The sequence below is a fragment of the Scyliorhinus canicula genome, chromosome 2 (assembly GCF_902713615.1).
Source record: "Scyliorhinus canicula chromosome 2, sScyCan1.1, whole genome shotgun sequence".
Classification (NCBI taxonomy): Eukaryota; Metazoa; Chordata; class Chondrichthyes; order Carcharhiniformes; family Scyliorhinidae; genus Scyliorhinus; species Scyliorhinus canicula.
Genome location: NC_052147.1, coordinates 46,920,604 through 46,992,692, shown reverse-complemented (window position 1 = coordinate 46,992,692; position 72,089 = coordinate 46,920,604). Strand labels below are relative to the sequence as shown.

Sequence of the window (72,089 nt, the reverse complement as noted above, 5' to 3'; positions counted from 1 at the left end):
GTTCTAAAGTGAAAGATTTGTGTGCAACACTTGGAGCATATTTCTCTGCCAGCAGCAGTTACAGCAGCGTGCATGTACGTGCTTCAAACAGATCAACAGTTTCCTGAGTGCTTTGCATACTACCACAGTGAAGCAGTGAACCTTTGTTGACATTCATCATAAGGCTGTTTAACTGAAATTAGAAAAGCTGTGAGCATTGCTACTTTGAGAATCACCCTAAATCCAGTGAGTAGTATTTGTATCTCCTCCAACAACATCGATAAATAGGAGATCTAATTATCTTGCTTGGCCACCTTCACCAAAGCCATTCTGACAGCGTTCCTGGATATATATGCCCAATTTGTAGCACCTTTGAGAATGTAGTGTTGCTGCCTTTAAAAGGAGATGCCCTACCCTTGTCCCTTCTTCCTCCTACTTAGTGTTGCAATACGCAGCTGGACTTTAGGTGTAGCGAACAACCATTTAAGAGCTGTGAACTCAGCCAGCTGTCCCAATTCCTTCACCCAGCACACTCCCTGCATCTTTGTCAAATCATGAGGTTTGCTCTCTGTGATTCTTCTGCACTATGCGTCAGACACATTGGGATGCAAATTGATCATCATTATGTATTCTCATGTATTTTCTTGAATTTTGTTCAATTCCCTTTTCTTCCCATGTACTGAATGATCTGTTGAGCTGCTTGCAGAAAAATACTTTTCACTGTACCTCGGTACACGTGACAATAAACAAATCCAATCCAATTGCGCCCGTTTTCTGGACTTGGTGCAATTGGGTTTTCCTGGCTTGGATGTGGCACAAGAACCGGTCGTCGGAAGAGCAGGAATCTGCTCCTGGCTCCACAGCATAGCTGATAGCCACTGTTGGCTCCGATAAGCCACCCCCTCCCCTTTTATTGCCCCTCTGCACCCACACTCTCACATTCGCAGCACCCACTTGGGGGTTGTTGCCAGTTGGGGAAGCAAACCAAAATTTGTCTGCCGAAATGGGCAAGCTACCTGTGGAGGCTCAATCACCTATATTACTGAAATGAGACAGAAAACACTGGACAATCTCACCAGGTCTGACAGCACCTGTTTGAAACGTTGGCTCCCTTCTCTCTCCACACATGCTGTCAGACCTGCTGAGATTATCCAGCATTTTCTGTTTTTGTTTCAGATTCCAGCATCCACAGTAATTTGCTTTTATATTATTGAAATGAGACCTGAGTCTCCGGCCTCCCGGTTGAGCCACGTGCTGCCTCTCAAGCCCCGACTTTGGATCCAGAAATGAGATACAAATTTCTCACTCGTCGAGTTATGTACTGTTTTGTAGTTGAGAGGTTTCGACAAATGAGATGGCCAGGCCCAGAAAAGACAGCCTGTTTGGGTTCCCAAACTTTGGAAAATGCCGTAACTAGTCTAGCTGTCGTACTCCTAAATTTTGTTCTGCAAAATGTTTATCTAGTTCTGTCTTAGGTTTGCCCACACCGTTCACCTCTGCTGCCTCTTTGGGTAGTCTATCCCATTCATCAGCCTCTCCTCCTTTGTCCTCTTCTATACTCCCCACTGCACAAGAAAAAAAGCAAGTGCTTGCAGAGTGACCATTCAAGACAAATAGTTTGAATCGCATGAACAAATCATAGTCACAAAATCTGTCCTCATTCATGTAGCAGGATTATGAACAGATTAACTTTTCTCCATTTTAAAGGCAATGGGTTGATGGAATGGTTAATGGCACGCTTTATCATGGGGACAAATATTAGTTGAATTTAAATTTTGCAAAATATGTCTCTTAAATTATAATTTTTTCCCCCCTGTCTACTGATGAAAAGATTAATTTTCGAAGATAATAGCATTCAGTGTGCATTAGTACCGGGCATTTAGAACAACAAAGTGAAAAATAATTTATTTTAAAATTCAAATGTTGTCCTAATTGCGTTGAATTACACATAAAAGGCAACAGATGTTGTCAAGGTCTTTATTGCACAAATATCTCCGTCTCCAGTGAACTGTAGCTCGTGACAGTCTCCCTTTGCCTTGTTCCTGTTTGAAGCTTGAACGAGTATCAAGATAAAAGTGACTGTAGCTTTTATTGAAGTGTTTACTAATATCGGCTATGAGATGCACAATCATCCAAAAGTTCTATTGAAATTCTTGCCTATTCAGAATGTAAAGAATGACTGAGTATCTGTCAGTAACAGTGCATCTTCTACAGCTGCGGCGAGCTTGTGCAAAGACAAAATTGTTTCTGCTTCGGTCTCTTAACAAAAGGCAGTCTAAATTTAGGTTTGAGTTTTTTTTGGGAAAAAAAATCATCTATCTTTATGGTATTTCTATGTTGCCACATGCTGAATTTATGCTGTTCAGAAAACCTGATAGTTTTCTCCTGCACAGCTTTCTGACTCACTTGAGGCAAATGATCGTCATGGCGACAATGTACAGACGTCACCGAGAGATTAAGGCATGCAAATGCACAAAAGTGAACAAAGCAGCTTTCTCTGGAGGTCTCAGTTATGGAACAATAAAAAAATATAAATAGCAGACAGTAGTCGAACCTTGAACATCGTGCCAGGAAAACAGAAAGTAAAATGTTAGAGGTTATAATTTTTTACTTTAATTCTGGACAGTGCACTGAGAGCATTGTCGGCATTACATATTCAGTACATTTCCCAAGGACATTCAAATGAAGACGGTGGTGATTTGAATATTTCTAAGTGCACTTTTGTATATCATGCAAAGTACATCCTTGTGTATCTATTTATGTTACTCCATTCAAATGAGTTGCTTTTGGAAATGAATTTCACAAAAGTTTTCATGTTGGCTTGAATTTACATAATAATCATGGACAAATAGGAGGAAAAAATGAAATCACAAATATGGGAGGCTTGAAAGACCTTTTCAAGCAACATTGCATATAGGAAAGCTCAGGTTCGATCATGTGTCATCAGTTAAGTATGGCAATCATTCAAGATTTGGTATTAGCTTAAGCTTACGATATCTTTAAGTTCACCTTAAATGCAAAAACAAAAACATGACACAAATCCACTTCAACTAGATACACGTAGAACACTTTTGCCAATATAAGCCAATGTGCCCTCTCTCTCTCTAAAGCTGCTTTCAACAATACCAAACACGGAGTATTATAGTAAAATAATTTTAGATAGGTTCTGAATAGCTGAGGGAACATTGGTTTTTATCTTCCAGGATGTTAGATTTTAGAAGGAAGCAGGGAGAGAGAAAACAGGGAACTGCAGGTCAATTAGGCAGACATCAGTAGTAGTGAAAATGCTAGAATCTTTCTTTTTATTCTTTCATGGGATGTGGTTTTGCAAGTAACGCCAGCCTTTGTAGCCCAACCAGAATTTCCCCTTGGAACTGAGTGGCTTGCTCGGCCATTTTAGAGGACAGTTAATAGTCAACCGCATTGCTGTGGGTCTGGAGCCATATGTAGGCCAGACCAGGTAAGGATGGCAGATTTCCTTCCCTAAGGAACATTAGTGAACCAGATGGGTTTTTACAACAATCAATGATAGTTTCATGGTCACCATTACTGGGACTAACTGTCAATTCCAGACTTATTAATTGAATTTAAATTTCACCAGTTGTGACGATGGGATTTATGCCAGTCTCCCCAGAGCATTAGCTTGGGTTCTGGATTACTACTCCAGTGACATTGTCACTAAACTATCGTCACCTCATGAGGATGCTATGTGAGTGCACTTAGTAACTCATGATATGATAGGGCAAAGTCTGCTGTGTTCTTGCCCATTCACTTAAACTATCTATATCCATTTACAACTTCTTGACATCTTCGTCATCACTTACTTTCCCACATAACTTTGCACCTTCAGCAAACCGAAATACATTAAACTCAGTCCCCTCATCTAAGTAATTGATATAGATTTTGAATAACAGGGCCAAGTACTGATCCAGTAGTTGCAACCTGCCAACCTGAAAATGATCCATTTATTCCTACTCTGGTTCTGTCTGTTAATCCTGCCCGGTGATATGCAATTAGCATGTGCCCTTTAATTGAAATGCGGGTAGCAAATTCCCAGCCATAGTTGAGAAGAATGTGATGTGATCTCATTGAGGCATTTGAATTCTGAAAGGGTTGACAGGGTAGATGTTGGGAGGATGATTTCCCTGTCTCGAGTGTCTACAACTAAGGGTCAAAACCTCAAGACAAGGTGTCAACCATTTTGGACTGCGATGAAGAGAAATCTCCTCACTCAAAGCATTGTGAGTATGTTGAACAATTGACCACAGAGAGCTGGGTTGTTGAGTATGCTTAAGACAGATTTTTGAAACCTAAGGGAATCAATGGGCATGGAGATAGGTGGGAAAGTGGAGTTGCAATAGAAGATCAACCAAGATCTTATTGGATGACAGAGCAAGCTCAAAGTACTGAATGGTTTACTCCAACATTTGCTCCTTAAGTTCTTTTAAACAAAAGTCGTGGGAGGAGAATTTGGACATCATTGCATCCTTTGTGTTGGGTGAAAAATTATTTTGTGGCACAGTAGCATTGCCGCTGGACAAGTAATCCAGGCTAAGTCTCTGGGACCCAGGTCCGAATCTCACCATGGTTCATGGTGAAATATGAATTCAATAAAAATCTGGAATTAAAAGTCTAATGATGACCACAAAACTATTGACAATTGTATTAAAAACCCATCTGATTTAGAATGTACAGTGCGGAAGGAGGCCATTTGGCCCATTGAGTCCACACCGGAAAGACCAACCCACCTAAGCCCAAACCTCCAACCTATCCCACAACCCTGTAACCCCACCTAACCCTTTTGAACACTATGGGCAATTTAATATGGCCAATCCACCTAACCTGCCCATCTTTGGACTGTGGGAGGAAACCGGAGCACCCGGAGGAAACCCACGCAGACATGGGGACTATGTGGGTCCGCACAGACAGTGACCCAAGCCGGGAATTGACCCTGGGACCCTGGAGCTGTGAAGCCATAGTGCTAACCACTATGCTACCTTGCTGCCCCCACTAGTGTCCTTTACGGAAGGAAATCTGCCTATATGTGTCTCAAGATCCACAGCAATATAGAACATAGAACAGTACAGCACAGAACAGGCCCTTCGGCCCTCAATGTTGTGCCAAGCCATGATCACCCTACTCAAACCCACGTATCCACCCTATACACGTAACCCCACAACCCCCCCTTAACCTTATTTTCATTAGGACACTACGGGCAATTTATCATGGCCAATCCACCTAACCCGCACATCTTTGGATTGTGGGAGGAAACCGGAGCACCCGGAGGAAACCCACGCACACAGGGGGAGGACGTGCAGACTCCACACAGACAGTGACCCAGCCGGGAATCGAACCTGGGACCCTGAAGCTGTAAAGCATTTATGCTAACCACCATGCTACCCTGCTGCCCACTTTTCATAGAACATAGAACAGTACAGCACAGAACAGGCCCTTCGGCCCTCAATGTTGTGCCGAGCCATGATCACCCTACTCAAACCCACGTATCCACCCCATACCCGTAACCCAACAACCCCCCCCCTTAACCTTACTTTTTTATTAGGACACTACGGGCAATTTAGCATGGCCAATCCACCTAACCCGCACATCTTTGGACTGTGGGAGGAAACCGGAGCACCCGGAGGAAACCCACGCACACAGGGGGAGGACGTGCAGACTCGACACAGACAGTGACCCAGCTGGGAATCGAACCTGGGACCCTGGAGCTGTGAAGCATTTATGCTAACCACCATGCTACCCTGCTGCCCCAGGCACTTGACACTTAATCCACTCCGGGATGGGCAATAAATGCTGGCCCAACCAGCACCGCCCATATTCCATGAACGAATGAAAGAAAACACTTGGGTCATAATCTCCCTGTGTAACCTCTCGCAGAAGTTTGCTACTACAGTCACTTCTGAGAAATACTAACATTAAAATATTCAAAAATTGTTCCCTCAGATCCAGCATCAGTCTTCGGTAAATTACAAATACCAGTTTGCAGTCCTCAAAGTTTTTTTGATTAAATTAACTTTATAAGCAGTAAAATAATTATCCTGTGCAAAGGAGAGCACTTAACCACGATCATTTGTAGCTGACTATCTTTACTTCTGGTTCTGCAATACCTTCATATTGAGTTCCGAAATTCAATTCATTAATTGTATCAGTATTTTTCCAAGTGTTAGGAGTGTATTAGCATCTGTTAAATACTTATAACATCATCAGTGTGTTCTCTTTGATACTAAATCATTGCTTTATTGTAGATCGAGTTTAACTGGAAGTGCTGCTCTCTATTCCTACCATGTGAAATCTCACCCAGATTATTTTAGATGTCCTTCAAGACTAACAAATTTTCATGTTCAATATCAAATTTATATATATCAACACAAATACACAACTCATTAATCTTGGAAGGTCGCAGGAACAGACATAAAGGGCGCGATTTATCAGAAATGAAACAGAGTCTCGTGTCGAACGTGTTGAGCCGGGTGTTTCCCGCCGCTGGCAGTGTCAAGAACGACCCCGTTGTTGAACGGCATTCTGCTTCATTCCTGGCCCCCGGTGATGAATGTCCTGCTGAGGCTGCACTTAGTCCTATTTCCTGCACTAAGGAGCTCCACTCACCAGTGCAGGAAGAGATCGGGGCAACACCCCCCCATGCCCCAACTCACCAATAAGGGGATCATCGAGCTCCCCGCACCCCACCTCATAAGGGGAGGGCACCCCCAGACCCAATCTTTGGCAAGGGTATTATGCCACTTGAGGACCTTGGGACTGCCAATCTAGCACCTTGGCAGTGCCCCAGCCAGCCTGGCAGTGCCACCTGGGTTCCCTGGCACTGCCAGAGTGGCACCTGGGCGGCACTGCCAGGGTGCCTGTTTGACATGTCGCAGTGGATGTCTGGATTCTACCCTGCCCCGAGCCCAACCACCCAGGCTCCCTGATTGCCTGGGAGACCCTCCAAGTGCCAGTACACCTGGTCCACGTTTGTGCAAACCAGTGCTAAACGACACCTGGTTGGGGCCTCGGAGACGAGGCCGTTAAGTCCTGATCGCTGGGCAGATTCAGCGAAGATATATTCAAGTGAGGCTGACTGCTCACTTGAATATGCAAATGTGGATTCCCACCTCAATGAACGGGATCCAGATCGCGATCCTCGTGAGATCTCGTTAGATCTCGCGAGGCCTGATGAGGCTGGTAAATCTCGCCAGATTTACCGACCTCGCTGCGTCCCAAGTCGGGCACGGTGAGGCCGATAGATCGTGCCCAAAAAAGTTACGTGCACATTTCTAGCTGGTTTAGCACAGTGGGCTTGTAATGCAGAACAAGGCCAGCAGCGCGGGTTCAAATCCTGTACCGGCTGCCCCGGACTGGCGCCGGAGTGTGGCGACTAGGGGCTTGTCACAGTAACTTCATTGAAGCCTACTTGTGACAATAAGCGATTATTATTATTATTATTATTAAATGAAATTACCTTCACTTGGTATCAGGTAGTCAAATTTACTTTCCTTTTTCAGCAAAAGAGAACAGGGCTTCACATCTCTCTGATTGGCAGTTGGCAGATAGTCCATCTACGATCAAGGGGAGGAAATGTGGCATGGTCTCTGAATTTCCAGTCACATTCACAGACTAACACATTGTAATAACTAAATTGGCTGAGCCTTGAAAATGGCGGTAGGGCTCATGGTATACAGTTAACGCCTGCCCCTTCGTTGCACTGCAGGCAAAGCTCAAAATTTGAACTGCCTGCTGTTGTGAGAGATCGCTGCATACAAACAGTGGTACCCATGCTGTTCATTGGCTACAATGTCAGCAGGAGGCTAGAAATTGCAAGTGGCTAGCATTACTTAAAGGCAGCTTGTAACTCTGGAATAGGAGGTACATTGTGGCTGCAAGAAGTGGGAGTAGTCCTCGTAGAGTGCATCTTTGAGGAATGTCTGAATATGCGAGTGGCATGCTCCAAGGTGTCTGGTAATGCACCATGATCTTGGTGCAGGACATGGAGAAAAGGAGAGACCTGGGGCTGAATTTTCTTGCCCCCCCTCCCAACCCCCCGAAGGTGAGAACAGAGCCAAGATTACCCAAAAATATCAGTACCAGGTGGCACATAAATTTAAAATTGGCTCTGCCAATAATCCTCAGGGCAGGTTAGGGTGAGATGTATCCTGCTCTCCTCCCCATTGAGACCAATTAAACTTGTTAAAACGTTTGCTAAGAATTTATTGAAGGAGGAGAGAAATATTTAAAGGGGCGCAAAGGTATCAGAAAACTTGAGGAAGTAGCAAGAAATATGGATCTTTGAGGAAGTATCAAACAACATGTGTAAAGGGGAACCTCTGGATGTGGTGCACTTAGATTTCCAGAAGGCATTTGACATAGTGCCACATCAAAGGTTACATCACAAAATAAGAGCTCTTGGTGAAGGAGTTAATATATTATTAGCTAACAGGAGACAGAGTGGGCCCAAATGGGCTATTTTCAGGCTGGCACGATGTCCTGAGTGGAGTGCCAAACAGATCAGTGCTGGGGCCTCAACTATTTACAATCTATATTAATGACTTGGATGATGGGACCAAATGTATGGTAGCTAAATTTGCTGCTGACACAATGCTAGGCAGGAAAGTAAGCTATGAAGATGACATAAGAAGTCTGCAAAGGGGATAGATAGATAACGTCAGTGGGCAAAAAATAGACAGATGATGTATAACGTGGGAAAATGTGTACTGGTGCACTTCGGCAGGAGGATAGAAAAGCAGCATATTATTTAAATAGGGAGTGATTACAGAACTCAGTGGTGTAGAGCCAAAGTCCCGGTAAGTGAATCACGAAAGTTAGTATGCATGTACAGCAAGCAATTGGAAAGGCAAATGGAATTTGAAAATAACTGCAAGAGGAATGGAATATAAAAGCAGGGATAATTTGCTACAGTTGTATAAGGTATCGCTGAAGCCAGGCCTAGAGTACTGTGTAGAGTCTTGGTCTCCTTATTCAAGAAAGGACATGACACTGTGTTAGAAGCAGTTTGGACGAGGTTCAACTTAACTGATTGCTGAGATGGGGGAGTTATCTTATGTGGAAAGGTTGGACGTGTAGAGCCTGCCACCATTGGAGTTGAGAAGAATAAAAGGTGATCTTATTGAAACATGAGGGGACTTGACAGGGTGAATGCTGAGAGGATGGCTCCTCTAGTGGGAGAGATTAGAACTTGGGGATACAGTTAAAAAATAAGGGGCCTCCCATTTAAGAAGGGTATGAGGAGAATTGTTTCTTGCAGAGGATCATGAGTCTTTGAAACTCTTCCGCAGAGAGCAGTGGAGGCAGGGCCACTGCTTAATTTTAAGAGTTAGATATTCGTCCTTGGGCGTCGCTGTCTGGGCCAGCATTTGTTGCCAATCCTCAATTGCCCTTGAACTGAGTGGCTTGCTGGGCCATTTCAGAGGACGGCAGTTAAGAGTCATAGAATTTACAGTGCAGAAGGAGGCCATTCAGCCCATCGAGTCTGCACCGGCTCTTGGAAAGAACACCCTACCCAAGGTCAACAACTCCACCCTATCCCCATAACCCAGTAACCCCACCCAACACTAAGGGCAATTTATCATGGCCAATCCACCTAACCTGCACATCTTTGGACTGTGGGAGGAAACCGGAGCACCCGGAGGAAACCCACGCAGACACGGGGAGGGTGTGCAGACTCCGCACAGACAGTGACCCAAGCCAGAATCGAACCTGGGACCCTGGAGCTGTGAAGCGATTGTGCTACCACAATGCTACCGTGCTGCCCACATTCAACCACAGTCAACCACATTGCTGTTGGCCTGGAGTCACAAGTAGGCCAGACCGGGTACGGACAGCAGATTTCCTTCTCTGAAGGGCATTAGTGAACCAGATGAGTTTTTACAACAAATGTTTTCATGGTCAAAATTATACTTTTAATTCCAGATTTTTTACTGAATTGAAGTTTCACCATCTGCCATGGTGGGATTTGAACCCTGATCCCCAGATAATTTTCCTGGGTTTCTGGATTACTAGCCTAGCAACAATACCACTATGCCACCGCCTCCCCACATTCTTCACTGACAAGGGAGTCAAAGAGTATAGAAGTTAGGAAGGAAAGTGGAGTTGAGGCCATAATCAGATCAGCTATGATCTTAGTGAATCTCAGAGCAGACTTGAGGGGTCAATGGTCTACTCGTGTTCCTGATTTGGATGCTGATTTTATGTATGTATGTAAACTGTCAGCTTCTAAACAGCTGAGGGGAAATTGGTACACCGTCACCAGTTCAGGCTTCCCCAAGCACCACCCAATAGAGGATCAGTGGGACAAAAGAGCACTGGTCATTTTGGCATTATACTAACAGCTGGGAGAGTGAATGCAGCATCCAGGCATGCTGCACCCTAGCATCATCAGGGCAGAGGAGCAGGGACAAAAGTGGACAATTGGGTGGTCACCTGCAGTGAAGGAAGACTCCTGTTGGTAGTGCAGCCATTATTTTGTCCCCATTTTGTGTTGGGAGGGGTAGGGTCAGATTATGGGCCTGGTAGTGATGGGTGGTAACATTGTCCCCAGAAAGGGCAGAAGGCAGAATCTTGGGAACCAGGAGATCAAGGGAAGAGAAAGAAGGGCTAAAAAGGAAACAAAGGCCAAACCCTCAACATAGGATCAACTGCTGAACAGAGAGCTATCTGGAGATGACTGAGATGCATTGACACAGGAGACTGTGACTCTCAGCCAGCTGTTTACACACATCTGTGCCATCATTATCGAAAACCTTGCACCTCACAGCACGGTCCTAGGCAGCGCCGGCTCTAGGGTTGCTGGCGCCCCGGGCAAGCTGAACTTCGGCGCCCTTGGGGGGGGCGGGGCCGGGGCCGGGGGGGGGGGGGGCGGGGCCGGGGCCGAGGGGGGGCGGGGCTGGGGCCGAGGGGGGGGGGCGAGCGGGGGGGCGGGGCGGGGGCGGGGCCGAGGGGGGCGGGGGCGGGGCCGGGGCCGAGGGGGGGGGGGCGCGGGGGGGGGGGGGAGGGAGGGGGGCGAGGCCGAGGAGGGGCGGGGGGGCGAGGCCGAGGAGGGGCGGGGGTGGCGGACCCGAGGGGGGTCATCCAAATAATCTGCTATTGTGGGGGGAGAAAACAGCAAACTACCCTTCTTTGAACCATCTAGTTCTAACCCTGTTTCACAGGTATGGAAATTCCAGGATTCCAGATGATGGTCCCACTCCCAGACCAGAGAATACATAGACAGGAGTTGACACTGAATGTTTCACTGTCTTTCACGTATAAATTATAACAACCAACTCTTGGACTAAGATCTCACAGGTTGTTCCCCTGGCAATGAAGGAAATTACTGAGAGTAAATAACTGCAAATGGAAATAGTCAACTCCCACCATTCACGGGAATTCCACTCCCACTAGATCTCAAGGTTAAATTGCAAATGGTGAACACAGTTTATAATGGGACGGAATTGAAAAGGCTCAAGGCAAAGTAAGCACAGGGTGGAGAAGCACGCAGTCAAGGGTAAGAGCAAATACCTTCAGATGGGAGGGGGGTGGGAAGAGAGATGTGAAAGAGAGAATAAACAGGACTTCTTTCCTCAGTGAACTGGGTCGTGCACAAATCCAAGAGACAACCAATGTGGTTTGAATTAGCACAAAACCATTGCAGTTAATTGTTCCCTGTTGCATTCTCCATGTCGTCACATTCTCACAATCCTGTTGTTCTACGGTCTATCATTCCTGTTTACGAACCACCATGTGATTCCTCCGCACTCCATCATTCACTGATCTGATCATCGTAGCAGTGAAAAGGAGACAAATATTGACAGGATAAATTAGGTTACTTTCTTTTACTTCATGCCTGCAACTGCCTGACTCCAGGAAATATCCACAGTACACATCAAAATGTTATTATTACTGCATGCTTTCGGCACATTTAATGTGGGTTACACATTATCTGACCTCACTGGCTCCATCCTCCCCGGTTACACACTGTCTGATCTCACTGGCTCCATCCTCCCCGGGTTACACACTGTCTGATCTCACCGGCTCCAACCCCGCGGACCCAAAGGGGGGGGCGGACCCGAGGGCGGGGCGGGGGGGGCGGACCCGAGGGCGGGGCGGGGGGCAGACCCGAGGGCGGGGCGGGGGGGGGACTGAGGGGGGGGGGGTGGACCGAGCCGGGGGGCCGCCCTGGGGGCGGGCGGCCACCGCGCATGCGCTGGTTGGCACCGGCCCAACTGCGCATGCGCGGGACCCGAGTCTCTGGCGCCCCCGAGCACATAGCGCCCCGGGCGACAGCCCGAGTTGCCGGTGCCTTGAGCCGGCCCTGGTCCTAGGCCTTTTTAATGGTGGCAAAACTCTCTGTAACCTTGAAAGTCTTTGCTCCTTGATCCTTCCAAGCTCACAGGCCTTAGTGGCATCCCAACAACAGCTGCACGCCACTATATCGTGGACATAACTTTAAGCCTCTTTGCCATTACTGGATAGGGAATTCATTTGATGACAGACATGCTTTGCAGGGTCAGAGGGCATTGGGCTTTACCTCCGTTGTTGCAACCCCCAGGGGAAGGACATCATCCATGTGGCTATCATGACACCCAGTGACCTGTCCTCCCACGACATCCTACTGGTCAGTGACTGCAACTAAAGTTGCCTCCATGTGCGCGCTTACTTTCCTGGCAACTGCCAGGAGCCCTTCATCCTTCTACAGTCCGGGCTGCCTGAGTTATTCACTCCAACCCACAAAGTGCATGGATGGATCCAAGGGAGGAAGAGAAATCCCTTGAAGAGCTGGATACTGACACGTCTATGGGAATGAGAGATAGAGGTTCAGTGGCGATACAACCATTATCACTTGCTTAGCAGAACAACCACTGAGAAGGCCTCTGAAAATGGGATTCCGGTGTCTGAACCAGTTGGCAAGAGGTTTGGTCTTTTGCCGCTGCCTCAAAAATTTAACTCAACCTGTATCCATTTGTGGGAAGGAGAGTCTCCAGGCATATGCTCAGGAGGTAGAGGGATGAAGTATCAGTGGAGCCCAATGGCAGGATTGGAGTTCCAAGAAAATGGACGTGAAAGACCAATTTTACCAATCTGGCAAGAGTGGATCTCCAGGTGAGTCATTCCAATCTTCAAGTACCACAAACTACCAATTACTACCACCACTAGCCTCATCCATTGCGTAACTCACTTCACCTACCTACCAACAATCTCTATCAATCTGTACTCCATTCTTCACTTCATATGCTTTACCTCACCCTTAAAGACTTTGCACAATGGAAAGCCTTGCACCAACAACATGCAGCTCACATATGTAGGCAGCTTTTCACCCATGGTAGCTACAAACAATGCTGTCCCTTCCTTACTTTGTGGCTGTAGGAGTTAGCAGATTTCAGTCACAACCTCTTTTGTGACGTGGAGATATCAGGTGCAATGGTCCTCCTTGAAGTCGAGGGAGGAGAATCTTTCATTGATGATCCACAGAGATATTAGCCTCCTGCTGAGTGACCTTGGCTAGAATTCTCCAGTTGTTGCGATTCACTTTTCCCGCCGGCAGCGCATCCAATATGTTTCCCGGCGGCGTGGGGTGGTTTCAATGGGAAAACCCATTGACAAGTGGCAGGAGGATAGAATTCCATCGCCGGAAAATGGGGCGCTGCTGAGAAACATGCAGCTGGGGAACTGGAGAATCCAACTCCTTGTCTCCTCTCCTTTACCTCCCTCTTCCAGAAGCGGTGCCCTGTTCTGTGTCAATTCTCTCTATTTCCCAGTCAAGTTCTGATTCTCAGAGGAAGGGGCTGTTTAGCACAGGGCTAAATCGCTGGCTTTGAAAGCAGACCAAGGCAGGCCAGCAGCATGGTTCGACTCCCGTATCAGCCTCCCCGAACAGGCGCCAGAAGGTGGCGACTAGGGGCTTTTCACAGTAACTTCATTTGAAGCCGACTTGTGACAATAAACGATTTTCATTTCATTTCATTATTAGGCCACTCAAGTCTGGAAGCAACCTTTCTGAGCACAGATTTGAAATGATCAAAAAAGTGCTTCAAGACCAGCCAGACCACCCCATGGAGAGTATTAAAACTTTAGATAGGTACAGGAAAGTTTCAAATGCTCATACAATTACACCAGCAGTTGGAAGAAACAATCCAGCAACAAAAGCTGCAAGTTGTTTATGGTTCCAGGGACACCAACGTGGCGCAGTGTTTAGCACTGCTGCCTCACGGTGCCGAGAACCCGGGTTCGATCCAGGCCTGGATCACTGAACGCGTGGAGTTTCCACAATATCTCCCTGTGTCTGCATGGGTCTCACCCCCACAATCCAAAAAGATATGCAGGATAGGTGGATTGGTCACTGTAATGACCTCCAATTAGCATTATTGGTTGGCCAATTGGAGTATGAGCTCCCTCAATGATAGCTCATTGATGGGGCCCATATAAGCACCTGTATAGGCTTTGTGAACAGTCTTAAGTTGACTGGACTGCTAGCAGCACTGTTTGGAGCTGCTCTTGTATCTAGTTATTGGCAATAAATATTGGTGCGGTAACTGGACTCCTGCCTCCTGTGGATTATTACAGTGGCAACGAGGTAAACAAAGAACTTTGCGGAGACCAGCTGCCGCACTCGGAGGGTAAGCCTTGCTATTTCAAAAATGCTGTTTTTTGGGAGGTTAGAGGCATTCGACCCGGCTATTGAGGACTGGTCCCAGTATGTGAAGAGAATGTGTTACTTCTTCCGGGCCAATGATATAATTACGGACGAAAGGAGACGGGTTATCCTGCTGTTGGCGTGCGGACCCTCCGCTTTCGCCATTATACGTAGTCTAACTTATCCCGATGCGCTGGACACAAATTCTTTCCAAGAATTGATGAAAGAGCACTACGACCCAAAACCACCCCTCCTTTTGCGTAGGTACAGATTCTACACAGCGAAGCGGGAAGACTGGGAGTCAGTCACAAATTTCTTGACCTGCCTGAGAAGGCTGGCGGAAAAATGTGAGTTCGGCCCGACGCTAAATGAAATGCTTCGGGACCGGTTAGTGTGTGGTATAAACGACCTCACAATACAGAAGAGCCTGTTGGCGGAAACGCAGCTAGACTGCAGGCAGGCGTTACAGCTCGCACTGGCCCTAGAAAAGGCAGCAAGTGGGGCGCAGGAACTACAGGGCATGCCAATGGAGGTAGATACCTGTGAGAGGGACTACCACAACGGGTCCAGCTACCAGATAGCCGGTCTCAGGAAAAGCCTGAGGAATACAGGACCACACCACATTCCACAACGGGCATACCGCCAGCTGCACTCTTAATGGGAAGACGGCTGCGAACGAGGCTGAGTCTCCTTTTCCCAAATTTAACGGGGAAAGTGGAGAAACAACAGGGGGCCCAACGCAGGGGGCATGATAATAGTCGGCAGCAGAGACATTTCCAGGTGGGGGCACCGGTTTGGGTCAAGAATTATGGGAATGGACCAACGTGGGTCAAAGGCACGGTAGAGTCCCAAACAGGGCCCATATCCTATGAAGTTTCGATAGGAGGTAAGGTGCTGAAGAAACACCTAGACCAAATAAGGGCAGCGGAACCACACCTGGAGGCGGGCGAAGCAGGACCACCTCAAGCTGGGATAGCCCAGACGGAAAGGATACCCACACCCCAGCCCCGAGCAATTTCTCCAGACCCCGTCATCAGAGTCGGAGATGGACACGTTCGACGAGGCTGCCGCGAAAACTCTCCCCGAGGAGGAGGAAGAACAACTTCCAAGGAGGTCATCAAGAAAAAGACGGGCACCTATAAGGTACACCCCGCCCACGTCGGAGAACGACCCGGCGGACGACACAGAGGTGACAGACCCAGACATGAGGAGCAGGAAGAAGCTCAGAGGAATGCCAGCTGGCAGGAATTCCTCGGACCTTGGGGGGGGGGGGGGGGTGTGTAATGACCTCCAATTAGCATTATTGGTTGTGTGTCCAATTGGAGTATGAGCTCCCTCAATGATAGCTCATTGAGGGGGCCCATATAAGCACCTGTGAGCAGTCTTAAGTTGACTGGAATGCTAGCAGCACTGTTTGGAGCTGCTCTTGTATCTAGTTATTGGCAATAAATATTGGTGTGGTGACGGGACTCCTGCCTCCTGTGGATTTTTACCGTCACGCTAAATAATAATAATAACCTTTTGTTATCACAAGTACGAAGTTACTAGTCGCCACATTCCGGCACCTGTTCGGGTAAGCTGGTATGGGAATTGAACCCGCGCTGCTAGCCTTGTTCTGCATCACAGTGTCTTAACACAAATCAGCTGTATAGCCCACTGAGCTAAACCAGTCCCATTAACACTGTAATGAAGTTACTGTAAAAGGCCCCTAGTCGCCACATTCCGGCGCCTGTTCGGGTACAGAGAGGGAGAATTCAGAATTCTCAGCCTGTATGGGAATTGAACCCGCGCTGCTGGCCTTGTTCTGCTTTACAAACCAGCTGCCTAGCCTACTGAGCTAAACCAACCCCCACCCCCCTAAATTGGCCCTTAATTACCAAAGAACAAAGAAAATTACAGCACAGGAACAGGCCCTTCGGCCCTCCCAGCCTGCGCCGATCCAGATCCTTTATCTAAACTTGTCTCCTATTTTCCAAGGTCTACTTCCCTCTGTTCCCGCCCATTCATATACCTGTCTAGATGCTTCTTAAATGATGCTATCGTGCCCGCCTCTACCACCTCCGCTGGTAAAGCGTTTCAGGCAGCCACCACCCTCTGCGTAAAGTAACTTTCCACGCACATCTCCCTTAAACTTTCCCCCTCTCACCTTGAAATCATGACCCCTTGTAACTGACACCCCCACTCTTGGGAAAAGATTGTTGCTGTCCACCGTGTCCATACCTCTCATAATTTTGTAGACCTCAATCAGGTCCCCCCTCAACCTCCGTCTTTCCAACGAAAACAATCCTAATCTACTCAACCTTTCTTCATAGCTAGCACCCTCCATACCAGGCAACATCCTGGTGAACCTCCTCTGCACCCTCTCCAAGGCATCCACATCCTTCTGGTAATGTGACGACCAGAACTGCACGCAGTATTCCAAATGTGGCCTAACCAAAGTCCTATACAACTGTAACATGACCTGCCAACTCTTGTACTCAATACCCCGTCTGATGAAGGCAAGCATGCTGTATGCCTTCTTGACCACTCTATCAACCTGCGTTGCCACCTTCAGGGTACAATGGACCTGAACTCCCAGATCTCTCTGCACATCAATTTTCCCCAAGACCCTTCCATTGACCATATAGTCCGCTCTTGAATTTGATCTTCCAAAATGCATCACCTCGCATTTGCCTGGATTGAACTCCATCTGCCATTTCCCTGCCCAACTCTCCAATCTATCTATAAGAATTGGGTACTCTAAATTTCTTTCCAAAGAAATTTCTCATGATTCCTTTAAAATGATGCTGGTTTAACGTCAGGGTATGCAAGGTTAAAATAGAGTTTTGGCTGGAGTGTGCGGTTTGACAATGACAGCGTTGGTGTCAGATCAACAATCCACACTGATTTTCACCATTCGCTGTTTTGCATGTTATCAGTTGTTGTTACGCGTGTGCCAACACCTTTACCAAATGGAAGGTCCCCTACGGACCTCCTCCCATTTTTAAAATTAAATTTTAGAGTGCCCAATTCATTTTCCAATTAAGGGGCAATTTAGCGTGGCCAATCCACCTACCCTGCACATCTTTGGGTTATGGGGGCGAAACTCATGCGAACAGGGGAGAATGCACAAACCCCACACGGACAGTGACCCAGAGCCGGGATCGAACCTGGGACCTTGGCACCGTGATGCAGCAGTGCTAACCACTGCGCCACCATGCTGCCCTCTCCCATTTTTGATACTTAGTAGCTTTGTGGCATTTTAAAAAAACGGATACTACACACCCAATTTTCCCTCTACACATCCATACTGTCAGTAATATTTAACAAAAAAAAATTCATATTTCCCAAATTAATTGGTCACGGTTATTTTCTCTACAGCTAAACAAGTTTACTGTGAAAAGTATTATTTTCAAAACAAATTTGTTCCAAGTCGTTCAAATCTGATAAAGTTTTGAAAAGATTGGCAATGCAATGTCATGCAGTTGTTACAGGATTGGAAGGTGACCCCGTGCATCATAAGATTCATCATGACCAATGACTAAGCAATTTTCATTACTGCTTTTGCAGAGTAATTAAGAGGCTGACAGGATTCTAAAAGTGGGGTTTTGAAAATCAAGGTAACAGCAGTACTAGTTCTGCTCCTTGTTATTTACATATAGTACACGTTGAATACTAGAAACTAGGAAATGTCTCAAGAAAATAATCTTATGATGCCGCTGTCACTGTTAATTCTCAAGTTAAATGTAGTGACGAGCTGTAACATTAATTAAGTCTACTTCATTACAGCTCCATCTAACCCTATGTCTTTAACTGTTAAAATCAGGGTCCAGAACTCAATGCAGGACCCCAACAGGATTTTCATTTACCAATGGGCATGATGGACATATGTATGCTCTACCTACTGGTTGCTGGCACGGAGTACCCCAACCATCTTCCCTTAACTGATCTGTCGGTCAGGAGGATAGGGTCCTTCTGTGATCCACTTCCCACCCAGTACTGCAGGGAACCAACATTTCCCGCCCTCCCATTCAGTGCTCACAGGTCACCAGCTACATGCCAATGGGTTCCAACCAACAAGGTTGTTCAGGCCTCGTACTGCTGCAATCATGTGAGTGACTCAATCTCACATCGACCATACACGTGACAGCAAACCAAGATTGGCCCTCCTGAGCTCAGTCTGCATAACAATGTTTTTAATTGTTGACCTAAAACTCTCTGAATAGCTTAGGGTTCATTCAAGACATAGACCTGCGAGAATTATGACTATGGCAGTTTAAGGGTCTTTAACAAACAGGACACCCAGAATATATCTCAATTTAGAAACTTGAAAAATAGGCCTTTCAGCCCTTCGAGTCTGCTCTGCCATTCATTGTGATCATGGCTGATTGTCCAAACAGTAACCTGTTTCCACTTTTCCCCCATATCTTTTTTACCCCTTTAATGGCAAGAGCTACATCTAACTCCTTCTTCGAAACATGTTTTGGCCTCAACTGCTTTCTGTGGTAGCAAATTCCACCGCTCCCTGGGTGAAGAAATTTCTTCTCATCTAAATCCTAATTGGACTTAGATGAGTCCCTGTATCCTAGACTGTGACTCCTGGTTCTGCCCCCCCCCCCCCCATCGAGAACATCCTTCCTGCATCCACCCTGTCTAGTCCTGTCAGAACTTTATAGGTTTCACTGATAACCCCCCTCATTATTCTAAACTCCAGCGAATGCAATCCTCACCGACTCAATCTCTCCTCATACGTCAGCCCCACCATTCCAGGAATCCGTCTGGTAAACCTTCGCTGCACTACCTCCACAGTAAGAACATTCTTCCTCAGATAAGGACACCAAAACTGCATACAATATTCCAGGAGTGATCTCACCAAGGCCCTGTACAATTGCAGCAAGACATCCCTGCTCCTGTACTCAAATCCTTTTACAATGAATACATCATACCATTTGCCTTCTTCACTGCCTGCTGCACCTGTATGCTTACTTTCGACTAGTGTACGAGAATACCCAGGTCTCATTGCACATTCCCCTCTCCCAACCTATAGCCATGTAAATAATAATCTGCCTTCCTATTTTTGCTACCAAAGTGGATAACCTCACATTTATTCATATTGTACTGCATCTGCCATTCATTTGCTTACTCACTCAATTTATTCCCATTTCTGTCTTTTCTTCTTGTCCTTGATTTCCCCCTCCTCTGACTCCTTGCACAGATTCCCATCCCCTTGCCATTTTAGTTTATACCTTCCCCAACCACTCTAACAAATACCCCCCCAAGACCTTCAGTTTCGGTCCTGCCCAGGTGTAATCCGTCCAGATTGTACTGGTCCCATCTCCCCAGAATCAGTCCCAATGGCCCAAGAATCTGAAAACCTCCCCCTCTCGCCATCCCTTCAGCCATGTATTCATCCAATGATCTTGCTGCTTCTGCTCTGATTAGCACGTGGCACTGGTAGTAATCCTGAGATCACTACCTTTTAAGGTCCAACTTTTCAACTTACTTCCCAACTCCCTACATTCTGCTTTTAGAGCCTCATCCTATTTTTCACCCGTTGTTTGTAGCAATGTGTACCACGATCTCCTGGCTCTGCTCTCAGTCTCACTCAATCTCTTTTATCTTCCACGTTCCTCTCGCACTCTGTTCTAGGTGCTGCTGACTGCCTGTCCCAGTGTCCCCCTCACGCACTGCTCTAGGTGCTGCTGACTGCTTGTCTCAGTGTCCCCCTCACGCACTCTGCTCTAGGTGCTGCTGACTGCTTGTCTCAGTATCCACCTCACACACTCCGCTCTAGGTGCTGCTGAATGATTGTCCCTATGTCCACCTCACACACTCTGCTCTAGTTGCTGCTGAATGCCTGTCGAAGTGTCCACCTCACGCACTCTGCTCTAGGTGCTGCTGACTTGCCTGCCGAAGTGTCCACCTCACGCACTCTGCTCTAGGTGCTGCTGACTTGCCTGCCGAAGTGTCCACCTCACGCACTCTGCTCTAGGTCCTGCTGACTGCCTGTCCCAGTGTCCACCTCACGCACTCTCCTCTAGGTCCTGCTGTCTGCATATTCCAGTGTTCACCTCACGCACTCTGCTCTAGGTGCTGCTGACTGTTTGTCTCAGTGTCCACCTCACGCACTCTGCTTAAGGTGCTGCTGACTGCCTGTCTCAGTGTCCACCTCACACACTCTGCTCTAGGTCCTGCTGACTGTTTGTCCCAGTGTCCACCTCACGCACTCTCCTCTAGGTCCTGCTGTCTGCATATTCCAGTGTTCACCTCACGCACTCTGCTCTAGGTGCTGCTGACTGCCTGTCCCAGTGTCCACCTCACACACTCTGCTCTAGGTGCTGCTGACTGCTTGTCCCAGCGTCCACCTCACGCACTCTGCTCTAGGTGCTGCTGACTGCTTGTCCCAGCGTCCACCTCACACACTCTGCTTTAGGAGCTGCTGAAAGCTTGTCCCAATGTCCACCTCACGCACTCTGCTCTAGGTGCTGCTGACTGTCTGACTCAGTGTCCACCTCAGACACTCTCCTCTAAGAGCTACTAACTGCCTGTCCCAGTGTCCTCCTCACGCACTCTGCTCTAGGAGCTGCTGACTGCCTGTCTCAGTGTCCACCTCACGCACTTTGCTCTAGGTGCTGTCGACTGCTTGTCTCAGTGTCCACCTCACGCACTCTCCTCTAGGAGCTGCTGACTGCCTGTCTCAGTGTCCACCTCACGCACTCTGCTCTAGGAGCTGTTGACTGCCTGTCTCTGTGTCCACCTCACGCACTTTGCTCTAGGTGCTGTCAACTGCTTGTCCCAATGTCCACCTCACGCACTCTGCTCTAGCTGCTGCTGACTGCCTGTCCCAGTGTCAACCTCACGCACTCTGCTCTAGGTGCTGCTGACTGCCTGTCTCAGTGTCCACCTCACGCACTCTGCTCTAGGTGCTGTCAACTGCTTGTCCCAGTGTCCACCTCAGGCATTCTGCTCTAGGTTCTGCGACTGCTTGTCCAAATGTCCACCTCACGCACTTTCCTCTAAGTACTGCTGACTGCCTGTCCCATTGTCCACCTCACGCACTCTGCTTTCGTGCTGCTGACTGCCTGTCTCAGTGTCCACCTCACGCACTCTGCTCTCGGTGCTGCTGACTGTTCGTCCCAGTGTCCACCTCACGCACTATCCTCTAGGAGCACCTGACTGCTTGTCTGTGTCCACCTCACGCACTCTGCTTTAAGCGCTGCTGACTGTCTGACAGTGTCCATCTCACACACTGTCCTCTAAGTGCTGCTGACTGCCTGTCTCAGTGTCCACCTCACGCACTCTCCTCTAGGAGCTGTTGACTGCCTGTCTCTGTGTCCACCTCACGCACTTTGCTCTAGGTGCTGTCAACTGCTTGTCCCAATGTCCACCTCACGCACTCTGCTCTAGCTGCTGCTGACTGCCTGTCCCAGTGTCCACCTCACACACTCTCGTCTAGGTCCTGCTGACTGCTTATTCCAGTGTTCACCTCACGCACTCTGCTCTAGCTGCTGCTGACTGCCTGTCCCAGTGTCCACCTCACGCACTCTGCTCTAGCTGCTGCTGACTGCCTGTCCCAGTGTCCACCTCACACACTCTCGTCTAGGTCCTGCTGACTGCTTATTCCAGTGTTCACCTCACGCACTCTGCTCTTGGTGCTGCTGACTGCTTATTCCAGTGTTCACCTCAGGCACTTTGCTCTAGGTTCTGCGACTGCTTGTCTCAGTGTCCACCTCACGCACTCTACTCTAGGTGCTGCTGACTGCTTATTCCAGTGTTCACCTCACGCACTCTGCTCTTGGTGCTGCTGACTGCTTATTCCAGTGTTCACCTCAGGCACTTTGCTCTAGGTTCTGCGACTGCTTGTCTCAGTGTCCACCTCACGCACTCTACTCTAGGTGCTGCTCACTGCCTGTCCCAGTGTCCACCTCACGCACTCTCCTCTAGGTGCTGCTGACTGCCTGTCCCAGTGTCCACCTCACGCACTCTGCTGTAGGTCCTGCTGACTGCCTGTCCCAGTGTCCACCTCAGGCACTCTGCTCTAGGTTCTGCGACTGCTTGTCCCAATGTCCACCTCACACACTCTCGTCTAGGTCCTGCTGACTGCTTATTCCAGTCTTCACCTCACGCACTCTGCTCTTGGTGCTGCTGACTGCTTGTCTCAGTGTCCACCTCACACATTCTCCTCTAGGTGCTGCTGAATGCCTTTCCCAGTGTCCTCCTCACGCACTCTGCTCTAGGAGCTCCTGACTGCTTGTCCCAATGTCCACCTCACGCAATTTCCTCTAGGTGTTGCTGACTGCCTGTCCCAGTGTCCACCTCACGCACTCTGCTCTAGGTCCTGCTGACTGCTTGTCCCAATGTCCCCCTCAAGCACACTGCTCTAGGTGCTGCTGACTGCCTGTCCCAGTGTCCCCCTCACGCACTCTACTCTAGGTTCTGCTGATTGCCTGACTCAGTGTCCACCTCACGCACTCTGCTCTAGGTCCTGCTGAATGTTTGTCCCAGTGTCCACCTCACGCACTCTGCTCTAGGTCCTGCTGACTGCTTGTCTCAGTGTCCACCTCACGCACTCTGCTCTAGGTGCTGCTGACTGCTTGTCTCAGTGTCCACCTCACGCACTCTGCTCTAGGTGCTGCTGACTGCTTGTCTCAGTGTCCACCTCACGCACTCTGCTCTAGGTCCTGCTGACTGCTTGTCTCAGTGTCCACCTCACGCACTCTGCTCTAGGTCCTGCTGACTGCTTGTCTCAGTGTCCACCTCACGCACTCTGCTCTAGGTGCTGCTGAATGCTTGTCCCAGTGTCCACCTCACGCACTCTGCTCTTGGTGCTGCTGACTACTTATTCCAGTGTTCACCTCAGGCACTTTGCTCTAGGTCCTGCTGACTGCCTGTCCCAATGTCCACCTCACGCACTCTGCTCTAGGAGCTACTGACTGCCTGTCTCAGTGTCCACCTCACGCACTCTGCTCTTGGTGCTGCTGACTACTTATTCCAGTGTTCACCTCAGGCACTTTGCTCTAGGTTCTGCGACTGCTTGTCCCAATGTCCACCTCACGCACTCTCCTCTAGGAGCTGCTCACTGCCTGTCTGTGTCCACCTCACGCACTCTGCTCTAGGTGCTGTCGACTGCTTGTCCCAATGTCCCCCTCACGCACTCTGCTCTAGGTGCTGCTGACTGCCTGTCCCAGTGTCCCCCTCACGCACTCTACTCTAGGTTCTGCTGATTGCCTGACTCAGTGTCCACCTCACGCACTCTGCTTTCGTGCTGCTGACTGCCTGTCCCAGTGTCCACCTCACGCACTCTCGTCTAGGTCCTGCTGACTGCTTATTCCAGTGTTCACCTCACGCACTCTGCTCTAGGTCCTGCTGAATGCTTGTCTCAGTGTCCACCTCACGCACTCTGCTCTAGGAGCTGCTGACTGCCTGTCTCAGTGTCCACCTCACGCACTCTGCTCTAGGTGCTGCTGACTGCTTGTCTCAGTGTCCACCTCACGCACTCTCCTCTAGGTGCTGCTGACTGCCTGTCTCAGTGTCCACCTCACACACTCTGCTTTAGGAGCTGCTGAAAGCTTGTCCCAGTGTCCACCTCAAGCACTCTGCTCTAGGTGCTGCAGACTGTTCGTCCCAGTGTCCACCTCACGCACTATCCTCTAGGTGCTGCTGACTGCTTGTCCCAATGTCCACCTCACGCACTCTGCTCTAGGTCCTGCTGACTGCCTGTCTGTGTCCACCTCACGCACTCTGCTTTAAGCGCTGCTGACTGTCTGACTCAGTGTCCACCTCACGCACTCTCCTCTAGGAGCTGCTGACTGCCTGTCTGTGTCCACCTCACGCACTTTGCTCTAGGTGCTGTCGACTGCTTGTCCCAATGTCCACCTCACGCACTCATCTCTAGCTGCTGCTGACTGCCTGTCCCAGTGTCCACCTCAGGCACTTTGCTCTAGGTGCTGTCGACTGCCTGTCCCAGTGTCCTCCTCACGCACTCTGCTCTAGGTGTTGCTGACTGCCTGTCCCAATGTCCACTTCACACACTCTGCTTTAAGCGCTGCTGACTGTCTGACTCAGTGTCCACCTCACGCACTCTCCTCTAGGAGCTGCTGACTGCCTGTCTGTGTCCACCTCACGCACTTTGCTCTAGGTGCTGTCGACTGCTTGTCCCAATGTCCACCTCACGCACTCATCTCTAGCTGCTGCTGACTGCCTGTCCCAGTGTCCACCTCAGGCACTTTGCTCTAGGTGCTGTCGACTGCCTGTCCCAGTGTCAACCTCACGCACTCTGCTCTTGGAGCTGCTGACTGCCTGTCTCAGTGTCCCCCTCACGCACTCTGCTCTAGCTGCTGCTGACTGCCTGTCTCAGTGTCCACGTCACGCACTCTGCTCTAGGTGCTGCTGACTGCCTGTCCCAGTGTCCTCCCCTGGCGCTCTCAATAAAAAGCTGCACAGAATACATCTGCGGAAAATATCACCAAAGTTAAAGCCAAAGACAGGAAGCAATGATTCTGAGGGGTTTTTTTGTAAAGCGAATAAATGACAGCTGAATTTTATTTCAGATGTGTTTTAACAAGGAAACTTTGTGTATAAGTTGTATATTGAGTGAGAGAGAATCAGTGACGCAGCCATGCACCATCTCGCTCAAGCGGGTGCGTGTGCACACACACACCCACACACGCACACACGTTTTCTGACACAGCTCGAGGAGAGAGAGAGAAACAGACAAAGTCCGATTTTAATCCTGCCCAGGGCAACGGGGTAGTTACTGGGGCTGTTGAGCACTTTCTGCAGTAATCCCAATACATTCAGTCTTGTTACCATTTTAATCGTGCTACTGTTACTTGTGGGAGAAGAGCCTTTTGTTGGAGTGGAAGGTGGGTGAGGAACTGCAACCTTCTCAAAGGACAGTAAGAAGTCTTGCAACACTAGGTTAAAGTCCAACAGGGTTGTTTCAAATCACTTACTAGCTTTTGGAGCACTGTACCTTCCTCCTTCCCTTCGATAGCGTTTGGCATGGTGCCAAGCCCTTCCGCGTCGGCTGGCGTGGCGCTAAACTCTCCAGCGCCGGCCTAGCCCCTGAAGGTGCGGGGCAGCTCAACGCCGGAGTGGTTGACGCCACTCCTCGGCGCCAGAGTAGCCCACCCTGCCGGTTCGCGGAGAATCCCGCCCCAGGTTCGGGAGGCCCAACCCCGCCGACTGCCATCCCCTCTGCAGCACCACCTTCCTTATCCTTGCTTGGAATCTATTATAAAGGATGTAATAACTGGGAACTTAGAAAATGATATAACTAGGCAGAGTCAACATGGATTTATGAAAGTGAAATTATTTTTGAAAAACCTGTTGGAGTTTTTTGAGGATGTTACTTGCAGCATAGATAAAGGAGAGCCAACGGATGTGATGGATTTGAATTTTCAGAAAACCTTCGATAAAGTCCCACACAGGAAGTTAGTAAACAAAATGAGAGCACGTGGGATTGGTTATAATATGCTGCTATGGATTGAGATTTGGTTAACAGACAGAAAAAAGGAGTATTTCCAAGTTAGCCGATGACACAAAAATGTGAGGAGGATATAAGGAGGCTTCATGGAGATTAGGCTAACTGAATGAGCAAGAAAACGGCAGTTGGACTATAGGGCGCGATTTAACGGGGCAAGTTCTAAGTTCCGTAGCGAGTGAGGTTTTCTGCGAGCTCCTCGCTGGGCGCATTGGCGAGCTCCTGACCTCTATTGAATGGCACTTAGTCATTTTTTTGGGCTCTTGCGAGTTCCTCACTGGTAAGCCCATTGTTTTCATTACTGGGGAGCTGAGCCGCCATTTTGAAAGGGTGCCTGATCTCTCGGTGAGCTTGTGGGTCCATCACCCCCCACACATATGGGCACTGAGGGCCCCCATTTCAGGCTGTCCCACACCCCATTTTGCCCCCCCCCCACTCCCTTTCTGGGACCCCCACTCTTCATCCTCCCCAACCTTCTGAGGTCCCCGCATACCTACCCTTCCCCCCCCTTACCCTACCTTTCACGGGTATTTCTCCCCTTAGGCCCTGACCCATGGCAATGCCACCCTGGCACCCATGCACTGCTGCCCTGACACCCTGGCAGTGCCACCCTGGCGCTGAGGCAGTGCAAGAGTGGCAGTGCCAAGGTGTCAGCCGTGCAGTGCCAAAGTGTCCGGGTGTCAGGGAGAGAGCCTGGGTGCTACCCTGCCCTGTCCCTGACCACCCAAGGGCCACCAACGGCCTGGGAGACTCTCTAATTGATGGAACTGTTCCGTCTGGTCCTCATTTGTATGGACCAACATTAATGGTCGCCTGCGGGACCTTTTGCTGGTGAGCCAATGCCATCACAGGGGGCCATTGAGTACAGCGACCATCTCGTTAATGAGATGGAGATTGGCCTTTAAGTGGTGGTTAGGGGGATTTCTCGCTGTACCTAGGCATGTTCCAGAATCCACCAACAGGAGTGAGCTAGTTTGATAGCAAGCCACATCTGGCGAGCTTCACAATTTAGGCTGCTCCCGCAATTGAACCGACTCGCACGGATTCTCACCAGGTGTAACCAGGCCATTAAATTATACCCATCATCTGAATAACTGTGAAGTTATCCACTTTTGAAGAAAAAAACCCAGAAAGGCAGAGTATTTTCTTAAATAGTGAGAGGATGGGAAGTGTTGATGTTCAAAGGGATGTGGGTGTCCTTGTTCATGGAGATGCAGAAGGTAATTAGGAAGGCAGAAGCATTGGTGGCCTTTATTGCGAGCAAACCTGAGTACAGGAGTGAAGAATTCTTGCTGCAATTGTATAGGGCCCGGGTGAGACCCCACCTGGAGCATTGTGTACAGTTTTGGTCTCCTTGTCTAAGGGTAGTTGTACTTGCCATCATGGCAATGCAGCAGAGGTTCATCAGACTCTTCCCTGGGATTGTCTTTTGAGGAGGGATTGAAGACACTGGGCCCATATTGTCTCGGATTTCAGAGAATGAGATGTTAAATCATTGACAACAGGGCATGACAGGATAAGCGACAGGATTATCTATTCCTGAGACTAAGGGCAGGAATCTCTGTTGCCGGACGGTGAAATCGTAATCGGAAAGATCCTGCATCGAACGGGCGGAGAATCCCCATTAACGACTGAATCGGGGTCGGCGCCATTTTTCCGATGCTCCGCCCCCTCCAAATCGGCATTATCGAGGTGCACGCCGCATGCCGTTGCGACTACCTGCAGCGGTTGCGTCATAGAACATGGCTTCGGCCATGCGTGGACACGACCGGCCAGATAGTGCCGACCTGAACACCCCCTCGCCACCCCCTACCAGTCCCCCCATCCCTCGCAGAAACCCCCCAGCCAGCAGCATGGCTCCTGCCCGACTGTGACGGCGCTGGGCAAAGTCCGCAGTCGCCACGCCGGGTTCCTGCATGGTTGTGACCACATGACCCCGTGCCGTCGTGAACTTGGCCAATCAGGGCGGAGCATCGGGTGCGGGCCTTCAGGTGACTTGCTGAGGCGGTACCAATGGCATGTGGCGCGCACAAAGATGGCGCCATTTCGGAGGGGGGGAGCATGCAAAACCTGTGTCAAGCAGGCACCGCCCCCGATTCCGTTGCAAAAAGGGATTCTCCACCTGATCGTCGATTACAAAATCCGTGTCGGGAAGCAGAGAATCTCGCCCATGATTTTTTTTATTCTCCTCCTTTCTCACATTTTCTCCCAAATTTACGCCCACCAACAATAAACAATAATCAGCAACAAATATGTCAATCCCAATAACAATGATCCCAGCCTCCCACCAACCCCCAAACATCAGCCCGCATGTTTACATAAACAAATGACAAAAAGGAATCAGGGATTACCCATAGTCACCCTTAATACACACAGCCACCCATCCCCCCCCCCCCACTAATGTTCGATGTTATCCAGTTCTTGAAAATGCATAATGAATAATGCCCATGATTTGTGGAACCCCTCCGTCCTTCCCCTCAGTTCACACCTAACCTTCTCAAGGGTCAAGTACTCCAACAGGTCCCCCCGCCACACCAGGGCATAGGGTGGAGAGGCTGCTCTTTATCCAAGCAGGATCCGTCTTTGGGCGATCAACAAGGCAAAGGCTACGATATCTGCCTCCGCACCCGTTTCCAACCCTGGCTGGTCCGACACCCCGAATATGGCCTCCAGGGGACCCGGGTCCAGTTCCACATGCACCACCTTGGAAAGTACCCTTAAAAACCTCCTTCCAATAATCCTCTAGCTTATGAACGTGATTAGCCCCCCCCCCCCCGGCAACGTTCATACACATCTTCTACTCCTTCAAAGAATCGGCTCATCCTCGCTCTCGTGAGGTGTGCTCTGTATACCTTCAGCTGTATAAGCCCCAACCTCGCACATGAGGTGGAGGCATTCACTCTCCAGAGCACATCACACCAGACCCCCTCCTCTATAACCTCTCCCAATTCTTCCTCCCACTTTGCTTTGATCCCTTCCAGTGGTGCCTTCTCCTCTTCCAAAATAGTTCCGTAAACCGCTGACACTACCCCCTTCTCCAGTCCCCTTGTCGTCAGCACCTCCTCCAGCAATGTGGAGGCCGGTTCCTCCGGAAAGCTCCGTATCTCCTTCCTAGCAAAATCTCGAACCTGCATGTATCTAAACATTTCTCCCTGCTGCCCATGATTTTTAAAAGTACAAGTGAACCTGGCCGTTGGGAATTTGCCCCAGTGGAGGCACAGTATCGTGGAGGCCCCGGAGAGTATCGGGTGAGACCCGCTAATGATATGCCGAGTGTGTTTACTGTACGTGCGGAGTGGAACGCCTTGACCCCGCTGTCGAGGCGACGGAGAATTGCGATTTGTCGTGAAACCGGCGCCCGCCACAATTTTGGCGTCAAAAACGATTCTCTGCCCAATCGCATTTTCCGATTCCGGCGTCGGCCGACAGAGAATCCCACGCAAGATGTTTCCTCTGGCTGGTGAGTCTAAAACCAGGGGGCGCAGTCTCAGAATTAGGGGTAGGCCATTTAAGACTTTACTCAGTGGGCGGTGAATCGTTGGAATTCATTACCCCAAAGGGTTGCAGAAGCTCAAACACTGAAGATGTTTAAGACAGAAATCAATAGATTTCTGGATACTAATGATATCAAGGGATATGTGGATGGTGGGGAAATTGACCTGTTTGAATGGCGGAGCAGGCTGATCGTGCTAAATGGCTTACACCTGCTCGACATTCCCATGAAGAATTGAAGAGTGGGAAAAAAGTTAAAAGATAGTTTTTGCATAGAAATTTTGCCAATGAGAGAACAAATTGTATTCTATATTGTAATGTAGTCTTTAAACAACACTACAATTGTCTGAAGATATACTAGATGGCTTTTTGAAACATTTGACCATATTAACTTTACCTAGTGTAGTACGTTTTTAAAGAACATTTCAAAGATGCCAAGAAGCATGTTCGTTTGTACTAGAGTTTTCTAGTCAAACCTCATATGCCTAATGCTGTTAACGTTTGATTTATGTTTGATTCATCAATAAAGATATAAAATTGACAACAAAGTTTTCTAGTTCATTTTATTTTGAAACCATATGCACAAAATGTGTTATAATTACAGCTCAGCAGAGTATCAGAAATGTTGTTGAATTGTAGAAACAAGAAAGTGGCACACACACCTCTTGCTAAACAAACTACTAGAAACAAAGTCAGACAGACCTGTCTTTTTCAGGTACAGTATCACAAATGTACACGTCTATTTTAAAGGCTGGTACTGAATTGGAAATGGTCACAGAACTGAAAACTGAGTTTTGTTTAGTTGCCACGCGAGGGTCTATTGCTATAGCACGAAAAATAGATGTGCTGAGCTTTCACTAAAATAAGTGAGTGCTTTGGAAACAGACAATGATTGAAACAGTGTCCCATTTTTGGTTGCTAATGTACATGTGGAGGAAGGAGACTATGCTATCTCCTACATTTGGTATTCCCGCCCATCTCACTTCACCGGACAACACAGTTATGTTTTTTTTTAGGTATGCAAATGACTGGAGCCACTGGGAAGTGATGTACATGGTTTGGTACGGCAGCAGACATTTCTCAGATATTTGAGCCATGAAAGAGTCACTCCTTCCTTTTAGTTGAACTTGGTGGTGACCATCAGCTGAATTCCTTCCCCAACAGTTCCATGTACTCTTTACAATTGGTGAGCACAAGTGAAGTAACCTTTGTATTGCACACTGAATCTCTCCTTTTAGCTGGATACATACATTCATGCATGCGCACACCCCCAAGGAACAAACACTGGGCGTCAGGTTGCAAGGAATGCCAGCCTGTTTTTGATGACTGCTGGCATTTAGCAGAAGAAAGCATGCTGAAGATGTTGCGGGTTATCTTCATGTTGTTGGGTAAGGCTGAAAACGAACCCAACAATTAAGAAACAGAGTTGTGATTAAGTTTTATTAGAAGGTGCAATAAATTGAAAGTATGCAATAAATTGAAAGTATTTGAATCAACCACGTTGGTTTAAAGATGAAAGAATGGAAAGTTAACTCAGGCTCTGCTTCAGAATATGTTCAATTATATCAGGAATCATTAGAATCACATCACCATCATGATCTGAGGATGAATCATAAACACAGTACAAATGTAACCATTGTATAAATCGGCAGTGGACCCAAACATTCTTGTGGACCTCTGCATTATTAAATGTGCAGCAGTGTTCAGGATCTCTTCTCATCAATGGGTCAGATGCTGACCCCCATTAGAAATCATGGAGTCAGTGAACTTACATTCTTTGGATGGATGTCTGCACCATTTTGACTCACTAGAACACGTGTCCCAGCAAGGATAGGGGGTGGGGGGGGGGGGGGAAATTTCACTGCTACACTTAGCTACAGTATAGCAAAGTCAGGTCAAGCTAAAAGGAGGGGTGAAAGGTCCAGGGCTTGAATGTGCTATTTTCCAAGTAAGGAAGCTGACATTTTAAAAGCTGCTGTACGCCACTGCTGCCGGACTTCAGTCTGGGCCTGCACTGCGAGACGGAGCGGTGCAAGGTCCCCATCCACTGATTTCCTGAAGGGTTTTCAATGCCAGGCTACAAGTGATGAAAACCTGAGAGAACAAGTTTCCCCCCATCTCGTTCCGATTGTGCCATTTTGCTGATCAGAATGTACAAGAACTTTGGATCTAAAATATTTGAAGGAAACTTCAACGCAATCTTGTACAGTAACAGATAACACTGATCTTTTTTCTTAGTCCAATTTGGAGAACGGCACATAGATATAAGTGAATGAGAGCATTGGATATAAACGTTATCTTGCATAATGTGAATCTTTCTCTGGTACAGCATGCATTTTATTGCCTACTGTGTGTATTGATGAGTAAACATTAAATGGTGGGAATTTCAAGCGTTTTAGCTTAATTCTCAATAAATAATGCACGGATACGCAAACTTGAAAATGAGCTGTGGTTTGATTTGGTGCTAACTTCAGTTAATTTTTAGTTATTCTACTGCTGCAGTTAACACCAAAGGTCTTGTTCAAATCAATTACTATTCTCTTGTGTCAATATAATAAATCAAGTCAAATTGCGATGGAATGGTGTGAGCAGGGAAAAGGATCTGATTCCCCCTTTTTCAATCAAATATACCCAATCAAGTACTTTTTTAAGAACTGGAAGATTGTTTTGGAATTCCATGCTGTTTGTATTCCAGGTGGCAATTCTGCTTGGATATATAATGCCGGTTTTATGAATGAAAGCAGTATCTGGAAAAGAGCTTCATCCATTTATTGTCCAACCCTAATTGCCCTTGAGGGACCATTTAGGAGTCAACCACATTGCTGCCAGACCAAGTGAGGATGGCAGATTTGCTTCCCTTCCCTAAAGGGTGTTGGTCAACCAGATGGGTTTTTACAACAATCAACAATCATGGTCCAGATTTTTATTGGATTCAAATTTCAGACCTGCCATGGAGGGATGAGAACCCTCGTCCCCTGGATCTCTGGATTATTGCTCCAGCAAAAATACCGCTATGCCACTGCATGCTCTATGAAGAGATTATGAGATTGGTAGTATAGCACCGTAGCCGGACTCCCTCAAAATGGTTTTATAGCTGCTGCCAGTCCAAATCTTGTGCATTGCTCAAATTGTGCACCTTTAACATTATTTAATGACAATTTCCAATATACTCTGTCCCTGCAGCATTGAATTTCTTCTGACTCTTTTTAAAATATTCTCCTATATCTGAAATCATGGGCAGGATTCTCCGACCCTCTGCGCTGAAATCGTGCTCGGCGTGGGGGCGGAGAATTACCCAAAATAGGCCCCCACGGCCGGCATGCGATTCTCCGGAGAATCGACCCCAATTGCACATGTGCGATCGACGTGGCGTTGGTCAGGGGCCGTTGGAAAAGCTCCCCCCCCCCCCCCCCCGGCGATTCTCGTGCTCGATGGGCCGGGTGCACGGCAAGTCCCGCCAGCGTGGTTCTAATGTGGTTCCACCCGGCGGGAACTCAGATATGCAGCTGATGTGGCCGTTATGGTTGGGGGGGGGGGGGGCATGTGGATCGGACACCTGGGAGGGCCTCGACGACAGGCAGGCCCGTGATCGGGGGCCACCGATCGGTGGGCCATCGCCATCCGGCAGCGACCTATCTTACTCTGTGCGAGACCGCTGTGTGGCTCCGCCATGTCGCCGGCGCCCGAGCCAAAGTGGGCTGCCGCGCACATGTGCAGACCTGCTTGCGGCCGCCATGCGCATGTGCGGCCGCGTGGTTTGTCCAGCAGGGCCCCGCCGGCAGCTAGAGCTGCCGGGCACACGCCGGAGGACTGCTATCCCCCTGGGGAACGGGGAATCACCCTGGACCTTCGAGGAAAATGTCCGGAGTGATTCTCATCCGTTTTCCGGCGGGGGTGGGGGCTTAGTCCCTCAAAGGGAGAATCCCGCCCCATGTAGCTATCATATATCTATCTGATTACACCTGCAAAATTAGTTTGTGAATCTTTTGATACTGATTATAATCTAGTGATATCAGAGGAATGAAAATCTGCCCAATTTCTCACTGATATTCTGCAAATAAATTATGACATTGCAACACCCATTTTTATTTGCGATGGAGCTGGAAAGAGGTTCGATTCAAAATGAACTGTAACGCAAATATAAAATACGCTTTCCATATAAAATATTGCAAATAAGATGTGACGATCTACATGTGGAATTCATACATAGCACCCTTCAGTATGTCCTTGTATTACTTATCCTCTGCTATCTCCATTCATTTCAATGCTACTGATTCCTCCTGTTGCCTGGGAACAGGCTGTGCCGTGTCAGCTTGCAAATGGAAAAAGGTTTAGAATAACGAGACCTCAAACTTGTTTTTTTTTCTCAAATTGCGAACTAATTTCTGTCCACATTATCTCAGGTTCATAAATCACAGTGTTTGACCATTGTAACTTTACAGAACCTGGCCAGCAGATAGCCCCTCGCATCCCAACACTCAAAATCCATCCCAGGGGCGTTTGCACCAAAGTGAATAACACTAGTTTGTTTTTTTATGATGTGGAGATGCCGGCGTTGGACTGGGGTGAGCACAGTTAGAAGTCTTACAACACCAGGTTAAAGTCCAACAGGTTTGTTTCAAACACTAGCTTTCGGAGCACTGCTTCTTCACCTGAGCAAGGAGCAGCGCTCCGAAAGCTCGTGTTTGAAACAAACCTGTTGGACTTTAACCTGGTGTTGTAAGACTTCTTATTGTTTTCTTATGGCAGAATTTGTCTAATCTGCCTTTTATTATACTTATTTCACATTTACACTAACGTGTGGAACACGAGTGAATACTTGCTAATAATGAGCCTTTTACTCCAACGTTTGGATCAGGTGTGGTGATTGACATAGAAGGAGAGGACGAGTAAAAGCAGCTACTACACCTGTAGCTATATAGGCAACGAAAGACATTGCTGATCAAATATGAACATAATGCTTATTTGTGTACTTAATGCTTGAGTGTTTAAGACACAGACAATATATAAACAATAAATACTATCTCTATGTAACATCAACCACCACATATATAAATAATGTCAGAAATTCAAGTAACTGCAAAACATTCAGATGAAGCCTTTTGACAAACAAGCCTGTTGACTCAGAATCCCTTTTGATGTTCTCTACCAGGTTCCAGTCTGTGACCAAACATTCACAGTGGGATGTCAGTCTGGTCATGTCAGCTTTTAGCTGCTGTCATTTGAGTTTTCTGATGTTCTTTGATCAGAATAGTCTATTTCGATTTCTGGTATTTGACTGGGTTGTGATGATATATCTAGAATGAACAGAATTAGCATAATTTACTTTAGAACTAGAAAATAGAACACTTGTTATAATCAGACAGGCAATTATCGAATGCATGATCCAAAGTTACCCAAGCTTTCCTCATGAGTGTAATAAAAAAAAGAACAAAGTAAAAAGGTATTATGCTGCAGAATACTTCCCTTAGTCCAAATGGCACTATTCTTTTTGTACATAAAAGCAAACTTTACATGCATTTATTTTGTTGCAGAAAATGAACATTTTAACAAAACAAATTGACATATGTGGGGTTAACATCCTGTGCAGGTCACCGGGGCTGATTTAGCTGATTTGATTGATTGAGTGGTATTACATTCTTCGTTACTCCTGCTTAATGCTAAAAATGAGGCGGATTCATACCATACACATGTCACTAAAAGAACAGTCATAAACATATGTTTATTCTACCAATTCAACAAATCTCTATTCCGCTGCAGGTATATATTATATATATATAATTGCTTATATGTTTATAAAGAATTATTGTCAACCTAGATTTTTCTTTATTCTTTACAGGACATGGTGGCACTGGCTCAGCCAGCATTTATTGCCCATCCCTCATCCCTTCACCACCACCTTCTTGAATCTCTGTCGTCTATGTGGTGCAGGTATTCCCACTGTGCTGTTAGGAAAGGAGTCCTAGGATTTTGATCCAGCGACAGTAAAGGAACAGTGGGTTGCAAGTTAGTATAGTGTGTGCTTGTCGGGGAACGTGCAGGTGGTGGCGTTCCCATGTATCAGCTGCCCTTATTTAGAGGTCACTGGTTTGGAAGGTGGTGACGAAGGAGCCTTGGTAAGTTGCTGTCGTGCCTCTTGTATACACACTGTTGCCATTGTGCATCAGTGGTGGAGGGAGTGAATGTTTGTGGATGGGGCACTCCGTCAAGTGGGCTGCCTTGTCCTGGACGGTGTTGTGTTTCTTGAGTGTTACTGGAGCTGCAGGCAAAGTGAAGGTCAGACTTTGTGGAGCCAGGAAGTTAGTTACTCACCTCAGCATTCCCAGTCCCAAAATAATTTTGTTAAGTGCTACTGTTGAATAAAGCAAGAAGTAACCTCTACTCATACCCGTGCAAAGCATTTCTGAACTAATTAATGGGAAACAGATGTCAGCATGACTTATGCTCCAAATTTTTCTCAATAAGGAGAAATGACTCAAAGTTATATTGCTCCTCCTCTTGTCTGAGTTGAGAAACTCATTGTGGTCAGAAGTGGGAATGTTCACTGATGATTGCACAGTATACAGTGCCATTCGAAACTCCTGAAACAGTCAGTCCTGAAACTAAAACAGTCCTTGCCCACAAGCAGCAAAATCTTGGCTGATAAGTGGCAAATAACATTCACGCCACACAAGTACCAGCCATGACCATCTCCAACGAGGGAGAATATAACTATCTACCCTTGATGTTCAACAGCATTACCGTTGCTGAATTCCCCCACCTTCAGCACCCTGGGGATTAACATAAACCAGAAACTTAACTAGAGCAAAGAGATAAATATTGTGACTAAAAGAGCAAGTCAGAGGCTAAGAATCTTGCGGCTACTAACTCACCTCCTGACTCCCCAGAGTCTGTCCACCATCTACAAGGCACAGGTTAGGAGTATGATAGAATGCTCTCCAGTTTCCTTTGTAAGTGCAGCTCAAACGATACTCAAGAAGCTCAATACAATTCCACCACCCTCCACTTTTAAGCATCGCCTCCCTCCACTGCCAACATACAATGGCAGAAGTATGTACTATCTACAAGATGCACCGCAAGCCTCCTTCAACAACACCTTCCAAACCCATAGCCTCTGTCATTTAGAAGGAAAAGGGCAGAAGATGTACGGGGAAACCATCAACTGCACATTTCTCTCCGAATCGCACACCACCCTGACTGGGAACCGTTGCTTCAATATATACTTAAATCACATAGGTCGCAGAAGAAGGTGGGTCATCACCACCTTCCCAAGGGCAATTAGAATCATAGCATCCCCACAGTGCAGAAAGAGGCCACTTGGCTGATTGAGTCTCCACCAACCTCTCCAAAAATCACCCTACCTATGCCCAATTCCCTACCCTATCCCTGTAACCCCAACCAGCCTTTGGATACTATGGGGCAATTTAGCATTGCCAACCTACCTAACCTGCACATGTGGGAGGAAACCCACGCAAACACAGGGAGAACATGCAACTCCACACAGACACCCGAGGTTGGAAATGAACCCGGGTCCCTGGCGCTGTGAGGCAACAATGCTAACCACTGTGCCGCCCATTAGTGTTGAGCAACAAATGCTGGCCTTACAAACAACACTCACAGCCATAAAATAATCTGTTAAAAAGTTACCGTCAAAATTACAGCGAGGCTAAAATCATTGTTCGGTTGTTCAAGATTTGCAAAAATAGCATCTCCTTATCTGCCTCACCATTGACATGCATTTAAAAGTGTGAAGTTGCTGTACTTATTCATAAGAACAGAACGTGGCACAGGAAGTTGGGCCCTAACATTTTATTGTGAGAGGAGATTTACAGTGCCCATCGTGCATGTTTGGGGCAGGAAGTCATCTAAAATGGGAAAGATGTCTAGCCCACCATCTTCCTGCTAATCAGATTGGCCAGCAGCTCTCAAGGGCAGGACTTTCTGTGCCTGAGGGGTGGGGGTCACACTGTCACCTCCGCCCCAGCATGTTATCAATGCAGGGTAGCCATTTTTTTAAATATAAATTTAGAGTACCCAATTCATTTTTTTTTCCAATTAAGGGGCAATTTAGCGTGGCCAATCCACCTACACAATTTATTTGGGGTGTGGGGGTGAAACGGGGAGAATGCGCAAACTCCACACGGACAGTGACCCAGAGCCGGGATCGAACCTGGGACCTCAACGCTGTGAGGCAGCAGGGCTAACCCACTGCGCCACCGTGTTGCCCTAGGGCAGCTGTTTTTAAAGCCTGTTAACTTTTCCATGGTGAGGGAGGTGGAGGGGAGGAGGAGCAGTACCCCACCACACCCTGTATTCTAAAATTCAGCTCTGAGTTTCCTTTTAATAACCTGATAGGAGCTCATTACTGCTGTCACATTCTTCACTGAAAATTCACCATTACAGCAGTGCAGTTTCATTTCTTCAAGTATTTCATTGTTAGAGATTTTTTTAAATGTAGTTTTAATTTTTTAACTTCTCCTTTCTGTCTATTTTCACCTTTCCTTATTTATCTTTCCGTGCCTGATTTTGTATTTAATTCGCCCATTCTAATTTACACTTCCTTCCCTGTCCTTGTGTTGTTAATTTCACAATCTTTCAATCTGATTGGTTGACGAGATACACAGTTGCATGCCCTGTTTACTCAGGCCCCAGAGGCCCCACTTCCTTCACTGCAATGTTATCAGCTTGCAATCTCAACAAATTGCCACGCAAAAAAATTTAAATCTACACATGCAAGGACAAGCCTAATGAAAAGCAGGAGCTGTTAGGTTCACTTCTGACAGCAAATTGTGGTCCATTGTGTGGCAAAACCATAATGCAGCACTGTGCTTTATTGTATCAGTACACCTCCTTAATTTGTTCTCAGTAAAAGCATTATCAATAATTGTAACATGTATATCGTGCTGTAACATTATTAAAGAGTGTAAAATACAGCAGTAAAATTGGCTTGAGTCTCCATGCTAGATAGAAGGACAGTCAGCTAGGTTTCCGAATCCTGATCAAGTCCAATAATAGTTACTGGAAAGTAGATGTGTATGCATGTCAGCTGAGATTAGAATCTAGTCTGCCAATGTCCATTCTCTATCTAGGATTGAATACAGTATGAAGAACAAAACAAAGGGAGCAGGGATTATTCCGGCCTTTTGTGACTGTCTGTGTGGAGCTTGTACAATCTCCCATGTCTGTGTGGGTTCCCTCCAGGTGCTCCGGTTTCCTCCCACTGTTCAAAGATGTGCAGGTTAGGTGGATTGGCCATGGTCAATTGCCCCTTAGTGTCCAGGGATTTGCAGGTTAGGTTATGGGGTTACGGGGATCGGGCAGGGTGGACAGGGGAGTGCACCTGGGTAGAGTGCTCTTTTAGAGGGTCGATGCAGACCTGATGGGCCGATTCTATGATTTTAAGATGAATGGTAGATCCTGAAGTGCTGTTCCTTGACATGATCCAAGACAAGATTGGGACATGACAGGAGAAAACTTAAAGCAGAAACATATGGCAAATGGAATTTGTATAAGTGAAATAAAATTGCACCTGATTGTCAATCTTTATGATGCTCTCAGCTGTATCAGACTGCAAATAAATATAATTTATTTGTAACTTCTGTAAGAGGTAAGACCTCACACTATATTTTTATGTATTATATAAATATCAACATGGCTACTTTCTAATATTTTCAAACTGGACAAAGACTGTAAAATGACAAACCATACCTGGCTGCACTTTTGAACAATAATAGTTATTTGGCAATAACACAACACCTTTTACCTCGTTATCGCTGAAGAGACACGAACAACTCATGAGCTGCAAAAATCAACTTCAAAGGGAATTATGCAAAGGCCATCGTCTTTCCTGGACAATGGAAACTAAAAGTCTGATTTGATAAAGGATTCTGTAACCTCCTTTGAAAGTCTTAATGTTTGAAACATTAACAATCCCAAGAACCAAGAGAAAGGAATATACATCCTTTGTCCAAGCCAAAAGGAGAGGTGGGAATTACATGACCCCTTACCCTTCACCCAGAACAGGTTACACTGTCTTGTATTATTGCCAAGGAGCTTGCCATCCTCCACCTAGCAGGCAGCAGCTCAGAACAAGGGTTCAGTCCTGGTAAATGCCTGGCTTCCATCTATAATGTTTCTACTGGGACTTCTGAAATTCTAAGCAATTGCCTACAAGACTAACTCATCTTCACATACCTACCCCATTGTTGGTAGTATTTAATGGAGACAATGGCTGGAGAGTCAGCGAGGGTCCCTCTTAAGGAAAGCCTGCCAAATTAAATACTATTCAGGCACTTAACTGGCCAAACAGAGGACAGCAGTTCTATTGAACAGCAGCTTTGCTGGACAAGTGGTGGATGCTGCTGATATATATCTACCCTAGGCCTGGTACTGTCGCTAGATCCCAGGCTACAAGTAAGTGATGGCGGGAGGAGGTCACAGGAAAGGTGAGGGAAGTGTGGGGGTGGGGGGGGGGACGGGACAGCAAGGGCAGGAGATGGCTCTCTGAGGCTACCCCCACCCCGCCATCCTTAACGAGGCCGAGTCCCTTCATAAAGCACTGAGTACCTGTGAACAAGGCCCCCCCCCCCCCCCCCATCCTGGAAGCTCACTCACCGCATGGCGGGCCTCCTACCCACCACTGGGTTGATACCAGCTGTGACAGGATATACATCCTTTGCCAAAGCCAAAGTGGAGAGGTGGGAATTACATGACCCCCCTCCCCTTCGCCATTCCTTGCTCTCTGTTGTTCAATACATTTTATAGTCAGCAAACTGCTGCATTTCATCCAGAAAGAGCAGCATATTTTGAAAGTCTTAAAATGATTAGAACAAGTAATTCTTATTGAATGTTAACTATTTCTATTCCAATGTATAGTTTAATGAATGAGCAGATTGCTATGTAAAAATTGTAACTTAATTTTTCAGAAATCTGACTGAAGCTAAAATTGCTGAACATGTTTTATATTTAGTAGGATTCTAATTGTAATAAAACATAACTCATTCCTGTAACATAATAACATGGCTTGCTGTACTCTGAATATGACAGTCCTATTGATTAAATATGTATTTTACATTGTAAATATATGGGATACCATTACGAGAAGCAACAATTGTGAAGGGCATTATTGTATGCACTTACCATTTGAAAAGAAAGGTATGCCTTCTAATATTGTTTAAAAGCAAAAATTAACTGGAGGAACATAAGCTCGCTTGTGACACCAAATTCTTCTTCTTCTGGAAGGATAATAATTCTTAAGTGTGGCATTGTTTGGTCCTAAATATAAATTAGTCCTAAATATAAACTTTGGCAATCAACTAAAGTAATTATAGAAATGCCCGTTTTACCTTCCTCTTCATCCTCTGGTATTTTTGGTTTCGATGTTAATTCACTTTGGTGATGCTCCTCATCTTCTGATACATTCATTTCATCAGGTGGCCATCGCAACTCCCCACTCTCCACCTCCCCACTCTCAGTCGGTTCAACCACAATTGATGGCAGTCTTTTTGTCATCTTGGGAAACCTTTCAGATTTTTCACGGGGATCAGGAAATATCTGTTGTAAAAATAGATTATTACTGCTAATGGTACATTCCTTCCTTCTGTATGTTTCAATTCTTCCTGCAAAAATAACATTAATACTTTCAAGCTGATCAATTTTATATCATTAAAATATGAAGCTACTTCCTTTTATTTGTGTATGTGCCAATGCACGTTTATAGTGTGCTAGTTTTTCTTATATGAAAAAAATGAAAATCGCTTATTGTCACGAGTAGGCTTCAATGAAGTTACTGTGAAAAGCCCCTAGTCGCCACATTCCGGCGCCTGTCCGGGGAGGCTGGTACGGGAATCGAACCGTGCTGCTGGCCTGCTTGGTCTGCTTTTAAAAGCCAGCGATTTAGCTGAGTGAGCTAAACCAGCCCCTATAGTGAAATGAAATGTGATAGCTTCTCCCTTGTTGTCCACATCAGCCCATTCACCTTACAGTTGAAACAGTTGGTGGACAGCCGTTCTACGACCTTGACCATCCAAGGTGATTTCAATTTCCTTCTCAGCTCCCATCATCTTCTGTGATCCAAATTCAATGTTCTCTTTCCTCTGTAACATTCCTTCCAAACTCTCCTACCCATTTGAGTGGCAAAAACCTTAGTCACACAACTACTGCGGCCTCTCCAATCATCTAGTCTCAATCACTGACAAGGATCTCTCCAACCACTTCCTTGCATCCTTCGTGATTCACCTTCTTTACTCTCTAACTCTCCATCGACCTGTTACTTCTGCATCCACCTCTGGGAGAAAGGTCACCACAATATTTCGTAAAACTGTACTTGCAAATTCCACGCTGCCTAACTTCCACTTGCCGTAATACCTCTGCAATGGTTGATTTGCTCAACTATTCTATCAAGCCCACTATTATCATAGAATTGAATCTCTACAGTGCAGATGGAGGCCATTCAGCCCATCGTGTCTGCACCGATGCTCTGAAAGAGCACCTTACCTCCCCTACTCTATCCCTAAACCCCACCTACCCTACACTTCTTTGGATGATAAGTGGCAATTTTATCATGCCCAATCTACCTTTCCTGCACATATTTGGACTGTGGGAGGAAACCAGACCACCCAGAGGAAACCCACAAAGACAGGAGGAGAAAATGCAAACTTCACTCAGACAGTCCCCCAAGGCCGGAATTGAACCCAGGTCCCTGATGCTGTGAGGCAGCAGTGCTAACCACGGTGCCAGCGTGTTGCCCCCGCCACGTGCCACCCTTGATGCTCTTGTCTCAAGGAAAACCTTCCCTGTCCAGCTTGAAAACCAGTTCTGCTCCCTTGTGCAGCCAATCTATTGCCTTTTCAATCCAAGGGGTGCAGATTTGATTTTTTTTGGTATACGTCTGGTTTAGCCATCCACGGTCAGATCTTTCCTGATGACACTCGACTCCATGGGCCGAATTCTCCCAACATGCAGCACCGTAGCAGCACAGTAGCATGGTGGTTAGCATAAATGCTTCACAGCTCCAGGGTCCCAGGTTCGATTCCTGGCTGGGTCACTGTCTGTGTGGAGTCTGCACGTCCTCCATGTGTGTGCGTGGGTTTCCTCCGGGTGCTCCGGTTTCCGCCCACAGTCCAAAGATGTGCGGGTTAGGTGGATTGGCCATGCTAAATTGCCCTTAGTGTCCTAAAACATAAGGTTAATGGGGGGGGGGGGTTGTTGGGTTACTGGTATAGGGTGGATACGTTGACTTGGGTAGGGTGATCATTGCTCGGCACAACATCGAGGGCCGAAGGGCCTGTTCTGTGCTGTACTGTTCTATGTTCTATGCCTGCCGTAGGTTTGGTGGCGGGAGGGCGTGGAAAACCTGGCGGGAGCCAGAAAGTCGGAAACCCACCAGAGTAAAATGATGTTGCAATTCTCCCAATGACAGGTCGGTCATCACACTGACAGGTGGCATGAATGGGATTTGCATCTCATGAATTCTCATTAAAACAGCTGCCCACTGGTGTCCCATCAGGCCTTCCAACCTTGTGTCATGCCAGCAGGAAATCACGTCGGCATCAAACCCGATTGCTAAAATAATGGCGTGCACAAGACGACCCTCAGTTGGTAAGAGACTTTGAGGTGAGTGCAACAACGCTTTCTGCTGTAGTTCTGCGTTGCTCTAGATGCTCTGTTCATACTGGGGAAGACTTGTTCCTGCCCCAAACTCCATGCCAAGCTGGTCTTCATGAACAGCACCGTGCTGCTGGATCCATGGACCCTCCTGTGTCATTGAGTCGGGTCAGTACTGCACCTGGGATTGTGGAATCTCCTTCCCTCCCGATGCCACACAGCAGTGTCTCTCTGGACAGCCCTGTGCTGTGGGACTCGTGCAGCCATTGCAACAAAGGGCTTAAGTTCAACCAGGGGGTGGAGTATGAGGTGGGGGAGGGTAGCAGAATGGTAACTTGATGAAGACCATGAGAACAATATGGAAGGAGGGCTGTGCGACGGGGGTGGGGGGCAGAGTGGGGGGTATAGGGTGAGGACTCTCAAAAGCAGGCAGAGGGGAAAGGAAGTGGATGAAGAAGATAAAAATGCAAGGCAGAAGGAAGAGGGCCGAGGGGAGAGAAGCTGGATCCTGACAAGGCTGCTTGAAAAGCTTACAAACAAGAGGGTCAACGGGAAACCAAATAGATAACTGGAAGGGGATGGATGAAGACTCTAGATGTGATCGGTAGAAGTCTGTGTGTGGCGTGGGCACCTCCCAGGTGATGATCTGGTGGGGGGGGGGGGAGGTGATAGAATTGAGGAACAGGCTTCCCATTGAGGCTGCTGGCCGTTTCCCTCTGGCCTGGTAAAGACAAGTGGGCTGGGGAGTATGATAGGAGTGTGCTGGACTGGTATTTAAATATGGCGCGGGGATCTTTGAACCCATCAGCTGAGGGCAGGGAAATCAGCTGCCGGCACATCAAGAGAGTCAGATGGGAACTTGGCTGTGCATAATTCATGAGGTTACAAACACAGAATTTGGCACAGGTTCCTGCTATTTTGGCCATTGTGACAGGAGCTGCCAGAGTCACCCACCACTGCAGTTAGTCTCCAAATGGTAGAATTCCATCCGACCAGAATGGGCCACTAGCTATGTTTCACTCTGATGAGGAAAGAGAACACCAGATTCCTTTTACCTAATTCCAGTCATCTCCTTAAATTTCTTCCTGCTCTTCTAATAAATGCATGGAATTAATAATAATAATAAGTTTTTATTGTCACAAGTATGAAGTTACTGTGAAAAGCCCCTTGTCGCCACATACTGGTCCCTGTTCGGGTAAGCTGGTACGGGAATTGAACCTGCGCTGCTGGCTTTGTTCTGCATCACATACCAGCTGTCTAGCGCAATGAGCTAAACCAGAATGGCTTTCTTCATCGCTGATAGAGATGGTCTGCACCCTCCTCCACCGTCCACCGAATCCCCAGTTTCATCCCTAACCTAGTTTTGATCCCTCATGTCTATTCAATGTCTACATATCTTTATCCATGCCTTCTCCAAGTTCATCTCATTCATGAGATCAAACTCCTGTATTTCCTTTCCCACTAAATGCTTGGCCATACCAATGTCTTTTCCTGGTCCACATTTAGCTGCTATTCTAAGCAATCACCTCTTAGAATCATCAACTCCCTAATTGCAGAAATAGGCTATTCGGCCCATCAAGTCTGCACCGACCCTCTGAAAGAGCACCCTACCCAGGCCCAATCCTTGTAACCCCACCTAAACTTTGGACACTAAGGGCCAATTTAGCATGGTCAATCCACCTAAGCTGCACATCTATTGACTGTGGGGGGAAAACGGAGCACCGGGAGGAAACCCACAAAGACACAGGGGGAAAGTGTAAACTCCACACAGTCGCTCAATGTCGGAATTGAACCTGGGTCCCTTGCGCTGTGAGGCAACAGTGCTAACCACTGCACCACATGTTGCCCTCTTCAAGCACTCTTCACCTTATCTTGAAAAATAACTGTCACCACCCGCCTGCTCATAAAGAATCATCTTCATTAAATATCATTCCATCTTCAACCTTACCTTACTCTCTACGATCCTTGACTGTGCTGTCACCTCCTAGATCGCTGTCCACATCTCCCGCATTCCCTATTTCGACACTTCTGACTAAGTGTTCATCTATCCCCACAGCACCAAAATAGCTCTAACATCCGTAAAATCATTCATCACATTCTCTGTGATTGTAACTACAGTGCATTATTTCAGCTTGACCTCTCTGCTATCTTTGACACAGTCAAGCACATAATCCTCCTCCAACACCTCCAGCTTTCTGATTCATTTAATGACTGAAGCCATTTCATCTTGCCTTTTTGGAGAGCAGCCTCCAGATCAGATGTGATCTTAAGTTTACTGCCCAATTCTGGGGAATGTGGAAACTGGTCATCGTTAATCAGTATCCCAGTGTTTCCCTTGACAATTAGGAACATGTCAACAATTCAAAGAAATACAGTTCCCATTTAAAAACGGAAATTTGTCATTCTTTGTTTCATACATCTGTAATTTGTGGTTATAATGGAGTGATAAAATGTAAGCTGCTATAGTGATTCTTTGCACTGTTTGTCTGGTGATAGGAGCAAAAATAAACTCAACCAGGAACACAGGCGATAACCCGCATGTGTGCGAGTAACAAAGCATCACTTCTATGCACTGCCAACTTGCTTTGTAGAATGTGACAGCAGGAAATTAGAAGAAGAAATAGTTAAGATAATATATATTTGTTGATCACCTTGACCTCCTGCCACCTCCACCCTAACACACACAGATACACACACATATAGACATACACACAGGCACACACACACACACAATCACAGGCACAAACACGCACATAGAATACATGCACACAGATAGACACATACACACAGACAGCAACACATACACACTCAGTCAGACACACACACACAGTCAGACACACATACACACACAATCTGTCAGACACACAGTCAAACACACACACAGTCAGGCACACACACAATCTGTCAGACACACAGTCAAACACACACACACACACAGTCAGGCACACACAATCTGTCAGACACACAGTCAAACACACACACACAGTCAGGCACACATACATACACAATCTGTCAGACACACAGTCAGACATGCATACACGCAGTCAGTCACACACACAGTCAGTCGCATATACACATTACCTGGAAGGGGAGTCTTCCCTCTTCTGGTGTCTGATTTAAAGTAAAATCCTCCATTACAGGCTCGCAGCTGCTCATCACTTCCGTCATTCTGAAACAGAGAACTAAACGAGTTTGAAAAATTCTACACGCCAATGTACGTTCCTATAGTCCATTGGCACTTTTAGCTAGAACCATGATTTAATTTTTGGTACAGTGGGGTGTCTTACAAACACAAAGCAAGTTGGCGAAAAAAAAACATTTTTAAAAAGCACCCGAAGTGCTCCCTATCCCTATGTGAAAACCGGGGAGAAAAACGGTCCACTTCAGTCAGTCAGACTGAGAGAGAGAGAGAGGGACGATCACCCTTGTCAGAGCCCAGTGGGGAAGGCATCAGCTGGCTGGTATTTTCAGCCGAGAGGCTGAACAACGGTGTTCTTGAGCAGTGAGGTGAGAGGAGAGTGCGATGTGGGGAGACAGGAGTGGGGAACTGGATCCGCTCAGTAAGCCGGGCAGCCCACTCCCATACATTCCAGCAAGGAGCGGAAACATTTCGCGCGCGGGAGGGGGGGTGGGTGAAAATCCACGAAGCTGCCAAAAAAAAAAGATTTTCCACAACGACACGGTCCCCAGTTGTTCAGGCAGGTTTATGTGACGCCTGGCAGTAGTTTGACGCCATTCTGACACACAGTGGCTGAGGGAAGAAAGCGAAATGTTTACCTTGAAGGAGCAGCCTTGGCGCCCAGGGCGCCGGATTGCAGTGGTCCCAGCTCCCCAGCCCCTCCGCTGGTCGCAGAGGGCACAGTGAGGATGGGGGGGGGGGGGGGGGGGGGGGACAGTCCCCATTCTTACCTTGAGAGAATCAATACACCTGAGCGCCGCACACACTCTCCGCTTGTCCTTCCTCTGAGGGGTGTGTTGTGTGTGTGTGTGTGTTGCAGATGAAGTGCTACTGATCACTCTCCGGTTGCCGCTTCTGCTGGGTGACCGCGTTCAGCTGGCCGCGGGCGACTGGAGCTGGCAGGACCTGGTGAGTGTGAGGCACTCCAGCAATTGTCCATACAGCCACAGGGAGACACAGAGCGGCAAAGAGAGAGAGAGAGTCTCTCTCAACACATCAGCAGCCCAGCTGGGAGTCAGTGATCGCACTGCCGGCTGCTCAACAGGAGGGGACTCACACCCAACACCAGCACAATGTGGGAAGGGGCGCGGGGGTTAGATCAAAAGAATTGCTCGTTTACTCGGTGTGGGGGAAAAAAAGTGCATGATAGAAACATTAAACATATGCACACAAATTATGGTAATGGCCACATTGTGATCAATTACTTGGCATTGGGTTTATTTTAGGCTGGAGAAGGCGCTTCCATCCTCTTTATTCAAATAGTTGTAGACCTTGATTTGAAAGACCAGCGGGTGACTGCTCATCTGGGAGATGGGCGGCAGCAGAAGCTTTCCAAGTTTTCCATGGGGTTAATGTATGGTCCCCCTACTTTGTGACAAGCCGCCCTGATGTTTAACCTTGTGGGGGCTCTGGGGGAGGTTTGTGAATTGACAATGCTACCCCCTCCCCCATGTGTTATAGCCACTGCCCTGGAAGGGTGGGTGGGGGGGGGGGGGGGGGGGGGGGCGGTGGTTGACAAGTGAGCTGTGTAAAAAAAACACAATGAGACCGTTTGCCAGAAAGCAGGAAGAAACCTTCCCCGGTCTGCGAAGGGGTTAAAATCTAAATTGAGTGCTGCGGTTGTGACGTCTTACATCGTATCTCTCTCCAGATTTGCCCTTTTTAAAGTTTAAAATATTCACAACTGTTAAGGATTAAAACCCGTGCAGCCAGGGAGATCTGTTTGAGAATAGCATCCATCATGTCATTATTTAGCCTTAACACCAGCAATCCAGCATGCAATCCTCGTCGACATGTGAACCGGTCAGATGTTTTTTTTTAGCAAGCCCATTAAAAGAAATGAAAGTCACGATGCAGGAGCGGTGTTTCACACTGAGCTGTGCACGGTAGATGTAAAGATAAACACATTGGGTCAATGTTCACCAACTGGCTGACAGATACACTTGTGATAACCTAAATGCGGAATGAATAACTGGTCGAGAGAGTGTTCAATTTCTGTACGAACATGGATCGAGACCGTTCTTATAAACACAACTTGTACAGATCTGCATGAAAACCACATGTTCAAGATCTCCCCGAAGGATCTTCATGATGTTTCAGAGGAGAGTGAGTGAGCTTTGATTTTCAGGAAGGGCCGAATCTTAAAGAGCTGGAGTTATCGTTGGAGAAAATGGGAGGGATGCGAAGCTCTTTAAGCTCTGAGATCTGGACATTGCATATGAATTACATGGCCTCATCTTTATTTCTAACCCCTACATTTGTTGCAAGGACAGGCAGCAGTGTTTTCCGCTGGCCGAACCATTTCAGCACATGTTGGTGTTTATGTTACTGCCAAAAGCCCGGCCAATCCGGTGTTCAGTTATATTTGAAAGCCTGGGGTACTGAAACAGTCCGAGCCCACAAGCAGCAAAAACCGGACAATATCCAGGTTTGAGCTGATAACAGCCAGGTAACAAACGTGTCACACAAGTGCCACAAGTGACCATCTCCACAAGAGGTCTGATCACCCCGCCTTGACATTCAATGCCACAATCAATCCGCCACAATCACCATTGACCAGATACTGAATGGACCAGATATGTACACAGTGTGACTACAAGGGCAGATCAGCAGCTGGGATCCTGACCAGTAACTCACCTGTTGACTCCCCAAAGCCTGTCCACCATCCATGCGGTAAGATGCCGAAGTGAGAGGGAACGATTTCCACTTACCTGGATGAGTGCAACTCTAGGAGCTGGTTTAGCACAGTGGATTAAACAGCTGGCTTGTAATTCAGAACAAGGTTTCAATTCCCGTACCAGCCTCCACAAACAGGCACCGGTATGTGGCGAGTGGGGGCTTTTCACAGTAACTTCATTAAAGCCTATTTGTGAAAATCAGCGATTATTATTAACACAACAAGACAGCACTCGGTGAGTGAAACTCTAACACAAGACATCACTCGATGAGTGCAGCTCTAACAACAGAGCAAGACAGCAGTGGATAAGTGCAGCTCTAACACAACAAGACAGCCCTGGATGAGGGCAGCTCTAACACAACAAGACAACACTGGATGAGTGTAGCTCTAACACAACAAGACAACACTGGATGAGTGTAGCTCTAACAACACAAGACAACACTGGATGAGTGCAGCTCTAACACAACAAGACAACACTGGATGAGTGTAGCTCTAACAACACAAGACAACACTGGATGAGTGCAGCTCTAACACAAGACAACACTGGATGAGTGCAGATCTAACAACAGAACAAGACAGCACTGGATGAGTGCAGCTCTAACACAAGACAACACTGGATGAGTGTAGCTCGAACACAGCGAGACAACACTGGATGAGTGCAGCTCTAACACAATGAGACAACACTGGATGAGTGCAGCTCTAACACAGCGAGACAACACTGGATGAGTGCAGCTCTAACACAATGAGACAACACTGGATGAGTGCAGCTCTAACACAACAAGACAACACTGGATGAATGCAGCTCTAACACAACAAGACAGCACTGGATGAGTGTAGCTCTAACAACAGAACAAGACAGCACTGGATGAGTGCAACTCTAACACAACAAGACAACACTGGATGAGTGTAGCTCTAACAACAGAACAAGACAACACTGGATGACTGCACCTCTAACAACAGAACAAGACAGCACTGGATGAGTGCACCTCTAACACAAGATAGTACTGGCTGAGTGAAGCTCGAATAACAGAACAAGACAGCAGTGGATAAGTGCAGCTCTAACACAACAAGACAACCCTGGATGAGTGCAGCTCTAACACAAGGCACCACTGGATGAGTGCAGCTCTAACACAACAAGACAGCACTGGATGAGTGCACCTCTAACACAAGACAACACTGGATGAGTGCAGCTCTAACACAACAAGACAACCCTGGATGAGTGCAGCTCTAACACAAGGCACCACTGGATGAGTGCAGCTCTAACACAACAAGACAGCACTGGATGAGTGCACCTCTAACACAAGACAACACTGGATGAGTGCAGCTCTAACAACACAAGACAAATCTGGATGAGTGCACCTCTAACACAAGACAACACTGGATGAGTGCAGCTCTAACAACAGAACAAGACAGCACTGGATGAGTGCAGCTCTAACACAACAAGACAACACTGGATGAGTGCAGCTCTAACACAACAAGACAGCACTGGATGAGTGCAGCTCGAACACAGCGAGACAACACTGGATGAGTGCAGCTCTAACACAACAAGACAACACTGGATGAGTGCAGCTCTAACACAATGAGACAACACTGGATGAGTGCACCTCTAACACAACAAGACAACACTGGATGAGTGCAGCTCTAACACAACAAGACAACACTGGATGAGTGCAGCTCTAACTTAACAAGACAACACTGGATGAATGCAGCTCTAACACAACAAGACAACACTGGATGAATGCAGCTCTAACACAACAAGACAGCACTGGATGAGTGTAGCTCTAACAACAGAACAAGACAGCACTGGATGAGTGCACCTCTAACACAACAAGACAACACTGGATGAGTGTCGCTCTAACAACAGAACAAGACAGCACTGGATGAGTGCACCTCTAATACAAGATAGTACTGGATTAGTGTAGCTCTAATAACAGAACAAGACAGCAGTGGATAAGTGCAGCTCTAACACAACAAGACAACCCTGGATGAGTGCAGCTCTAACACAAGGCACCACTGGATGAGTGCAGCTCTAACACAACAAGACAGCACTGGATGAGTGCACCTCTAACACAAGACAACACTGGATGAGTGCACCTCTAAAACAAGACAACACTGGATAAGTGAAGCTCTAACAACAGAACAAGACAACACTGGATGAATGCAGCTCTAACACAACAAGAATGCACTGGATGAGTGCAGTTCTAACACAACAAGAATGCACTGGATGAGAGCAGCTCTAACAACAGAACAAGACAACACCGGATGAGTGCACCTCCTAACACAAGACAGTACTGGATGAGTGCACCTCTTAGACAAGACAACACTGGATGAGTGCAGATCTAACAACAGAACAGACACCACTGGATGAGTGCAGCTCTAACAATACAAGACAACACTGGATGAGTGTAGCTCTAACACAAGACAACACCGGATGAGTGCAGCTCTAACACAACAAGACAACACTGGATGAGTGCAGCCCTAAAGAAAGACAGCACTGGATGAGTGCACCTCTATCACAAGACAGCACTGGATGAGTGCACCTCTAACACAAGACAATACTGGATGAGTGTAGCTCGAACACAACAAGACAACACTGGATGAGTGCAGCTCTAACACAACAAGACAGCACTGGATGAGAGCAGCTCTAACAACAGAACAAGACAACACCGGATGAGTGCACCTCTTAACACAAGACAGTACTCGATGAGTGCAGATCTTAGACAAGACAACACTGGATGAGTGCAGATCTAACAACAGAACAGACATCACTGGATCAGTGCAGCTCTAAAACAAGACAACACTGGATGAGTGAAGCTCTAACAAAAGAACAAGACAACACTGGATGAGTGCAGGTCTAACAACACAAGACAACACTGGATGAGTGCAGCTCTAACAACAGAAAAATACAGCACTGGATGAGTGTAGCTCTAACACAAGACAACACTGGATGAGTGCACCTCTAACACAAGACAGCACTGGATGAGTGCACCTCTAACACAAGACAACACTGGATAAGAGCACCTCTAACACAAGACAGCACTGGATGAGTGCACCTCTAACACAAGACAACACTGGATGAGTGCAGCTCAAACACAACAAGACAACACTGGATGAGAGCAACTCTAACAACAGAACAAGACAACACTGGATGAGTGCACCTCTAACACAAGATAGTACTGGATGAGTGTAGCTCTAATAACAGAACAAGACAGCAGTGGATAAGTGCAGATCTAACACAACAAGACAGCACTGGATGAGGGCAGCTCTAACACAACAAGACAGCACTGGATGAGTGCAGCTCTAACACAACAAGACAGCACTGGATGAGTGCAGCTCTAACACAGCAAGACAACACCGGATGAGTGCAGCTCTATCACAACAAGACAACACTGGATGAGTGCAGCTCTAACACAACAAGACAGCACTGGATGAGTGCACCTCTAACACAAGACAACACTGGATGAGTGCACATCTAAAACAAGACAACACTGGATAAGTGAAGCTCTAACAACAGAACAAGACAACACTGGATGAGTGCAGCTCTAACACAAGACAACACTGGATGAGTGTAGCTCGAATACAACAAGACAACACTGGATGAGTGCACCTCTTAACACAAGACAGTACTGGATGAGTGCACTTCTTAGACAAGACAACTCTGGATGAGCGCACCTCTAACACAAGACAACACTGGATGAGTGCAGCTATAACAACAGAACAAGACAACACTGGATGAGTGAGGCTCTAACACAACAAGATGAATCTGGATGAGTACAGCTCTAACACAACTAGACAACACTGGATTAGTGAGGCTCTGACACAAGACAATACTGGATAAGTGCAGCTCTAACACAACAAAATGACACTGGATGAGTGCAGCCCTAACAAAAGACAGCACTGGATGAGTGCAGCTCTAACACAACAAGACAGCACTGGATGAGTGTAGCACTAACACAAGACAACACCGGATGAGTGCAGCTCTAACACAAGACAACACTGGATGAGTGCAGATCTAACAACAGAACAAGAGAGCACTGGATGAGTGCAGCTCTAACACAAGACAACACTGGATGAGTGTAGCTCTAACACAACGAGACAACACTGGATGAGTGTAGCACTAACACAAGACAACACCGGATGAGTGCAGCTCTAACACAAGACAACACTGGATGAGTGCAGATCTAACAACAGAACAGACACCACTGGATGAGTGCAGATCTAACAACAGAACAAGACAGCACTGGATGAGTGCAGCTCTAACACAAGACAACACTGGATGAGTGTAGCTCTAACACAATGAGACAACACTGGATGAGTGCAGCTCTAACACAAGACAACACTGGATGAGTGCAGCTCTAACACAAGACAACACTGGATGAGTGTAGCTCTAACATAACAAGACAAGACTGGATGAGTGCAGCTCTAACACAACAAGACAACACTGGATGAGTGCACCTCTAACACAAGGTAGTACTGGAAGAGTGTAGCTCTAATAACAGAACAAGACAGCAGTGGATAAGTGAAGCTCTAACACAACAAGACAGCATTGGATGAGGGCAGCTCTAACACAACAAGACAGACCTGGATGAGTCCAGCTCTAACACAAGGCACCACTGGATGAGTGCAGCTCTAACACAACAAGACAACACTGGATGAGTGCACCTCTAACACAAGACAGCACTGGATGAGTGCAGCTCTAAAAACACAAGACAAATCTGGATGAGTGCACATCTAACACAAGACAACACTGGATGAGTGCACCTCTAAAACAAGACAACACTGGATAAGTGAAGCTCTAACAACAGAACAAGACAACACTGGATGAGTGCAGCTCTAACACAAGACAACACTGGATGAATGTAGCTCGAACACAACAAGGCAACACTGGATGAGTGCAGCTCTAACACAACAAGAACACACTGGATGAGAGCAGCTCTAACAACAGAACAAGACAACACCGGATGAGTGCACCTCTTAACACAAGACAGTACTGGATGGGTGCAGCTCTTAGACAAGACAACACTGGATGAGTGCAGATCTAACAACAGAACAGACACCACTGGATGAGTGCAGCTCTAAAACAAGACAACACTGGATGAGTGAAGCTCTAACAAAAGAACAAGACAACACTGGATGAGTGCAGGTCTAACAACACAAGACAACACTGGATGAGTGCAGCTCTAACAACAGAAAAATACAGCACTGGATGAGTGTAGCTCTAACACAAGACAACACTGGATGAGTGCACCTCTAACACAAGACAGCACTGGATGAGTGCACCTCTAACACAAGACAACACTGGATAAGAGCACCTCTAACACAAGACAGCACTGGATGAGTGCACCTCTAACACAAGACAACACTGGATGAGTGCACCTCTAACACAAAAAGACAACACTGGATGAGAGCAACTCTAACAACAGAACAAGACAACACTGGATGAGTGCACCTCTAACAAAAGATAGTACTGGATGAGTGTAGCTCTAATAACAGAACAAGACAGCAGTGGATAAGTGCAGATCTAACACAACAAGACAGCACTGGATGAGGGCAGCTCTAACACAACAAGACAGCACTGGATGAGTGCAGCTCTAACACAAGGCACCACTGGATGAGTGCAGCTCTAACACAGCAAGACAACACCGGATGAGTGCAGCTCTATCACAACAAGACAACACTGGATGAGTGCAGCTCTAACACAACAAGACAGCACTGGATGAGTGCACCTCTAACACAAGACAGCACTGGATGAGTGCAGCTCTAAGAACACAAGACAAATCTGGATGAGTGCACCTCTAACACAAGACAACACTGGATGAGTGCACATCTAAAACAAGACAACACTGGATAAGTGAAGCTCTAACAACAGAACAAGACAACACTGGATGAGTGCAGCTCTAACACAAGACAACACTGGATGAGTGTAGCTCGAAAACAACAAGACAACACTGGATGAGTGCACCTCTTAACACAAGACAGTACTGGATGAGTGCACCTCTTAGACAAGACAACTCTGGATGAGCGCACCTCTAACACAAGACAACACTGGATGAGTGCAGCTATAACAACAGAACAAGACAACACTGGATGAGTGAGGCTCTAACACAACAAGATGAATCTGGATGAGTACAGCTCTAACACAACTAGACAACACTGGATTAGTGAGGCTCTGACACAAGACAACACTGGATAAGTGCAGCTCTAACACAACAAAATGACACTGGATGAGTGCAGCCCTAACAAAAGACAGCACTGGATGAGTGCAGCTCTAACACAACAAGACAGCACTGGATGAGTGTAGCACTAACACAAGACAACACCGGATGAGTGCAGCTCTAACACAAGACAACACTGGATGAGTGCAGATCTAACAACAGAACAAGAGAGCACTGGATGAGTGCAGCTCTAACACAAGACAACACTGGATGAGTGTAGCTCTAACACAACGAGACAACACTGGATGAGTGTAGCACTAACACAAGACAACACCGGATGAGTGCAGCTCTAACACAAGACAACACTGGATGAGTGCAGATCCAACAACAGAACAGACACCACTGGATGAGTGCAGATCTAACAACAGAACAAGACAGCACTGGATGAGTGCAGCTCTAACACAAGACAACACTGGATGAGTGTAGCTCTAACACAATGAGACAACACTGGATGAGTGCAGCTCTAACACAAGACAACACTGGATGAGTGCAGCTCTAACACAAGACAACACTGGATGAGCGTAGCTCTAACATAACAAGACAAGACTGGATGAGTGCAGCTCTAACACAACAAGACAACACTGGATGAGTGCACCTCTAACACAAGGTAGTACTGGAAGAGTGTAGCTCTAATAACAGAACAAGACAGCAGTGGATAAGTGAAGCTCTAACACAACAAGACAGCATTGGATGAGGGCAGCTCAAACACAACAAGACAGACCTGGATGAGTCCAGCTCTAACACAAGGCACCACTGGATGAGTGCAGCTCTAACACAACAAGACAACACTGGATGAATGCACCTCTAACACAAGACAGCACTGGATGAGTACAGCTCTAACAACACAAGACAAATCTGGATGAGTGCACATCTAACACAAGACAACACTGGATGAGTGCACCTCTAAAACAAGACAACACTGGATAAGTGAAGCTCTAACAACAGAACAAGACAACACTGGATGAGTGCAGCTCTAACACAAGACAACACTGGATGAATGTAGCTCGAACACAACAAGACAACACTGGATGAGTGCAGCTCTAACACAACAAGAACACACTGGATGAGTGCAGCTCTAACACAGCAAGACAACACTGGATGAGTGCAGCCCTAACACAAGACAACACTGGATGAGTGGAGCTCTAGCACAACAAGACAACACTGGATGAGTGCAGCTCTAACACAACAAGAACACACTGGATGAGTGCAGCTCTAACACAGCAAGACAACACTGGATGAGTGCAGCCCTAACACAAGACAACACTGGATGAGTGCAGCTCTAACGCAACAAGACAGCACTGGATGAGTGCACCTCTAACACAAGATAGTACTGGATGAGTGTAGCTCTAGTAACAGAACAAGACAGCAGTGGATAAGTGCAGCTCTAACACAACAAGACAGCACTGGATGAGTGCAGCTCTAACACAAGGCACCACTGGATGTGTGCAGCTCTAACACAACAAGACAGCACTGGATGAGTGCAGCTCTAACACAACAAGACAACACTGGATGATTGCAGCTCTAACACAAGACAACATTGGATGAATGTAGCTCGAACACAACAAGACAACACTGGATGAGTGCAGCTCTAACACAACAAGACAACACTGGATGAGTGCAGCTCTAACACAACAAGAATGCACTGGATGAGAGCAGCTCTAAAACAACAAAACTGCACTGGATGAGAGCAGCTCTAACAACAGAACAAGACAACACCGGATGAGTGCACCTCTTAACACAAGACAGTACTGGATGGGTGCACCTCTTAGACAAGGCAACACTGGATGAGCGCACCTCTAACACAAGACAACACTGGATGAGTGCAGCTCAAACACAACAAAATGACACTGGATGAGTGCAGCCCTAAAGAAAGACAGCACTGGATGAGTGCAGCTCTAACACAACAAGACAGCACTGGTTGAGTGCAGCTCCAGCAACACAAGACAACACTGGATGAGTGCAGCTCTAACACAGCAATACAGCACTGGATGAGGGCAGCTCTAACACAAGACAACACTGGATGAGTGCAGCTCCAGCAACACAAGACAACACTGGATGAGTGCAGCTCTATCAACACAAGACAACACTGGATGAGTGCAGCTCTAACACAAGAATACAGCACTGGATGACTGCAGCTCTAACACAAGACAACACTGGATGAGTGCACATCTAAAACAAGACAACACTGGATAAGTGAAGCTCTAACAACAGAACAAAACAACACTGGATGAGTGCAGCTCTAACACAAGACAACACTGGATGAGTGTAGCTCGAATACAACAAGACAACACTGGATGAGGGCACCTCTTAACACAAGACAGTACTGGATGAGTGCACCTCTTAGACAAGACAACTCTGGATGAGCGCACCTCTAACACAAGACAACACTGGATGAGTGCAGCTATAACAACAGAACAAGACAACACTGGATGAGTGAGGCTCTAACACAACAAGATGAATCTGGATGAGTACAGCTCTAACACAACTAGACAACACTGGATTAGTGAGGCTCTGACACAAGACAACACTGGATAAGTGCAGCTCTAACACAACAAAATGACACTGGATGAGTGCAGCCCTAACAAAAGACAGCACTGGATGAGTGCAGCTCTAACACAACAAGACAGCACTGGATGAGTGTAGCACTAACACAAGACAACACCGGATGAGTGCACCTCTAACACAAGGCAACACTGGAAAAGTGACGCTCTAACAACAGAACAAGACAACACTGGATGAGTGCAGCTCTAACACAAGACAACACTGGATAAATGTAGCTCGAACACAACAAGACAACACTGGATGAGAGCAGCACTAACAACAGAACAGGACAACACCGGATGAGTGCACCTCTTAACACAAGACAGTACTGGATCAGTGCACCTCTTAGACAAGACAACACTGGATGAGTGCAGATCTAACAACAGAACAGACACCACTGGATGAGTGCAGCTCTAAAACAAGACAACACTGGATGAGTGAAGCTCTAACAAAAGAACAAGACAACATTGGATGAGTGCAGCTCTAACAACACAAGACAACACTGGATGAGTGCAGCTCTAACAACAGAAAATACAGCACTGGATGAGTGTAGCTCTAACACAAGACAACACTGGATGAGTGCACCTCAAACACAAGACAGCACTGGATGAGTGCACCTCTAACACAAGACAACACTGGATAAGAGCACCTCTAACACAAGACATCACTGGATGAGTGCACCTCTAACACAAGACAACACTGGATGAGTGCACCTCTAACAGAACAAGACAACACTGGATGAGAGCAACTCTAACAACAGAACAAGACAACACTGGATGAGTACACCTCTAACACAAGATAGTACTGGATGAGTGTAGCTCTAATAACAGAACAAGACAGCAGTGGATAAGTGCAGATCTAACACAACAAGACAGCACTGGATGAGTGCAGCACTAACACAACAAGAAGCACTGGATGAGTGCAGCTCTAACACAGCAAGACAACACCGGATGAGTGCAGCTCTATCACAACAAGACAACACTGGATGAGTGCAGCTCTAACACAACAAGACAACACTGGATGAGTGCAGCTCTAACACAAGACAGCACTGGATGAGTGCAGCTCTAACAACACAAGACAACACTGGATGAGTGCACATCTAAAACAAGACAACACTGGATAAGTGCAGCTCTAACACAACAAGACAGCACTGGATGAGTGCACCTCTTAGACAAGACAACTCTGGATGAGCGCACATCTAACACAAGACAACACTGGATGAGTGCACCTCTAAAACAAGACAACACTGGATAAGTGAAGCTCTAACAACAGAACAAGACAACACTGGATGAGTGCAGCTCTAACACAACAAGACAGCACTGGATGAGGGAAACTCTAACACAACAAGACAACACTGGATGAGTGCAGCTCTAACGCAACAAGACAACACTGGATGAGTGCAGCTCTAACGCAACAAGACAACACTGGATGAGAGCAGCTCTAACAACAGAACAAGACAGCACTGGATAAGTGCAGCTCTAACACAACAAGACAGCACTGGATGAGTGCAGCTCTAACACAACAAGACAGCACTGGATGAGTGCAGCTCTAACACAAGACAACACTGGATGAGTGTAGCTCTAACACAACAAGACAACACTGGATGAGTGCAGCCCTAACAAAAGACAGCACTGGATGAGTGCAGCTCTAACACAACAAGACAAGACTGGATGAGTGCAGCTCTAACACAGCGAGACAACACTGGATGAGTGCAGCTCTAACATAACAAGACAAGACTGGATGAGTGCAGCTCTAACATAACAAGACAGCACTGGATGAGTGCACCTCTAACACAAGATAGTACTGGATGAGTGTAGCTCTAATAACAGAACAAGACAGCAGTGGATAAGTGCAGCTCTAACACAACAAGACAGCACTGGATGAGTGCAGCTCTAACACAAGGCACCACTGGATGTGTGCAGCTTTAACACAACAAGACAGCACTGGATGAGTGCAGCTCAAACACAACAAGACAACACTGGATGAGTGCAGCTCTAACAACAGAAGACAAATCTGGATGAGTGCACCTCTAACACAAGACATCACTGGATAAGAGCACCTCTAACACAAGACATCACTGGATGAGTGCACCTCTAACACAAGACAACACTGGATGAGTGCACCTCTAACACAACAAGACAACACTGGATGAGAGCAACTCTAACAACAGAACAAGACAACACTGGATGAGTGCACCTCTAACACAAGATAGTACTGGATGAGTGTAGCTCTAATAACAGAACAAGACAGCAGTGGATAAGTGCAGATCTAACACAACAAGACAGCACTGGATGAGGGCAGCTCTAACACAACAAGACAGCACTGGATGAGTGCAGCTCTAACACAAGGCACCACTGGATGAGTGCAGCTCTAACACAGCAAGACAACACCGGATGAGTGCAGCTCTATCACAACAAGACAACACTGGATGAGTGCAGCTCTAACACAACAAGACAGCCCTGGATGAGTGCACCTCTAACACAAGACAGCACTGGATGAGTGCAGCTCTAAGAACACAAGACAAATCTGGATGAGTGCACCTCTAACACAAGACAACACTGGATGAGTGCACATCTAAAACAAGACAACACTGGATAAGTGAAGCTCTAACAACAGAACAAGGCAACACTGGATGAGTGCAGCTCTAACACAAGACAACACTGGATGAGTGTAGCTCGAATACAACAAGACAACACTGGATGAGTGCACCTCTTAACACAAGACAGTACTGGATGAGTGCACCTCTTAGACAAGACAACTCTGGATGAGCGCACCTCTAACACAAGACAACACTGGATGAGTGCAGCTATAACAACAGAACAAGACAACACTGGATGAGTGAGGCTCTAACACAACAAGATGAATCTGGATGAGTACAGCTCTAACACAACTAGACAACACTGGATTAGTGAGGCTCTGACACAAGACAACACTGGATAAGTGCAGCTCTAACACAACAAAATGACACTGGATGAGTGCAGCCCTAACAAAAGACAGCACTGGATGAGTGCAGCTCTAACACAACAAGACAGCACTGGATGAGTGTAGCACTAACACAAGACAACACCGGATGAGTGCAGCTCTAACACAAGACAGCACTGGATGAGTGCAGCTCTAACAACACAAGACAAATCTGGATGAGTGCACATCTAACACAAGACAACACTGGATGAGTGCACCTCTAAAACAAGACAACACTGGATAAGTGAAGCTCTAACAACAGAACAAGACAACACTGGATGAGTGCAGCTCTAACACAAGACAACACTGGATGAATGTAGCTCGAACACAACAAGACAACACTGGATGAGTGTAGCACTAACACAAGACAACACCGGATGAGTGCAGCTCTAACACAAGACAACACTGGATGAGCTCTAACACAACAAGACAACACTGGATGAGTGCACCTCTAACACAAGATAGTACTGGATGAGTGTAGCTCTAATAACAGAACAAGACAGCAGTGGATAAGTGAAGCTCTAACACAACAAGACAGCATTGGATGAGGGCAGCTCTAACACAACAAGACAGACCTGGATGAGTCCAGCTCTAACACAAGGCACCACTGGATGAGTGCAGCTCTAACACAACAAGACAACACTGGATGAGTGCACCTCTAACACAAGACAGCACTGGATGAGTGCAGCTCTAACAACACAAGACAAATCTGGATGAGTGCACATCTAACACAAGACAACACTGGATGAGTGCACCTCTAAAACAAGACAACACTGGATAAGTGAAGCTCTAACAACAGAACAAGACAACACTGGATGAGTGCAGCTCTAACACAACAAGACAACACTGGATGAGTGCACCTCTAAAACAAGACAACACTGGATGAGTGTAGCACTAACACAAGACAACACCGGATGAGTGCAGCTCTAACACAAGACAACACTGGATGAGTGCAGATCTAACAACAGAACAGACACCACTGGATGAGTGCAGATCTAACAACAGAAAAAGACAGCACTGGATGAGTGCAGCTCTAACACAAGACAACACTGGATGAGTGTAGCTCTAACACAATGAGACAACACTGGATGAATGCAGCTCTAACACAAGACAACACTGGATGAGTGCAGCTCTAACACAAGACAACACTGGATGAGTGTAGCTCTAACATAACAAGACACGACTGGATGAGTGCAGCTCTAACACAACAAGACAACACTGGATGAGTGCACCTCTAACACAAGATAGTACTGGATGAGTGTAGCTCTAATAACAGAACAAGACAGCAGTGGATAAGTGAAGCTCTAACACAACAAGACAGCATTGGATGAGGGCAGCTCTAACACAACAAGACAGACCTGGATGAGTCCAGCTCTAACACAAGGCACCACTGGATGAGTGCAGCTCTAACACAACAAGACAACACTGGATGAGTGCACCTCTAACACAAGACAGCACTGGATGAGTGCAGCTCTAACAACACAAGACAAATCTGGATGAGTGCACATCTAACACAAGACAACACTGGATGAGTGCACCTCTAAAACAAGACAACACTGGATAAGTGAAGCTCTAACAACAGAACAAGACAACACTGGATGAGTGCAGCTCTAACACAAGACAACACTGGATGAATGTAGCTCGAACACAACAAGACAACACTGGATGAGTGTAGCACTAACACAAGACAACACCGGATGAGTGCAGCTCTAACACAAGACAACACTGGATGAGTGCAGATCTAACAACAGAACAGACACCACTGGATGAGTGCAGATCTAACAACAGAAAAAGACAGCACTGGATGAGTGCAGCTCTAACACAAGACAACACTGGATGAGTGTAGCTCTAACACAATGAGACAACACTGGATGAATGCAGCTCTAACACAAGACAACACTGGATGAGTGCAGCTCTAACACAAGACAACACTGGATGAGTGTAGCTCTAACATAACAAGACACGACTGGATGAGTGCAGCTCTAACACAACAAGACAACACTGGATGAGTGCACCTCTAACACAAGATAGTACTGGATGAGTGTAGCTCTAATAACAGAACAAGACAGCAGTGGATAAGTGAAGCTCTAACACAACAAGACAGCATTGGATGAGGGCAGCTCTAACACAACAAGACAGACCTGGATGAGTCCAGCTCTAACACAAGGCACCACTGGATGAGTGCAGCTCTAACACAACAAGACAACACTGGATGAGTGCACCTCTAACACAAGACAGCACTGGATGAGTGCAGCTCTAACAACACAAGACAAATCTGGATGAGTGCACATCTAACACAAGACAACACTGGATGAGTGCACCTCTAAAACAAGACAACACTGGATAAGTGAAGCTCTAACAACAGAACAAGACAACACTGGATGAGTGCAGCTCTAACACAAGACAACACTGGATGAATGTAGCTCGAACACAACAAGACAACACTGGATGAGTGCAGCTCTAACACAACAAGAACACACTGGATGAGTGCAGCTCTAACACAGCAAGACAACACTGGATGAGTGCAGCCCTAACACAAGACAACACTGGATGAGTGTAGCTCTAACACAAGGCAACACTGGACGAGTGCAGCTCTAACACAAGGCAACACTGGATGAGTGAGGCTCTAACACAATAAGATGAATCTGGATGAGGGCAGCTCTAACACAACTAGACAACACTGGATTAGTGAGCCTCTGACACAAGACAACACTGGATTAGAGAGGCTCTAACAACAGAACAAGACAACACTGGATTAGTGAGCCTCTGACACAAGACAACACTGGATAAGTGAGGCTCTAACAACAGAACAAGACAACACTGGATAAGTGCAGCTCAAACAGAACTAAACGACACTGGACGAGTGCAGCTCTAACACAACGAGACAACACTGGATGAGTGCACCTCTAACACAAGACAACACTGGATGAGTGTAGGTCGAACACAACAAGACAACACTGGATGAGTGCAGCTCTAACACAAGACAACACTGGATGAGTGTAGCTCTAACACAACAAGACAACACTGGATGAGTGCAGCTCTAACACAACAAGACAGCACTGGATGAGTGCAACTCTAACACAAGACAACACTGGATGTGTGTAGCTCTAACACAACAAGACAACACTGGATGAGTGCAGCTCTAACACAACAAGACAGCACTGGATGAGTGCAGCTCTAACACAACAAGACACCACTGGATGAGTGCACCTCTAAAACAAGACAGCACTGGATGAGTGCAGCTCTAACAACAGAACAGACAACACTGGATGAGTGCAGCTCTAACACAACAAGACAGCACTGGATGAGTGCAGCTCTAACACAAGACAACACTGGATGAGTGCAGCTCTAACACAACAAGACAACACTGGATGAGTGCACCTCTAACACAAGACAGCACTCGATGAGTGCAGCTCTAACACAAGACAACGCTGGATGAGTGCAGCACTAACACAACAAGACAACACTGGATGAGTGCACCTCTAACACAAGACAGCACTGGATGAGTGCAGCTCTAACACAAGACAACACTGGATAAGTGAGGCTCTAACAACAGAACAAGACAACACTGGATGAGTGCAGCTCTGACACATGACAACACTGAATGAGTGCACCTCTAACACAAGACAACACTGGATGAGCGCACCTCTAAAACAAGACAACACTGGATGAGTGCACATCTATCACAACAAAACGACACTGGATGAGAGCAGCTCTAACAGCAAAACAAGACAGTTCTGGATGAGTGTAGCTCTAACACAACAAGACAACACAGGATGAGGGCAGCTCTTACACAACGAGATAACACTGGATGAGTGCAGCTCTAACACAACAAGACAACACAGGATGAGTGCAGCTCTAACACAACGAGACAACACTGGATGAGTGCAGCTCTAACACAACGAGATAACACTGGATGAGTGCAGCTCTAACACAACGAGACAACACTGGACGAGTGCAGCTCTAACACAATAAGACAGCACTGGATGAGTGCAGCTCAAACACAACAAAACGACACTGGATGAGCGCAGCTCTAACAACAGAACAAGATAACACTGGATGAGTGCAGCTCAAACACAACAAAACGACACTGGATGAGCGCAGCTCTAACAACAGAACAAAACGACACTGGATGAGCGCAGCTCTAACACAGCGAGACAACACTGGATGAGTGCAGCTCAAACACAACAAAACGACACTGGATGAGCGCAGCTCTAACAACACAACAAAACGACACTGGATGAGCGCAGCTCTAACAACAGAACAAGATAACACTGGATGAGTGCAGCTCAAACACAACAAAACGACACTGGATGAGCGCAGCTCTAACAACAGAACAAAACGACACTGGATGAGCGCAGCTCTAACACAGCGAGACAACACTGGATGAGTGCAGCTCTAACAACAGAACAAGACAACACTGGATGAGTGCAGCTCTAACACAACGAGACAACACTGGATGAGTGCAGCTCTAACAACAGAACAAGACACCACTGGATGAGTGCAGCTCAAACACAAGACAAATCTGGATGAGTGCACCTCTAACACAAGACAGCACTGGATGAGTGCACCTCTAACACAAGACAAATTTGGATGAGTGCACCTCTAACACAAGACAACACTGGATGAGTGCAGCTCTAACAACAGAACAAGACACCACTGGATGAGAGCAGCTCTAACACAACAAGACTACACTGGATGAGTGCAGCTCAAACACAAGACAAATCTGGATGAGTGCACCTCTAACACAAGACAGCACTGGATGAGTGCACGTCTAACACAAGACAAATTTGGATGAGTGCACCTCTAACACAAGACAACACTGGATGAGTGCAACTCTAACAAAACGAGACAACACTGGATGAATGCAGCTCTAACTTAACAAGACAACACTGGATGAGTGCACCTCTAACACAAGACAACACTGGATGAGTGCAGCTCTAACAACAGAACAAGGCAACACTGGATGAGTGCAGCTCTAAAAACAGAACAAGACAATACTGGATGAGTGCAGCTCTGACACAAGACAACACTGGTTGAGTGCAGCTCTAACAACAGAACAAGGCAACACTGGATGAATGCAGCTATAACAACAGAACAAGATAACACTGGATGAGTGCAGCTCTAACAACAGAACAAGGCAACACTGGATGAGTGCAGCTCAAACACAACAAGACAACACTGGATGAGTGCAGCTCTAACACAAGACAACACTGGATGAGTGCAGTTCTAACACAAGACAACACTGGATGAGTGCAGTTCTAACACAAGACAACACTGGATGAGTGCAGCTATAACAACAGAACAAGACAGCACTGGATTAGTGAGGCTCACACACAAGACAACACTGGATACGTGCAGCTCTAACACAACAAGACAACACTGGATGAGTGCACCTCTAACACAAGACAACACTGGATGAGTGCAGTTCTAACACAAGACAACACTGGATGAGTGCAGCTTTGATAACAGAACAAGACAGCACTGGATTAGTGAGGCTCACACACAAGACAACACTGGATACGTGCAGCTCTAATACAACAAAATGACACTGGATGAGTGCAGCCCTAACACAAGACAGCACTGGATGAGTGCAACTCTAACAACAGAACAAGGCAATACTGGATGAATGCAGCTATAACAACAGAACAAGATAACACTGGATGAGTGCAGCTCTGGCACAAGACGACACTGGATGAGAGCACCTCTGACACAACAAGAGAATACTGGATGAGTGCAATTCTAACACAACAAGATGACATTTAATGAGTGCAGCTCGAACAACAGAACAAGACAATACTGGATGAGTGTACCTCTAACACAAGACAACACTGGATGAGTGAACCTCTAACGCAAGAGAAATCTGGATGAATGCACCTCTAACACAAGACAACACTGGATGAGTGCAGCTCTACCAACAGCACAGACAACACTGGATGAGTGCAGCTCTAACTTAACAAGACAACACTGGATGAGTGCAGCTCTAACAACAGAACAATACAACACTGGTTTAGTGCAGCTCTAACAACAGAACAAGGCAACACTGGATGAGTGCAGCTCTAACACAAGACAACACTGGATGAGTGCAGTTCTAACACAAGACAACACTGGATGAGTGCAGTTCTAACACAAGACAACACTGGATTAGTGAGGCTCACACACAAGACAACACTGGATACGTGCAGCTCTAACACAACAAGACAACACTGGATGAGTGCAGCTCTAACACAAGACAACACTGGATGAGTGCAGTTCTAACACAAGACAACACTGGATGAGTGCAGCTATAACAACAGAACAAGACAGCACTGGATTAGTGAGGCTCACACACAAGACAACACTGGATACGTGCAGCTCTAATACAACAAAATGAGACTGGATGAGTGCAGCCCTAACACAAGACAGCACTGGATGAGTGCAGCTCTAACACAACAAGACAGCACTGGATGAGTGCAGCTCTAACACAACAAGACAGCACTGGATGAGTGCAGCTCTAACACAACAAGACAGCACTGGACGAGTGCACCCCTAACACAACAAGACAGCACTGGATGAGTGCAGCTCTAACAACACAAGACAACACTGGCTGAGTGCAACTCTAACACAACACGGCAACACTGGATGATAGCAGCTCTAACACAAGACAACACTGGATGAGTGCAGCTCTAACACAAGACAACACTGGATGAGTGCAGCTCTTGCACAACAAGACAGCACTGGATGAGTGCAGCTCTAACACAAGACAACACTGGATGAGTGCACCTCTAACACAAGACAACACTCGTTGAGTGCAGCTCTAACAACAGAACAAGGCAACACTGGATGAATGCAGCTATAACAACAGAACAAGACAACACTGGATGAGTGCAGCTCTGACACAAGACGACACTGGATGAGTGCAACTCTAACACAACAAGATGACATTTAATGAGTGCAGCTCTAACAACAGAACACGGCAATACTGGATGAGTGTACCTCTAACACAAGACAACACTGGATGAGTGTACCTCTAACACAAGACAACACTGGATGAGTGAACCTCTAACACAAGACAACACTGGATGAGTGAACCTCTAACACAAGACAACACTGGATGAGTGCAGCTCTAACACAACAAGAGAGCACTGGATGAGTGCAGCTCTAACACAACGAGAGAGCCCTAGATGAGTGCAGCTCTAACACACAACAACACTGGACGAATGCAGCTCTAATTTAACAAGACAACACTGGATGAGTGCAACTCTAACACACAACAACACTGGACGAATGCAGCTCTAATTTAACGAGACAACACTGGATGAGTGCAGCTCTAACACAACAAGACAACACTGGATGAGTGCAGCTCTAACACAACAAGACAACACTGGATGAGTGCAGCTCTAACACAACAAGACAGCACTGGATGAGTGCAGCTCTAACACAGCAAGACAACACCGGATGAGTGCAGCTCTAACACAACAAGACAACACTGGATGTGTGCAGCTCTAACACAACAAGACAACACTGGATGAGTGCACCTCTAACACAAGACAACACTGGATGAGTGTAGCTCTAACACAACGAGACAACGCTGGATGAGAGCAGCTCTAATTTAACAAGACAGCACTAGATGAGTGCAGCTCTAATTTAACAAGACAGCACTGGATGAGTGCACCTCTAACACAAGACAGCACTGGATGAGGGCAGCTCTAACACAACGAGACAACGCTGGATGAGAGCAGCTCTAACAACACAGCAAGATAACTGGATGTGTGCAGCTCTAACACAACAAGAAATCTTAAAAAACCAGGTTAAAGTCCAACCGGTTTGTTTGGAATTACTAGCCTTCGGAGTGTTGCTCCTTCATCAGGTGAATGAAGAGTTGGGTTTACACAAACACATGTATAGTCAAAGTCAATGATTCAAGACCAGCTGTGGGATGCCAGCAAGCAGGAAAGACAACAGTAATATGCCACCTATGTGCACACCAAGAACAGGAAGCTTGAGAAACTCGGCATCACCACCAGCAGCAACCAAGCCTCCCCCGGTACCACAGTAGAAAATAATACAAGGAAATCCATTGCCAACTTGTCGGACTACACCCTTCAACCAGACGAAATACAAGTCCTCAGCGGAGGGCAGTTTCTGCACCACCACCAAAATGGACCCCATCAGTATCGTGGCAGACAGAGAAATTCATCAGGCAAATGAGGCTCTGGGAATTCTTCCACAGACCCCAAGAGACCGAAGGCGAACCCAATAAGACAACCAACGAACCGGAACAGCAGACCGAGAGACCTGCAGTGCAGCAACCAAAGAGGAAAGAGTCAAATTGGACACCTCCGGAAAGCCGCTACCCTAGATTCGACATGTATGCTCAAGCCATCAGGAATCACATCAATGCCAGAGTCAACAGTCATATTCACAAGACAGCCCCGAACGTCACCCATGCACAACGCAACGCCATCCATACTCTCAAGACCAGCCGCAACATCGGCATCAAACCAGCAGACAAAGAGGGGCCACCGTCATAGTGAACAGAATGGACTACTGCACCGACAACTCAACAACCAGGAACACTACAGACAATTACCCGTGGGTCTGACCACAGAACACACCCACCAACTCAACAGACTGATCAAGACCTTGGATCCAGACCTTCAGAGCACCCTACGTGCTCTCATCCCACGTACTCCCCACGTTGGAGATCTCTACTGCCTTCCAAAAATATACAATGCCTACACACCAGGCCGTCCTATCGTATCAGGCAATGGGGATCCTGTGTGAGAACCACTCGGGCTACATCGAGGGCATCTTGAAACACATCGTACAAGGAACCCCCAGCTTCTGTCACGGCACTACGGACTTCTTACAGAACGCAGTACCCATGGACCAGTTGAACCAGGAACATTCCTCGTCACAATGGACGTCTCGGCACTCTACACCAGCACCCCCCATGTCGACGGCATTGCTGTAACATATCAGTACTCAACACCGACAACTGCCGATCTCCAGTCGCAATTCTACAACTCATCCGCTTCATCCTGAATCACAACGTCTTCACCTTCGACAACAAGTTCTTAATTCACACACACGGAACAGCCATGGAGACCAAATTTGCACCTCAATATGCCAACATCTTCATGCACATGTCCAGACAAGACCTCTTCACCGCACAGGACCTTCAACCGATGCTATACACCAGATACATTATGACATATTTTTTCCTTTGGACCTACGGCAAAGAATGACTGAAACAACTGCACAATGACATCTATAAGTTCCATCCCACCATCAGACTCACCATGGACTATTTGCCAGAATCGGTTGCATTCTTGGACACATGCATCTCCATCAAGGATGGTCACCTCAGCACTTCGCTTTACCGCAAGTCCACGGATAACCTCACGATGCTCCACTTCTCCAGCTTCCACCCTAAACACATTAAAGAAGCCATCCCCTATGGACAAGCCCTCTGTATACACAGGATATGCCCGGCCCGGATTCTCCGGCCCGGATGGGCCGATGCAGCCTGCCCAACACGACAGGTTCTCGCCGGCGCCGTCCACACCTGGTCGCTGCCGGCAGAAACAGCACGGGAATGCTGGGGGGGCGGCCTGTGGGAGGGGGGGAGCGGGGTTCTTGCACCGGGGTGGCCTCAAAAGGGGTCTGGCCCGCGATCGGTGCCCACCGATTGGCGGGTCGGCCTCTGTGAAGGAGGACCTCCTTTCCTCCGCCACCCCGCAAGATCCATCCGACATCTTCTTGCGGGGCAGCCGAGGGGAGGACGCCAACCTGCACATGCGCGGGTGACGTCATTTGCGCGGCGCTGGCCTCGTCATTTGCGCGGTGCCGTTTTTTGTGGCGCCAAGGCCTGGCACGCGTAAATGACATGTCGCCACTCGTGGCCCCCCAGAGGCAGGAGAATAGGGGGCTGGGAGCGGCCTCCAACGCTGGAGTGAAACACTCCGGTTTTCACTTTGGTGTCGGGACTTTGTCTCCCGATGGGAGATTTGCGCCCCATTATTGCTTACTTTTAATGCGGCAAGTGGGCTTTCTTGGCCCTCACGATCTCTTTTGCTTTGTCATTCAATGTTACATTTCTGCAAGGACTTCAGCTGACGATTTACATTCTTGCTGCCTGTTTTGAAAAAAATCAAGAGGTTTGTCCTCAATCTCGCCATGCTTAGACTTCAAATGCCTTTGAAGGTTTGAGGGTTTTAAACTTAATTTGTCAATACTTCCCTGCATATAACACACATGGGCTTTGCATCCTGATTTGCATTGGCACAATTAACGCCATATCTCAAGAAATTATCTTTATACTGCTTTGTTCCCGATTTCAGTTTCTTCTTAATTGTTCGTTCACCAGAGGCCCTGGAGCTCTGGATACAGCTCACACCAGCACTGCCTTTTCCTACCGTGGACTCTCCTGAGAAGCTCTATCCAGCAGATTTAGTTGTGAGATCCAGTTCTGCTTGTATCTCTGGCCTCTCTACCTTATTACAAAATTACCCATCTTCAGTTCTTCACACAGTCCTGTTGCTTGCTTGCTGGAAGCTACAAAATTGAGGAATCTCACTTTTATAATTTTGCACCCCAAGTATTGATGTGCCAGGTACATGACCTTCCCTCAGCTGCTGCATCTGGTAGAAAGACTCATTGTTCATATTTAAAGGCCGGACGTGGCTGGTATTAATTTTTTTACTTTGAAACTTTGGGCGCGATTCTCCGCTCCCCATGCAGGGTGGGAGAATCGCGGGAGGGCCGGACGACTCACGACACGCCGCCCTGGCACCCCCCGCGATCCTCCCATCCCCCGCTCAGATGAATCGCCGCTCGCCATTTTTCACGACGACCGGCAATTCTCCAGCCCGGATGGGCCGAGTGGCCTGACGTTCCCGACCGGTTCACGACGGCGGCAACCACACCTGGTCGCTGCCGTCGTGAACATGGCGCTAAAAATTAAAACAATTCCAGTTGAACATGTGCATCCTTACATTTACACACAAGTTTTGTTTTAATTATATTCCCATTTCTTTTGAAAGTTAACCAATTATAGAAAAAAATACAATCTTATTTTTACTTTTCAAACTACGACTTTAAGGTAGATGAAGTAACTTGTCAAACACGTACAATGTTCCACTATTTCTTACTGGTTCCACTGCATTGTACTATCCAAACATCCAAGCCACCTTCTGCTCCATTCTCACCAAAAGCTCTGACAAAGTGCTGACTGTAGGTTTCTTCCAGTGTTCACATAATCAGCCCTATTGACTGGCCTCAGTTAATCAGTATTCTGCGAAACCTGGTCTGGCTTCCTCTCACTGTCCCCACCCCAGTCACAGGCCACTTTCCCAACC

General features: G+C 47.0%; 1 protein-coding gene across 2 annotated transcripts; it reads right to left on the bottom strand.

Annotated features, from left to right (window-relative positions):
• Positions 1-33,926: 33,926 nt before the first annotated feature.
• On the bottom strand, positions 33,927-47,607 carry si:dkeyp-72h1.1 (uncharacterized protein LOC799956 homolog). 2 transcript variants are annotated; one of them, XM_038777379.1, is made up of 4 exons: positions 47,559-47,607; positions 46,257-46,344; positions 40,916-41,123; positions 33,927-34,867 (listed from the first exon to the last, which is right to left on the bottom strand). In XM_038777379.1, exons 2-4 carry the CDS (start codon positions 46,341-46,343, stop codon positions 34,779-34,781), a joined length of 384 nt encoding a protein of 127 aa, XP_038633307.1. In that variant the 5' UTR covers position 46,344; positions 47,559-47,607; the 3' UTR covers positions 33,927-34,778. The 2 variants fall into 2 exon arrangements, with proteins under 2 accessions (XP_038633307.1, XP_038633298.1); XM_038777370.1 differs by lacking the exon at positions 47,559-47,607 and adding an exon at positions 47,085-47,402.
• Positions 47,608-72,089: the final 24,482 nt, after the last annotated feature.

Bases quoted from the DNA above. Each gene is read 5' to 3' on its own strand.
- si:dkeyp-72h1.1 (XM_038777379.1), bottom strand. From the start codon at position 46,343: ATGACGGAAGTGATGAGCAGCTGCGAGCCTGTAATGGAGGATTTTACT. The intron at 41,124-46,256 runs GTAATGTGTATA...TTTTTACAACAG, and splicing joins AGGGAAGACTCCCCTTCCAG to ATATTTCCTGATCCCCGTGA. The intron at 34,868-40,915 runs GTAAAACGGGCA...TGTTCATTCTAG, and splicing joins ACCAGAGGATGAAGAGGAAG to ATATATCATCACAACCCAGT.